The sequence below is a fragment of the Canis lupus genome, chromosome 13 (genome assembly GCF_011100685.1).
Source record: "Canis lupus familiaris isolate Mischka breed German Shepherd chromosome 13, alternate assembly UU_Cfam_GSD_1.0, whole genome shotgun sequence".
Classification (NCBI taxonomy): domain Eukaryota; kingdom Metazoa; phylum Chordata; class Mammalia; order Carnivora; family Canidae; genus Canis; species Canis lupus.
Window position 1 is genome coordinate 11046653 of NC_049234.1, and position 72089 is coordinate 11118741.

At 35.1% G+C, this 72089-nt stretch overlaps 4 pseudogenes; 2 read left to right on the top strand and 2 right to left on the bottom strand.

The window, feature by feature from the left end:
* Nucleotides 1-5058: 5058 nt before the first annotated feature.
* Nucleotides 5059-5159, bottom strand: LOC119865538 (annotated as a pseudogene).
* A 35508-nt stretch (nt 5160-40667) lies between these two features.
* Nucleotides 40668-45050, top strand: LOC482010 (annotated as a pseudogene).
* A 174-nt stretch (nt 45051-45224) lies between these two features.
* Nucleotides 45225-50938, bottom strand: LOC100686405 (annotated as a pseudogene).
* Nucleotides 50939-61533: 10595 nt separating this feature from the next.
* LOC100686476 lies at nt 61534-64629 on the top strand (annotated as a pseudogene).
* Nucleotides 64630-72089: the final 7460 nt, after the last annotated feature.

Consider the following 72089-nt stretch of genomic DNA (forward strand, 5'->3'; position numbering starts at 1 on the left):
TGGCTCCTCCCAAGTGCCCAGAGGGCTGCAGCTCTCCAGCCCTTAACTGATATGGACCACAGTTTGTGGTGAGCTTTCCCCACAGGGCGCCCCTCCTCTTATAGTGACTCTGGGAATCTGGAGGCTTCCCTGCCCCTCCTGTGATTCTGCCCAATTTCCCTGCTAAACACTATTCCATCTGGGAAAACTGGCATGGATTTTTCACATTCCTGCTTCTCCAGGGCTGAGCTTCAGTGCCCTGGAAGCTGTCATTGTTCTGCTTTAACCCTGATAGTCACAGTTCCCCTTCCCCACTTTATTTATTTATTTATTTATTCATTCATTTATTTATTTATTTATTTTTCACCTTCTTGCCTTGTTAGAAGCAAAAACTTTTTTCTCTGTAGCGTTCCAGCTATTCTCTCTTTAGATGACAGGTTGAATTCATCAGTGTTCGGGATGTTTTGAAAATTATCCAAGTAAGTTTATGGGGCCAGGTGAGTTGAGGACGCCTACTTTTCTGTCATCTTGCCCCTTCCTCAACTTCCCTTCTGGATTAAAGATTTAATGTAAGACAAGGAAACTTAGGAGAAAATCTTGTTGGCAATGATTTTTTTTGGATCTGACACCAGAAGCACAGGAACAAAAGCAAAACAAAACAAAACAAAAAGTATAAAATTTGTTTCTGCACAGCATAGGAAGCATTCCATAAAATGAAAAAGCAACCTGTGGGTTGAGAGAAAATATTTGCAAACTATGTATTTAATAAGGGATTAATACCCAAAATATAAAGGAACTCCTACAGCTCAATAGTAAAAAAACAGCAACAACAAAAAAACCAACAAGAGCAAATAACCCAGTTAAAAATGGGCAAACGAACTGTATAGACATTTCTCCAAAGAAATGTACAAATGGCCAAAGGTACATGAAAAGATGCTCCGCATCAGTTATCATCTGGGAGACAGAATAAGATAGTACCTCACACTTGTTAGGATGGTTATTATCAAAAAAGCAAAAGATAATAAATGTTGATGAGAATACAGAGAAATGGAACTCTTGTATAGTGCTGGTGAGAGTGTAAAATAGTGCATATTCAATAGAAAACTGTAAAAGAGTTCATCAAAAAATTAAAAATAGAGCTCCTATGATCCAGTAATCTCACTTGCAGTTATATATCCAAACTAATTGAAATCAGGATATTGAAGAGATATCTACACTCCCTGTTCATTGCAGTATTCATCACTCAGAAAAGCCAAGATATGGAAACAACCTAAATGTCCATCCATCAACAGATGAATGAGTATAGAAAATGTGGTATATACATACAATGTAATGTATCCAGGCTTAAAAAGAAGGAAATCCTGCTATAACTGATAGTGGATGAACCTGGAGGACATTAAGTTAAGTGAAGTAAGCCAATCACAGAAGTACAAATACTCATTGACCTCATTTTTAGAGTATCTAAATAGTATCAAATTTAAAGAAGCAACAGTAGAATGATGGTTGTCAGGAGTATGGGGGAAGGGTAAAATAGGGAGTTATTCAATGGGTATAAAGTTTCAATTACACAATGTGAATAAGTTCTAGAGATCTGCTGTACAGATTTATAGTTAACAATGCTATGATTAATACTAATTAATACTGTTGTTAACAATGCTAATTATAACAATACTATAATCATTTTATGGTTAACAATACTGTATTAGTTAACAATACTATATTGTAATGTACATTAAAATATGTTAATAGAATAGATCTCAAGTTAAGAGCTCTTGATAAAAAAGTGGGGGGGGGGTATGGAGCAGGAGTAAATATCTAGAGGTTATGAATATGCTTATTACCTTGATTGAGTTGATGGTTTCACAGGTAAATGTATACATTAAGATCCATGAAATTGTATACATTAAATATGTGTCATTTTTTGTTATTTCAATTATGCCTCTATAAAGCTATTTAAAAAACACACGAGGAATTGTGCTAATTCTCACATACTCTGGAGCCAGGCAAACTGAGTACATATACATTTTTATTTAATTAAAAAGAATACTCAAAGAATGAGGTATTTTATTTTTAACTTAAAATTAATTTGGCTGTGGAAAACATTTCCCACATACCCATTTTCTTAGTAATTAGAAATCTTTGAGTCTAACAAAATATTACTTTTGTGGATAGGATTATTATGTACCTTATATCCATGAACATTAACTTTTAATTCTCATTGTAGTGTCTGTAAGGAAAAATTGTAGCAGATGGTGACAAATTATTGATAATATCAGGGTGCAAAGTAGAATTTATATCTATATGGCAACATACTAATCATTTATTTGTTCATTCAGGTAATTGATATTTATTGAACATGCTATATTAACTACTAATTACATTTTGTTTTGGTTACTGATGGGGTTGTTTTTTCAGTTAGTATTTTCTTGGAAATACTGCTGCTACCTTTTCCACAAGGGCATCATATTTTTTAATACAATGTGACAGTGACATACACGCCTGCCTTCAGCTGATTGGTCCACAGGAGGATAACTAAACCAAATGAGTTAAGTTTCTAATTTAGGATTATTAGATGTGGCCTGGTCCAAGAGTATAAGGTGAAGCTTTTTCCAGCAGTTAAATTTATGAGATGTAAAATTCAAAAGCCATCAGAGGACTCATTTTGTATTATGAGAAGAAGCCTGAGTGAGTGAAAACAATGGAGTAGATTCAAAGAGAAAATTAGAAAAGAAGAAAAGGAGAGAAGCTCAATCTTGACCTCATTCAAATTCTTGGTTCCAGTTGTTCTGAAGATTAGGTGTGTCTCTCAAATTTCAGCTGCAGTGTTGCTCACTGCTGTTTATATTTAATATAATATCCTTCAATAGATTCAAGTATATATACTTTGTATTTCACTAATTGGGAATAAAAACTGCACTTAACATTGTTTTTAAAATTTCTCTCATATTTATAATGAAAAAAATTACCTCTGCTTGGAATGGATATAAGTATTCTTACTAATTTGAAAACGTGATTTTAAGTTTGGTGGACCCAATTCATTGACATTGGAAGTCTTACTCTGATGACTTATATAGGATTAATGGTATCACAGTTGGGTTTATGTAGGTCTAACTATACTGCAATTGACTCAGTTGCAATGCAATTAATCCTGTATAAATAGAACATCTCATTTGAACAAACATTTGACAGATATGTCATTTGGAAGAACATATATAAAGTCAAACAAAACAAAGGAGGTGAATTCAAACAGTGTGATAGCCAGAATGATTTTCCTCCCCAGACATGTCCATGTCCTAATCCCTGGAACCTGTATGTTAGATTGCAAAATCAAAAGAAACTAAAGGTTCTACCTGGAACTAAGATTGCTAATCATCTGACCTTAAAATGAGACTATCCTGGATCATCCAAAAGGCCCAAAGTAATCTTGAGGGGCCTTAGAAGTAAAAGAAGTAGTCAGAAGAAGAGGATCACAGGGAGATGCAGCTATGGAAGAAAATCACAGAAAGCTGCAAACTTGTAGACTTTAAAGGTGTTGGAAGAGGGCCTCTGGAAGCTTGAAAAGAAAAGGAAATTGATTTTCCCCCAGAATCTCCAGAAAAGAGCACAGCCTACAAACCTATTGACTTTAGCCTGATGAGATCTGTTTCTATTTTTGACCTACAGAACTGTAAAATAATAAATTTGTGTTGTTTTAAGCCATTAACTGTGTGGTAATTCATTATGGCAGCTATAGAAAATGGGTATGACCAAGTAGTCCCAAACTCATAGAGAAAAAATTAAGTAGTAACTCTTACAGGAAGTAAATCTTTTCTGATACTCAATAATAAAAAATCATTTTCTTATACGTTTTAGATAGTAACAGTAATAAATATTTTATATTTATTTTATATTATATATAAATATTTATATTTATACTTATATTCTACTATAGTAAGAATACAGTGATAATGAAGATAGTTTCCAACATACCTCACAGCACTAGACTAGGAAAGTCACCAAAGGAATTGTCTGTAACCCAGATCTGGTGGAGAAAAAATGTTTCTGGGATAAGTGGTAATGATATCTAAGTAGTGACTCAGAAGATAATTAAATATTTGTCACATGGGTGGAGACAGGATGTTGAAAAGACAAGCTACATGTGAAAAGACTGGAAATTTAAATAAAGCATGATAGTCAAAAAATAAGACAAGTTCAAATTAATAGGATCAAAAGTGGCAAAACAGGATGCCAGTGTAAGGGCACCTTTTAAGAAATATCTATGTCCCTAAATCTTCCATATCACTAGTCCTTGTGGCTTCAATATTGATTACATATGGGCAACATACATGTCAGAAAAAATTGCTAATTTCCCATCAGTACCAACTCATGAAGTTATTCAGTTGTCCTATGAGCAACTCTAACTCCTACTATCTGTCTTTCCAAACAAATATGCACTACAGTCCTGTGACATTTTGTCTATTTTAAGGAACTGATGCCACCAAATTCACTTCTTTATAAACAGAATCAAAGCACATAATTACAATTTCAGAGATTTCCATCACATTAGCTATTCTGAACACTTACACTATCATTCTAGAAACACCAGTTGCAACAGAAAAATAGTAACCCATTAAATTTGTAAGTCCCAAAATACCTGAAGCATCTGTCTTTTAAGATGAACTTGGAGAAGAAATTACACAGAAGATAGACTTGGTGACAATCTGTCATCAACAGTAACCCAAACACATTAAGTGTTTTTATATATGCTTTTTAAGTGTCAGTAAAGATGACACATCCTGGGCATAGTAGAGCAGCTGCCACCAATGTAAACTGCCTTGTTTTATCTTTCTCTCTTTCATGGTTTACTTTTCACTGGCCAGAAGATGTTATAGCCACAGATGTAGCAACCATTTAAAGAATGTCCCTGAATACTTTATAAACATTGATTTCACGAAGAATGCTTTGCAATTTTCTGCATGTCTTTGTATTTTTAAACCCGAGTCACCTCATCCATTTGTCCACCTATGATAGTCATCTGAGCGAAAATTTGTTTGTTAATTTCAAAATTGATATTTCAAATGTAAATTAAAAGGAAAGAACAATATAAAGTTTACTTTTACAAATTTGTGTACCATCTTTGCACAGAGGCCATGCTAATCTCTGTATCATTCCAATTTTAGTATATGTAATGCTAAAATTAGCACTCTAAAGTTTACTTTTAAACCCACTAATCTTAAGTTTCAGGCAATGAAAGTTTGGGGCAAACAGCACTATTATCAGTTGTAAGAAATCTAAAAAATTTAATGTGGCAAAAATTGGACAATCTGACACATGGACATGTTCTTTTCTTTAACAATACCTGTTTTAGCTACAATAATTTCTTACTCTCTCACATTTCCAGGACCCTCCCAGAGCCAGTGTAATGGAAAATTATGAAGAATATAGGTTTTCTGAGTAAACAATACTTTCCTTTCTTCTTTTCCAAATCTCCTGTCTTCTTGGCCCTTGTTTCTATAGAGTAGTAGTTGAATACTTGTTTGTCTTTCCTTTACAAAAATGCAAAAAAAAAAAAAAAAAAAAAAAAGAACAATTTACTCAGTAATATATTACTTCTTTTGTTCTAAAGTTTTGCTTGGCAAAATCTAACTAAGTTATATTTGGCTTATCTTTTCTTTTCAGGACAGCAGTTTTCCTATGAAAACAGTTATTTGGGGCACCGGAGTGACTCAGTAATTGAGTGTCTGCCTTTGGCTTGGGTCATGGTCCAGAGGTCCTGGGATCAAGTCCCGCACCAGACATCCTACAAGGAGCCTGCCTCTCCCTCTGCCTGTGTCTCTCATCAATAAGTAAATAAAATCTTAAAAAAAAAAAAAAAAGAAAGAAAGAAAACAGTTCTTTCATGGCTCTAAGAATTGACTTTCAATTTGTTCACTATTTTTCTTCTTGTGAGGAAAGGAGTGATGATTTTTAAACTCTTAACATGTTAGATGGGAAATAAGAAGACTTTGATATATTTTTGATGTTAAAAACCACTAAAGATCTCTATTTGATAGTAGTTTATGCATTTACTTCAACTGCCTAAGAAATGAGAAGAAAGTACCATATATTAAACTATACTGTCTGATAAATTATATACATCATTTTTACAAAGGCCATTACAAGTTTTTTTTTTTTTTTTCATTACAAGTTTTAAAGAAAAGTATGTCACATGAAAAGAACACATACTCAGTGCATATGGATTTGATCAACACTTTTAATCTCTTCATCCTCTAATTCTCTTCTGTTTGGTGCCATCCCCTTATTCAGTTGAGGTGTGCATATGCTATGTCTCTTCTAGTTTTCAGGGATTCAGGAATATTAAAAAAAAAAAAGATCCACCTTTTTTTGGTTTACAACTTAAGAAATTGGAAATATGGATTTATCTTGACTGATTTTATAAGAATAATATGAACAGCCATCTGACAATATCATAGAATAGAAACTATATGTTAAATATATTTTTAAAATGAAAAATAGACATACCCACTGATGTGGTAATTCTACCTTTAAGAATTTATCCTACTGAGGCACTTGGGTAGCTCAGTGGTTGAGCGTCTGCCTTTGGCTCAGGTCATGATCCTGGGATCCTGGGATCAAGGCCCACATCAAGCTCCCTGCAGGCAGCCTGCTTCTTCTTCTGCCTCCATCTCTGTTTCTGTTTGTCTCTCATGAATAAATAAATAAAATCTTAAAAAAAAAAAGAATTCATCCTACTAATACATTAGCACATGCATAAAAGATTTATGCATCAGGATATCTATGTGGATTGGAAACAGTCTCAATATTAACATAAAAGTATCAGAAACAGTCTAGTATTTATTCAGAGCAGCCTTGCAAGTAGTCCATAGCAAACATTACTATTATAATAAGGAAACTGAAATACTTGGAAATAAGGTAAATGATATATAATTAGTAGTACTGTAGTCATCTACTCTTAATCCAGTATACTGGGTTGTTTTCTCTCAAATTAAGCATTCATTTAGTTTTATTATTGGTTTAAGTAAGATTAAACTATTACAGTTTAAGTGAAATTATTTTCTTTTTTCCTTACCTGAATTTATAAGCCTTTTATTATTCTTTCTCCTTCAGCATCCTTAGGTTATGGTTAATGTATCTAAGAATTAAAAAAAAATGGATTTCTCATCCTCTTCAGGCTCTCTTGTGTATGTCCTAACATTGTAAGAATATATAATTTCTGATTAATTGTATGCATTAAATTTGTTTCCTTAATAACATTTGTGCTTGCAAAGTTTAGATTAACATTACTTCACACTTTGGAAAAGTAGCATTTTATTTGACATTTTCAAAGAGCAGACATAGTCCTTTGCCTACTAATCTTCAAAAAAAATGATGGGGGATCCCTGGGTGGCTCAGCGGTTTAGCACCTGCCTTGGGCCCAGGGTGTGATCCTGGAGACCTGGGATTGAGTCCCATGTCGGGCTCCCTGCATGGAGCCTGCTTCTCCCTCTGCCTGTGACTCTGCCTCTCTCTCTCTCTCTCTCTCTCTCTCTCTCTCACTCTGTGTCTCTCATGAACAAATAAATACAATATTTTTTAAAAAATGATGAAGTGAGGGATCCCTGGGTGGCGCAGCGGTTTGGCGCCTGCCTTTGGCCCAGGGCGCGATCCTGGAGACCCGGGATCGAATCCCACGTCGGGCTGCCGGTGCATGGAGCCTGCTTCTCCCTCTGCCTGTATCTCTGCCTCTCTCTCTCTCTCTCTCTGTGACTATCATAAATAAATTAAAAAAAAATGATGAAGTGAGGCTTGATGATGTCATTTTGACCAGTGTAATAATTTCAGCAATGACCCTTTCCACTCTAATGTACTCTCACCTTTAATTTGGACAAAAGTGGCATATTCTTTGTATTTTTCTAATACAATTTTTCATAACTTTTTCACAATTATTTTTTGCATTATGTCCTTCACCTGGCACTGCCTCTAACCTTTTTTAAAGAAAGAAGAAATAATTTCTACCATAAAAACATAACATATTAATATCTTTGAACAATGTTATGTGACATAGAATGTTTAAGACAAGGTTTTATTTGCAATACACAAAGTCAACAAGTCATTATGTTACCATTATAAAGTAAAATGGTAATTCTCATGGGGATTGGCTGGGGATAGTGAATATAGTTTATTTGTGATTTTTTTTCCTATTCAAGTTGTTGTGATTATCATCCATAAAGCCACTTGATATAGCACTACTATCTTTCAAATTAACATTACAAATTAAATATTCCAAACTCAAAAGTTTAATATAGTTCCTTTCAATAAATTTTTTACAACACCGACTTTTGAATGTTACACTCAAATTATTAGGCTATAGCAGAGAAAAAGTTAAAGATCAAGAGATTTGGAAGTTCACAAACTGATTATTAACATAAGTAACATTATTAACATAATCAGTTTGTGAATTTCCAAATAGTAATGTTAATAATATTAGGAATATCTCCAAAGAGACAAGTTCAATGAAAGATTTAAATGCTTAAATATTTTTTTCATTAATACCGCATTCAAGTTTTTGTTTCTAGGCTAAAAACTGAAATAACAGAATGTAGTGGACTGTATTTTCCAAAAATAACTACAGCAATATTTCAGTTCACAAATCTCTTTTAGAATCTTACAACTTCTCATCAAGTGATAGAGTCTATTTCTCCTCTCTCTGAATATGGGTGGACATTTGAACTGTTTCAATGAATAGAAGGTGCTGAAAGTTTTAATGCTATGTGACAACTAAGACTACATCCAAAAGGGCCATATAGATATATTTTTCTCTTTCTTCTTCTCTCTCACTCCTGGGGCTAAAGTCATACCCCATGATATAGTTTTTTCTCTCTTCCTCTCTCTCACTCTTGGGGCTAAACCCATATCCCATGATCTTAGGAATCCCAGGACATAGTGAAAGGCCACAAATAATTTTTTTAACCAACGGTTCCAGAGAAGTTTCAGTTGATAACCAGCTTCAAACATTAGACATGACAGCCTTCAAATGATTTCAACTCCTAAACTTTGTACCTTCTCAGTCCTGAGCAGATTCAGGTTGAGGCACAAAATAAATTTTGTTATTGTTTTAAACCATTCAGTTTTGGGGGTAATTGTTTATGCAAGTCATAGTAACTAAAACATAGAGCACCAGGCATTCTCATTGTTTTTCCTGCTCTTTCAGAATACAAATAAACCCCATAATCACAAGAAGGAAATCTGTCATATGTGTCCAATGTCTGGCACATAGAATGTATTATGTAAAAAATCAGGTGAATTAATGAATAGAATTTTGACTAAACTTTTAATACTGAAACTTTCAGAAATGTTGTGATGCCTCTCAAACTGTTTCCTGCCTCAAAATTCCTTAAATATATATACTAGAAAAGAAGTTTCTCTCTTTATTTGTTTATTGTTATATATTGGAATTTTCTTATAAGCTGATTAAATTGTTAAGAAACATCAATTAATAGTAGCCATAAAAGGCTCCAAATTAACCCTTTGCCAGGTCTTCCTCAGCCTTGGAACACATTGTTCTTTCTCAGAAAGCAAATTCTTCTTAGCCATTTACTTTCTTCAAACCCTACCAAAGCTTCTCTTCTTTTATTAAAAAAATTTTTGAATTTCAATTCAATTTAGTTAACATATACTGTATTATTAGTTTCAGGGATAGAATTTAGTGATTCATCAGTTGCATATAACACTCAGTGCTCATTACATCAAGTGCCTTCCTTAATGCCCATCACCCAGTTACCCCTTCTCCCTGCCCACTTCCCCTCCAGCAACCCTCAGTTTGTTTCCTATAATCAAGAGTTTCTTATGGTTTGCCTCCCTCTCTGTTTTTGTATTATTCTATTTTTCTTTCCCTTCCCCTATGTTCATTTGTTTTATTTCTTAAGTTCCAGAGATGAGTGAAATTACATGGCATTTGTCTTTCTCTGACTTATTTTGCCTAGCATAATATCCTCTAGTTCTATCTACATCATTGCAAATGTTAAGATTTCATTCTTTGTAACGGCGGAGTTATATTCCATTGCATATATATACCACATCTTCTCTATCCATTCATCAGTTGATGGACATTTAGGCTCTTTGGCTATTGTGACTATTGTGGATATTGCTACTGTAAAAATCGAGGTCAAAAAAAAAAAAAAAAGAAGGGGATCCTTGGGTGGTTCAGTGGTTTGGTGCCTGCCTACTACCTATGGCCCAGGGCGTGATCATGGAGTCCCAGGATTGAGTCCCACATCAGGCTCCCTGCGTTGGAGCCTGCTTCTCCCTTTGCCTGTGTCTTTGCCTCTCTCTCTGTCTCTCATGAATAAATAAATAAAATCTTTTTAAAAATCGAGGTATATATGCCCCTTCAAATCACTATGTTCATATCTTTTGGATAAATAACTAATAGTGAAATTTCTGGGTGGTAGAGTAGTTCTATTTTTAACTTTTTGAGGAATCTCTATATTATTTTCCAGAGAATCTGCACCAATTTGCATTCCCACAAATAGTTGACACTTAAATATTGTCACCATTTTTTTTACCCCTTCATTTCTTATTGTGATTTGCATAGGAGTGATTAATTTAGACATTTTGTATGTGATTTTCAATACTTTTCAAATTTAGAAGACATTAGGAATATATAAAAGAATGATGTGATGTGTCTCTGTTTTTGCTGTTTTAATCATGTATCATATTCCTCTGGTAAGGAGGCAAATCAAGTAGCATTAGAATTTCCTACAGATTTTTATGTAGCATTCCTATATCTGCCCTCTGCCCCAATGGTCACATCCTCTATTATATGTGGGAAAAATGATTTCTATCATGTTTATTGCTGAGTCAGTCAGTACAGCTGTTTGCTTTCCCACTTTAACCTGCTTATGTAAGTGTTGTCCTTTGCTAGCTTTCATCACTGTTCTTTCATTCCTCTAGTTTTACCCTAACAGCAGGTAGTTTTGTATAGCCTATAGCAGATCTTTCTAAGTGTTAGGGGGAGTAGCAGAATGCAATTACCACATAGTGCTGGAAATAACTGTAAATCCAATAGCAGACATCACTCCTTCTGAAAATCAGCATTTCCCAGAGAAGGTGATTTTTCACTGCTTGTTTTTTTCTCTTCAGACTTGGGTCTCTTGTCAGGAACCTCTTGTCAGGAACCTCTCCTTCCCCTTGGCTAAGACCAGCTCATACTCTAGTTATCTTGCAGAGCATTTCCGTTTTCCTTTTCCCAACTATGTGCCTAAGCACTGTATCTTCATATGAAAACTCACAAATCATTATTATGGATCTCTACTTAGTGAGACTGATTTCCTGGGTGGCTGGATACCTGAGAAATACCCAAAAAACTTATAATGGTTTAAACAAAATGTGGTCTTTTAGAGGAAATAAAAGTACAAGATTCTTTTCCTCTAGATAAATTTCAGTGATATTATTCATGAACTATAGAAATATATACTCTGCTTCTTTTGTCATTCTTCTCATCCACTCCAAGTATGTTAAGTGCAATATATATCTAAAGAATAATAAATAACTTAAAGAGAAGTGTAAATCTAGAAATTCCATAGGAATTTACTTTGTGATTCCAAGACTGATATTGTTGAAGAGTTTCACTGCATAGAAACTAAGAACATATTTTCAATCCTTAATATTGTTTACCAGCTAAAACTTGAGAAAGAAACTTGGTATTACAGGAATTTCCCTCAAATTATATATGAGTTTGAAGATGACCTAATTCTATAGTTTTTTTTTTAAAGTTTTTAATGTATTCACTTATATAAAAGTATAAAAACATAGAATCTGTGTCTTGAGTTTTAGAAAAATCTTAAGCCTTTCATTAACATTTGCATATAGGAAATGAGGGAAACACTCACCAACTAGCCTGCAGCTAGGTAACTCTCATTTTCCTTAATACACCAACTTAGAGCTTTTCTTTATACATGGATCTAACTGCTGAAATTGCCTTGTGGTCATTGGAGAGAGAAATTTTGTGACAAACTGGGACAGGGGAAGGACCTTGTTACCCTTAGGTCATCAAAATGATTACTACATTGTGCAACCCCAAACACACTATTCATATTACAGCTGTAAGCAGTGAATATGGATTAGAAAACTTTAAAAGGCTTTCATAAGAGATTTTAATAACATATATCTGAAAAGGGTAATATTACTTGTAAAGCAAAATATTAACAGTCTATCGATTTTATCTATAACTTCCTTTCTCTAGTTAAGAGCCACATGGCACAAATCTCTATAAGGGAGACTAACTTCTTTATTAATACCCATAAGATGAGCCATACTACTAAACATACATTTATCACTGTCGGTAGATATTGAATAGGAAGAAGAAACAACATGACTTGTTAAATTTGAATTATAATTTATTAACATTAAAATCCATAGTCTAAATATAAAAAGATTTTACACTGTGAGAAAGCATTCTATTTCACTATACAAGGGGAATTAAGAGTGAATATCTCAACTCCCTATGTTCATGTTTCTATATTTGCACCCACCCTCCCTTTTTTGCTCCCTTTACTGCTACTTCCTCCTGCAGTACTATTTTCTGACTCATGTGCCATCCCTGTTTTTAATGTATTTTTAACTACTCCCTTTCTATTGACTATCTTTTGATCATGAAATCTATTTTCATATGCCTCATCTCATTACATCTTTCTAAGCAAAATGAAATAAAACAATATCTTTCCATCTCCATACTTTAGTTACCACCATTTAGGTCCATATTCTTACATGGCTAAATACTCTTTTGAAGTATTTTAGACTTACTGACTTTCTTATATCCATGTTCATTCTTCAACTCTGAATACTCTTCTTCTCTCTCAAATCTACTCAATTCACCATCATGAAGACCATCAATCCTTTATATCACCTAATCTTGGTGTTCTAGCCCTAACTGAAATCTATTTGGCACTGTGGGTCAGTTCTTTATTATCATAACTTACCCTTCACTCATCTTCCCAAATACCACACTCTTCCTTTTCTTTTTGTGAACAGAATATTCCTCCTTTGTTACTCCTCCCTTTCTCTGTCTCTCTCCCTCCCCTGAGAACTTAGCCTATGTCCATTATCTCAGCAACCATTTATATGGTCATGACTCCCACATTTCTGCCTCTAGCTTGGCAGAGTTTGAAATAATAGCATCCAGCTTCCTTTCCATCTGAAAACCTGCTGTATGGGAACTGGCATAAATTGCTTTTAAGAAATATGTTGAAAGAAAAAGTGATTCATTTGTTAAAAAGGAAGCATTAGAGATTTGGGAATAAACATTAGTAGTGACATTTCTAGCAAATAAGAACTAATACAACTTTTTTATAGAAAATTAATTTGGGGGAAGAAGCAGGAATTTTTCTGTTTATACTTTTATTGACCTTTCTGATGAAAATTTCTACAAGCTTTCTACTGTGCTATAAAAGCACAGCAGTGCTTTACAGAATAACTTCACTAAGGAGCTGCTAATAAATAGAGTGGGTCAAACAATATGTGAAAGTAATTGGGTGCTTTTTATTTTCAAAGACTATTTATTTGAGAGAGAGAGAGAATCTGAAACAGATCCCATGCTGAGCAGAGAGCCCAACATGTGGCTCAACCCCATTACCACAAGATCATGATTTGAGTTCAAACCAAGAGTTAGATGTTTAAACTGACTGAGCCACATAGGTGTCCCAACAACTGGGTGCTCTTTAATATAATTCTTTATTACCTACATTTTGCCTTTCCAAACATGGTCTGATTTTGATGGGCTTGTAAGCAGGTGCATATATGGAGCAGAATCCAAATGAATAGTGGTAAATTTAAAAAAAAATAAAACATGACCCTAGCATCTAAGCATTTGGTTGATAAACTAATATGTTGAATTTATATATGAGTAAAGTGAAAGAGAGAGCTATGAATTACATCCAGAAATCCAGAATCAAATCATTGAAGCAGAAAATCCTAGAGCAACAGAGCCAGAATGGGTCATTTCACAGAGAATAAAATTGAAGAATATGACCTTGCCAAGTCCACATTCACACTGAAGACCACTGTAGTTTATATACCCTGGATGCCAGTTTATTTTTTAATCTCACTAATTAATTATTGAAAAGCATTTAATTATCCTTTAGCTTACCAAGATAAATCCAACCTTATGGGAACCAAATTTCTGAAAAATATCATTAGCAAATTTTATCTCAGGTGAAGAAACTATATTGATCCAATTGAGAGATTTCCGAATTTTCTATAGTTATCAAAACAATGAAAACATGAGAGTTGACACACTTTGCACTTCTGATTTTATATACCATTTTTTACTGTACAAGCTAGAATGAATATTTATTCTATTTAAGATTTTTCTTTGAATTGGACATTGGTACAAATAAAAATATTCTTATACTCTGCTGTATGCTAACAGGTGATATATGTAGACTCTCTTAGCAACGAAGTATGACTCAAATAGGAACCACACAGCTCTTTTGAACACCCAAATTCTAGGATCCTATACATATTTTCACTTATAATTTGAACTGAATTAAAATATTGATATATATATGAATCTAATGTTATCTCTTTATAGACTCTCCTCTCTCTTTCTCGTAAATGTCACTCCCATATTGGAGATCTTCCTTACTAATCAGAATGAAGTTACAGAGTTATGACATAGCAACAAACACTTTTGACTCCCCTAAGTATTATTTCCATCATTGATTTTGTCACCTAGTATGCAATACATTTCCATCTTATTTATCAAAGAAAATCCTAAATAATTAATATATGGAAACATCTAAATGTTCTTCTCAATTTTACACAATAGCATATAGGCATGTTTATTAAACTGTGCAAAACAAGACAATAGAATTGTCTGTAATAATGTACAATTCAAGGAGTTTGTAACTTGTTATAATGTGTATGCCTATATTGGTCTCAGTTGATTCCCAGAAAGAAAGGAAAAAAGTACATGTCAAGTCTGTAGGTAGTAAAGCATGTCTGAAAATAGTAAAATAAATCACCGTAGAAAGACGAATTGTTGAATGAAAGGTGAGAGAACTTTTCCTTGTACAACAATCAGGAATTCACTGAACAAAACAAATTATCCGCTGTCACCCATTTGAATAATGGCCTCAGAGAAATAAAAGGGTTTTAAATATAAAAGAAGGCTGTTAAATGTGTATAGGCAACTGCTTTGCACATCAGATGGCATGATAATAAATTTCATATTTCTCAAGCTTACTCCAAATAACATTTCATTGCTTTAAAAACTTTATTAAAATAAAAAGAAACACTAAGGGTTTTTAATATATAAGAATAATTCCTTAAATTTGATTTATTCTTGAATAAATAGATGAACATGTATTTGGAAGAAAGAACTCATTATGTCATAAATATAATGTCAAGATGAAATAACTATGAGCTTCAGCCAACAAAAAGAAGTAACTTTACCTATATAAATTTCTCACAGTTAAAATAAATTTGGTTAAATCACCTAAACTCATAGAATGCAAATTTCTTAAAAGACATTGTAGAAGTACATTAGTTGATTATGTTTGTTATAAATGTAGTGAAATTAGAATTTCTGTAAAAGGTAAAACATAGTTGCAAAAACTTTTGCTTTAAAATAACAATCGTCCCACATCTGTTTCCATTTTTGAATAGTTATTGATGAGTACTTTTATTTTAATTTTCTCAATTAAAGAGAGAAATTTGTTACTTTGGGGCATACTGAAATATTATTTTATGTTCCATTAAAGGACAGATATAAGCTGCCTTTGTTCATAAACTAAATTCACTGATCTCACAGACTTCCCACGGGGGTTTGAATGAGCCTGAGCTGTGGCAAGTATTCAGTCACTGTGAAATAGATCTGGGTTTTCTGCCTCAGATTTAGACTGACCTTGAGTTCTCTAAGACTGTTGAATTGACAAATCAATTACAGTGCTCCGAAATCACCTTGGCTCCTTCCCACTCTATCTTCCTTTCCCTCTTGTTTATGCCCAAATATACACAGGCAGCCAGACAGTATACCTTGAGAAGCCAGACAGGATGTCAGCCAGCGATGGGTCTTTCGAGCTAACCATTTTAAATGTGAAAGAGAGAAGATATATCTCCTGAATACCATAAGTGTCCTGCCAACAACCTCTTCCATCTTCCTTCTTCCCTGAAATACATAATGTTATTTCCCTTTTTAGATTTTCTATAAAATTTATTCTGAGGCTAGTAATTCTAACTATTTGTAGTATCATGAAACACATAATATGTACATGGAACTATAGGATAAGCAGAAGGCCTCTGGCTTTCCTTAGGCTGAAAGATTAATATTTCCTCCAATTTGAAAAGTTCTGACTTAGAAAAGTGATGGAATAATATGTTGCATATATTTAATTGTTTCATATATAGTAATTTTGTCTTCCAAAAATGTATTTTTTGAGAGCATCCTCCATATTTTTGTCATTTCCCATTTCACCCATACACTACTGGCTCCACAGTAAAAAGGAAAGAGAAAGGAACCAACAAGCTCTTTTATTAACTGGTTTTGCTTGATGAGAAAGTTACAAAATTTCATTGCTCCCTATAGTCAGTACCTATACTATAACTTTAGGAATTGTATTTTTTGTGTGTTTAATCATTTAACTGGAAAATATAATTTTAACAAACCTCATTTTTGGCTTTCATGTGTTTAAAATAATTATAGTTGCACTCCCCAAAAAGGATCAAGTGCATAGTCTCTATTCAAAGAACTTACAAGCTAAGATTATAGCTGAGTAGAATTTACCATAAATTGTTTTTACCATAAATTGTTACTCTCCTGTGTCTCTTCTCCCCAGTAAAGCTTCTGATAAATGCCTTCACAGAATGGCCATAAATTTACACCTTTGATCCTTCTATCAAAACTGATTATATAGTGTCTAATACCCAGAACAATTTCCATCTAATTATTATAATGACATTTATCAGATTAATGTTCCTTGACATTTACCACAAATTGTACTGTTTAGATTCTGTACCTTGGATCTTAAAAAAAAAAAAAAAAAGAAACCAAAGTATTTTCTGTCATAGTACATTGTACATACTGTACATGTACTTTGATTAGTTCTGCAATTTCCTTTTTAAAATTTGATAACTTTTTACAGGAATATATGCCACTAGATTAGCTAGAATTTTTATTGAAACTGGCATTTCTCTGATAAGCTTCTTCATTATTTAGAATGTGACCAACTTTCTTATATACATTAATTATAAAATGTCTATGAACTTCTCTCGCAAGTGTAAAATATAGACAGGATAGAACATTAGAATTCTCCTTCAAAGCCTGTCAAGGAGAAATAACAAGAACCATTTCAATAGTCCATACATTCCAATGACATGATTTTAGAGCTTGTGGCATTTGGTTGTGCTGCTGATTTTTAAAATTGACAATAAAGCTCTGCTTAGTCCTTTTTTTACAGCAGTATACACAGTATGGTGGCATTTTGAAAACTTTGTAAACTTATTCTTTGATAATAACAGAGTTTCTCAAAGATACTATTAAACGCAAAAAGTATTTTCCAGCTAATAATAAACTGCCTAAGCAAGTGGAAGTCACTGAGATACAGGAGGAAGAGCAATGATCTGAGGTCATGAGATTTTAACCCCGATACAGGTTTGCTTTGAGGAACTCTTGCAATTTTAATGGAAAACTAAAACTTGGTCACATAGAGTCTATATTCCTTAAAACTGCAAATCTAATGACTGCTGTTCTCCAGAAGCCAAAAAATGTGATCAAATAATCAAAATGAATCCTATACATGCTCTTACTGTTAAGGGGGCATGGAAAAGTAAACAGTTTGTTCCATGGATCTAGGAAGATAATTGAAAAAAATACTTACTTAAAACTTTTTATACACTCAGTGCGGTTAAAGGCATTATATTGGTCTAAGCTGCTATTCCAGGGTCCTAGGAAAATTCATAGCTAGACCATTTGGATGATTTCAAATAAAAGACACTATTATTTTATAAAAGATCTCCACTTTCCAGCTGTATGATCTTTGACAAACTATTTAATTTCTTTGAGCCTCATTTCTTACAGCCATAATAAGGGATAATGAAAATGTACTCATCAAACTGGTAAACATAAAATGTTAAGTGTATAAAGTTACTTGTACTCAGTGAATAGCTAGTAAAGTTCCATTTCCTTATCCCTTGACTTAACATACAGGTGGATGGACCTCAAAAGTATGATTTTAGGTGAAATAAGTTAGACAGAGAAAGACAATTACCATATGATTTCAATCCTATGTGGAATCTAAAAAAAAGAAAAGAAAAGAAAAAAGAAAAAACGAATAAATAAACACACAAAAAGCAAAATCAGACTCACAAATACAGAGAACAGATGGTTGTCAGAGGGGAAGGATTGAGAGGCTGAACAAAATGGACAGAGGGGAGTCGATGATAAAGGCTTCCACTTATGGAATGAATAAGTCACAGGGATAAAAGGTACAACATAGGGAATATAGTCAATGATATTGTAATAGTGTTGAATGGTGATGGACAGTAGCTACTCTTGTGGCAAGCATAGCATAATGTACAGAGAAGTGAGAAGTGGAATCACTATATTGCACATCTGAAACTAATATAACATTGAGTGTCAACTATACTTAATTTTTTAAAAATTATATAGGGGCATCTAAGATCTTTTCACTCTGTCTCAATTTCAAAGCATTATAAGGTAGGCTATCCCATACCCATTATAGTTTTAAAGATTTCCAGGGGAAGTTTACACTCATTCTTAGCCACTTGTTTCAATTTAGTAAACCACAGAAGTAAGAGGTTCTTTCTTATGCCTAGAATATATTGAACCTACAATAAGTAAAACATATTTTTCTTCACTATTCTGTGCAGCCTGTCAAATCCCACTTTATAATGACTCATGTTTATTCACCAAAGGATACATCCATATATATAATCTTTTCAGTATATAGTTCTTGAGGTGATAAAAAGGAGTAATGAGATAATTCAAACATCATCTATACTTAATTTTGGATTCCATTAGTTTTTTTTTTTTTTTTTTTTTGCTTGTCTTCAGATTTACATTCTTAATTATGTTTTGCTCAGGCTAATATTCAAATTAGGTTGATTCCCTAAGCATAATTATCAAGGGTAGGAGAAGATAACTTAGAAGAGTGCTGCATGATTGAAAAATATCTGTATTTTTCACTAATAATGAAAATATGAATACAAATACATGTAATTCATACATTAGATCACCGATATAGTGAATAAAAGGTTAATAAGTCATCTACCAAAATCCTAATAAAATATACATTTCAGCATTTAATTACTACTTGGAAATCAAAATTAATCTCACGTGATGCCACAATCATTCCACTATTATAAAAATTCCAACTCCCAGAGAAAAATCAATTATTTGTGCCAATAGAAAGTGGTGTTACTGGGGCATCTGGGTGGCTTAGTTGGCTAAGTGTCTGCCTCAGGCTCAGATCATGATCCAGGTCCTGGAATTGAGCTCTACACTGGGCTCCCTGCTGGCACCAGGTTCTCTGCTCAGTGGGGAGCCTGCTTCCTCTCCCTCTGCCTGTTGCTCCCCCTGCTTGTGCCCTCTCTCTCTCTGTCAAATAAATACAAATAAAATCTTAAAAAAAGTAATGTTGCCACAGATACATGTTTTTCTTACTGCTATGATTGTTTCATGCTAGACAGTCATATTATAGTTGGAAAATTGTAATCAAGCTTTCAACTCACAAGTTATTGGGCTCCTTCAGGAAAAGTATTTTGGTAGGGGACAAGAACTTAAGTTCTGAGATGTGATAGAAAAATAAAAAAGGATGAATGGTTTAAATAGTTGACTGATTTTTTGCATGGAAAATTTTGATGTAACAATTTGGCAATGTGCTTAGTAGGCAGTAACTAAGGTTCGCATAACTGTCCACTAGCATTTATTCTAATCAGCTTATGATCTGGCCAAAAGGGGCAAACACAGTATAACAAAGAAAGTAAAACATTTTTAATTCCAGAATTCTCACTTAGCTAGAATTCCTCTGCCCAGAGTACAAAATGATAGTGTAGTTCCCCTGTCAGTTTTCATTGTTTCTCACTAAATTGCTTTGACTTTATTTCAATGTCCTTGAGTGCTTATTCTTTGGGTTCTTGCTCTTATCTTAATTGTTCTCAAATGTGCTGCAATAAATAATCACAACGAGATAGAAGTAGCAAAGAAGTGAGCTCACAGTGAAAAGTTAAAGTTGATAGCACAAACATAAAGTGACTTTGGTCTTTGGAAAGAAAGGCTGCTCTAGTTCTTTGTTTGCTTAAATTTCAAATTGGAATTTTACCTATGTGTTGGTCAATCACATTGGCTGTGTCATTAATGGTAAGCAAGGGCTGAGTTGCGACTTCACGATCAGTAAAGTTAAAAAAAAATCAAATAGTTAAAATATATTTTTTTTTCCCATAACGTGAGCTTAACCTAACTTTAGCCATTCTATCCAGTAGCATTTGGTCTACTCACAAGTAAACCCAGTCCAAAGGGGCAGGACACACCAATTTATGTCACAGATTGTAGGTATACCAAAATATGAGTCCTTCAGACACTGAGGCCTCTGGATGAGTCCTGAAGTCAAGGGGCTCTGTCGTTATGTATTTCATCTGTGTGTACCCTTTTCCATTCATACTGGCAAACTGTCCAAGTATTGTCACTCTCTCTGATGCTTTGATATTTTAGAAAGCTCTAGAGTAAGGATCTCTTTTGTTGTTGTTGCTTTTGTTCCAGTAAGATTTAATGTCAAGGCTCACACAGCAAAAGGTCAGGGGAAGGTTGGTGCAAGTTTTTGAATTTAGCAATTCACAGATTCAAATAGTTAAATTTGTGTTGCATCAATCATTTACTAGTCACTTAAAGAGAAAACTTATCCCAAGCCTCATGATTTCATGTTGTTGCATCCAACCTCATGAATCTTAGAAAAGTAAAACTATTCTAATCCTCAGTTTCTTCGTAGCTTTGGAGGCTGGAAGTCCAAGATCAAGGTGCCCACAGGGTTGTTTTCTGATCAGGCTTCTCTCCCTGGCTTGCAGATAATGCCTTTTCACTGTGTCCTCACATGACTTTTCTCTAGAGAAAATTGAATGACTATATATATGTGTGGATCTATTTCTGGTTGTTCAATTTTACTTCACTCCCCTGTATTTCTAACTTCAACCATTATCACACTCTCTTGATTACTAAAGTTTTATAATAGGTTAAAATCAGGTAATGCCCGTTTTCCAATTTGGTTCTTGTTTTGATTATTCGAATTCCTTTGCCTTATCAGAAAAATTTTAGAGTTAGCAGATCAATTTATTTTAAAAGCCTATTAAGATTTTCATAGATATTCCATTAAATTTATGGAGGAATTTGGAGAGAATTGACCTCTTACCATTATATTTTCTAAACCATGAACATGCTGTATCTCTTGAATTATTTAGTTTGCTTTACTGTTCCTCAGCAATGTTTTCATGTTTTCAAGGTACATATCTTGCATATATTGCCATAAATACATCTCTAGTTCTTTTAAGGTGATTATATAAATAGGATTTATGTATCAAGACTCATTTTATCAATAACACAAAGAAACGTGATTGAGCTTTATACATTGACAATGTATCCTGACATCTTACTGATTTCACTTTTAAGATTTATCAATTATTTTATAGTTTTCTTAGTGACTTCTACATACATGATCATGCCATTTACATATAAAGAAAGGTTTACTATTTTCTTCCTGATGTGTATAACATTCATTAATTTTCTTTCATTATTCATTTACAGAGACATCTAGTACATTGTTGCATGAAATGATGAGATTAGTCAACTTTGCTTTGATCCTCATTTAAAATAGAAAACAGTGTTTATCCATTGATTATGAAGTTTGCTGTATTTTTTTCAGAGAAGCTCTTTATCAGGTGGCAATAACCTCATTTATTCCTAGTTTTCTGAGGAATTTTATCATTAATGAGTCCTGCTTTTCATCAAAAGTGGAAAGTTTTTGCATAATCTAAATTCTTATGTAGCTTTTGGTCTTTGCTTTTATTGAAATGGCAAATTCCAAGATTGATATATGAATATAAAACAATATACTCTCTATGATAAATGCTATTTGGTAATTCTGTATTATTTTTATACATTGTTCAATTTGATTTAATAATGTGTTTTTAGAGTTATTGTCTTTATGTGGAGAAATACTAGTTTATAGTTTTTTCCTTAGGATTGGTGTATATGTTTTGGGGATCAGGGTAACATAAAGATCTTGAAATTACCTTAATTTTCTTTTTAATGTTTGTAAGGTTTTTAGTGATTTTTTAAGCATATGCAGTTATTTTGTAATCAAAGATGGAAATATATGATTATGTCAGAGCAAAAGATGTTTTAATATTTTCCATTTATCAAGGGATCATCATGATAAGATATTTATAAATTATCTGTATATACCTTTCTACACTCAATGTAGTTAAATGTAGGTGAGATAATCTTTCCTCTTTACAGTTATTAAAAACATTTACAGATTTTATTGTTATTATTTTGTGGCAAAAACACTTAATGTAAGATCTACCCTCTTAGCAAATTCTATGTGTACAATACAGTATTTTAAACTATAGGCACTATATTGTATATTGGATCACCAGAGAGAAATAAGGAATAGTAGGTTTTACTATCTCTTGGTTTTAACAAGTGATTGTATTTCTTCATGTTACTACATATAGTAAAAAAAGTTGTTAATTGAACTATAAGCCCAGCTAAAGAAGGGAAGATAGAAGGAAGGAAGTATGGGAGAAAGGAAAGAAAAAAGGAGAGAGAGAAAAGTTTCAGGAAAGCAAAGCACCCCTTTTTACATCAAATCTTTTCCTTTGTCCCTTTACAGCACAATTTCTGAAAGAATTGTCTATAAATTATTATGTCTATGTCATCCTCTCCCTTTTTTTTTTATCTTACTCCAGTAGAGATCCTACTAATCACTCCAATACATTTTGTTTATGGCACTAGTACTTGCATCTGTCCAAATCTAGAGGTATAGTTTCTGTCCATGCTGTATTCTCTTGCTCAGCAGCATTTTACACAATTGTCTACACACTTCTTTTACAAATAGTCATTTTTGGGTTTCCTTGTCCTCATATATTAGTTTTATTTCCCTTTTCAATGGTCACTCCTTTTCTGCTTTTTTATATATATTTTTTTCTGCTGGACTGGTAATTATTGAGATGTCCTAAGGTTTATCTCTAAGGTTTTTATTCTTATGGTCCATATTTTCTCTGGTATTTACAAATAGTATTTATTTCTAGCCTACCTCTTTGTCCTGAGCTCCATACTCTCATATAAATGCCATCTCTTTAGAGAGGTTTTTCTTGACCACCTAATCTGAATATTTTCTTTAGTCTTTCTTTTTTTTTTAAAGATTTTATTTATTCATTTATGAGAGACACAGGGAGAGAGAGAGAGAGGCAGAGACACAGGCAGAGGGAGAAGCAGGCTCCATGCAGGAAGCCCAACATGGGACTCAATCCTGGGTCTCCAGGATCACACCCTGGGCTGAAGGCGGCACTATACCACTGAGCCACCCAGGCTACCCTTCTTTAGTCTTTCTAATCTATCATCCCACTATTTGATTGTTTTTAATGACATTTAGCCTTATCTAAAGATGCCTTGTTTCATTATTTGTTCTCATAATGTCTATCTCCCTTCTTCCTGACAACCCCACCATCAGTCTTCTGCTGGACATAAGCTCCAGAATAAGATGACTTTAGCCATCTCCTTCACAAATGAATCCTTAGGGTTAGAGAAGTACAAAAATCATGATGGATATTTAATAAACTGAATATACAAGTCTAGTATTAATAAATGTATACACTGGTTAAGCAAATATTTAGTATCTGTGGAGACAAGAAATTAAAGGGATTGAAAAATGCAAAATCTTTATCTACTCTTTTCTAATTTTCCAGAGGTGACAAGTTTTCCAACTAATACCATAGTATAATTATTATGTCATAAGTCTTAGTAGAAGAAATTGTACTAAGACACTTTCCAGTGTCTGAACTATATCTCTTAGGTTGTGAATTTTCCTGACAATTTTCAATAGGAATGGAAAAATATTTGTTGCAACAAATGGAAAAACACTTTAGCTTTGGAGTCAAATACATGTAGGTTTAATTTTTGCTTAATGAGTTAGTCATCTTGGCTTTATTAGGTTAACCTGAATTCTGAGCATCAATTCTTTCCACATGCTGTACATGCTCTTAAAAGCAATGTACATTTCATACTTTTGCCCATTTTATCTTTCTGCAGGATGAGGGTGTGGATACAAGGGTGTGTGGTGAAACAAGCATCTTAGAGTTCAAGGTGGAAGCCACAAGCTTCATGACTATAAATTAAGAAGATAGAATTAGACTTTGGGCCACCTCATGGAATAGAGCTTTCCTTCCAGTCCTGGACTAAATAGCTGAGACTGTGATATGACAGAGAAATAAATTCCATCTTTTTAAAACAATTTTTGGGAGGAGAGGTGGTTACAGCAGCTTAGACTGCATAACTAATACAGAAAAAAAACAACAACAATAAAAAATACAACAAAAATAGCAGGCTGTTAAACTCTAGTTTTCCTGTTGCTCCAGAACTGAACACAGCATGACTTAAATTTTGGGGATTACAATAAATACCTCTTTATGGAGAAAGCTACCTAACAATTGGAGTTAAATGCTTACTCTATAGTATACCCAGAGGTAACTAAACTGGCACTACTACCATCATCTACCACTGTTCCAATAAGGTAACTAAACTGGCACTATTACCGTTGTCTACCACTGTTCCAATGAATCTTCTGTAAGACTGTAAGCAAAACCGAGAAATAGAGACAGAGTCAAACTTCATCAGTGTTCTTTGTGATGATTTTTTCTACCTTATCTTATAGATTATTCTCCCTGAAGCCAAGAGAAGATGGAGAGCTGAGAGAATAACATCTATGGTTGAGGTGAATCCACAATAAAAGTAAACTTATATTGTGTTTGCCGTGGGAGTCTACATAGGGAGGAGAACTGCTCATTTGCCTTTAATCTCTTTGAAGACACAGGTCAACAAACCAGTTATTCATATATAACATTCATATAAAGCAGTTTTTAAACTAAAATCATGTTTGTGATTCATTATTGACAGTTTTAACTATTTTGATACCTACCAGATGGCAAATTCATAAAGTAAATGCAATGCATACATTTTAAAGTTATTTTAAAATCTGAAAATCTTTTTGACTTTATCACTTTTCCATATTTTCAAATAAACCACAAATTAGAGTGTTAAATGACTCAACATTATACTGATGAAGTTCAAAGATCTGTGTAATGTTTTGCTTAGTACTTTATATAGAATGGAGACCAATTTATGCTAAGATTATTACAAGAAGCTTGGTAAGCAAGGTCAATTTGAAATACTACTATTTTATTTTAAGAAAATACAATGGCTTGCATCTTTTAAATATTAGAGTAAATTAGCAAATATGTTTATTTTCTGGGCATCTTGAATTGTCTTTATGGCAATGTCACTTTGAATAGAAAGATTAAAAAGTGCTAAAATTTTTGCCCATATAAAAATAGATTACCCTTGATTAATTCATTTGACAATTTATTGGTCGGATTATATTTATAATCTTAACCTTATCATCTTTTCAAAACATTATAATAATTTTCAAAGATTTTAAATAGTTTAGCAAAGTTGGCAGGTCATCAAAATAGAAGTATCTACCAGGAAAACACTATTAACCAGCATAAATTTGGTAATATAGTTTAAAATGCTACAGAAAATAAATAAGAGCAATTAAAAGACACACATTAAAATGTCTTACTTATTTCTGTAACAGAAATGAACTATATTTACTTTTTAGTATCTTAATTTCTAACATTTGAGGTTTTTTTAATAGTCATTTGGAACAAAGAGAAAGTCAAGAATTTTCTTAGTTTAACAATTTCAATAGAAAGTGAGCATTGGTGAGAGGGGCAAGATGGTGTAAGAGTAGGGGGTCCTCACCTCACCTTGGCCCCACAAACTTACCTAAGTAACTTTCAAAACATCCTGAACACCTATGAATTCGAACTGAGATTTAAAGAGAGAACAGCTGGAACACTACAGAGAGAAGGGTTTTCACTTCTAACAAGGTAGGAAGACGAAAGAAAGAAAAGAAAGAAAGGAAAGAAAGAAAGAAAGAAAGAAAGAAAGAAAGAAAGAAAGAAAGAAAGAAAAGATAGATGTGGGGGAGGGGCCCCACCAGGAGTTGGGCTAAAGCAGGGCAGCGAGAGCCTCTGGAACAGGAAAGCCCCACCCCGGAGGAGCGGGAACTTTGAAAATACAGGCCAGAGTTTTCCCTGATGGATGCCATTCAAAAGCGGTCTTAAGAGGGAAATACATTGTAATACAAGCCTCCCTCAAAATATTGGGATAAACTAAAATACCACAAGCTAACTTCACACCTAAGGAAATTGGAGAAAGAACAGAAAGTAAAGCCTACACCTAGCATAAGAAGAGAGATATTAAGGATTCAAGCACACCTCAATGAAATAGAGACCAGAGGAACTGTAGAACAAATAAAAATAATAATAAAAAATAAATAAAAAAACAGGAGTTGATTCTTTAAAAGAATTAATAAGATAGATAAACCCCTACCCAGTCTTTTGAAAAAGAAAAAAGAAAAGACTCAACTTAATAAAACATGAATGAAAGAGGAGAGATCACAACCAATACCAAGGAAATACAAATGATTTTTAAAAACATATTATGAGCAGCTATATGTGAACAAATTAGGCAATCTAGAAGAAATGGATGCATTTCTGGAAAACCACAAATTGCTAAAACTGGAACAGGAAGAAATAGAAATCCTGAACAGGCCAGTAACCAGCGAGGAAATTAAAGCAGTCATCAAAAACCTCCCAAGACACAAAAATCCAGTGCCAGATGGCTTCTCAGGGGAATTCTATCAAACATTTAAAGAAGAAATAATACCTGTTCTACTAAAACTGTTTTGAAAGATAGAAAGGGAGGGAATACTTCCAAACTCATTTAATGAGGCCAGCATTAGCTTGATTCTAAAATCAGACAGACTCCACCAAAAACGAGAATTATAGACCCATATCTCTGATGAACACAGATGAAAAAAATCTCACCAAGATACAAGCCAATAGGCTCCAACAGTATATTAAGAGGATTACTCCCTGGACCAAGTGGGATTTATCTCCAAGATGCAAGGGTGGTTCAACACTCATAAAACAATCAAAGTGAAAATCACATTATCAAGAGAAAAAAACAAGAACTGTATGATCCTCTCAATAGATGCAGAGAAACCATTTGACAAAATAGAACATACATTCCTAATTAAAACTCTTCAAAGTGTAGGGATTGAGGGAACATTCCTCAATATCTTAAAATCCATTTATTAAAAGCCCTCAGCAAATATCATTCTCAATGGGGAAAAACTGAGAGCCTTTCCCCTAAGATCAGGAACATGACAAGTATGTCCACTCTCACCACTGTTATTCAACATAGTACTAGAAGTCCTAGCCTCAGCAGTCCGACAACAAAAAGAAATAAAATGTGTTCAAATTGGCAGAGGACGTTAAACTCTCTCTCTTCACAGATGACATGATACTGTATATAGAAAGCCAAAAAGACTCCACCCCAAGATTGCTAGAACTCATACAGCAATTCAGCAATGTGGCAGGACACAAAATCAAAGCACAGATATCAGTGCCATTTCTATACACTAACAATGAGACTGAAGAAAGAGAAATCAAGGAATCAATCCCATTTACACTTGCACCCAAAAACATAAGATACCTAGAAATGAACCTAGCCAAAGAGGTGAAGGATCTATACCCAAAAAATTATAGAACACTTCTGAAAGAAATTAAGGAAGACACAAGGAGATGGAAATTAAGGAAGACACAATCCATGCTCATGGATTGGAAGAATAAATGTTGTGAAAATGTCTATGCTACTCAGAGTAATTTAAACATTCAATGCAATTCCTATCAGAATACCATGGACTTTCTTTACAGAGCTGGAACAAATAATCTAAAGATTTGTATGGAATCAGAAAAGACCCCGAATAGCCAGAGAAATTTTGAAAAAGGAAACCAATGCCGGGGGCATCACAATGCCGGATTTCAAGCTGTATTACAAAGCAGTGATCATCAAGACAGTATGGTACTGACACAAAAAAAGACACATTGATCAATGGAACAGAATAGAGAACCCAGCAATGGGCCCTCAACTCTATGTTCAACAAATATTCAACAAAGCAGGAAAGACTATCCGCTGGAAAAAGGAGTTTCTTCAATAAATGGTGGTAGGAAAATTGGACAGCCACATGCAGAAAAATGAAACTAGACCATTCTCTTAAACCACACACAAAAATAAACTCAAAATGGTTGAAAGACCTCAATATGAGACAAGATTCCTTCAAAGTCCTAGAGGAGAACACAGGCAACAACCTTTTTTAATTTGGCCACAGTAAGTCTTGGAAGATACATCCATGAAGGCAAGGGAAACAAAAGCAAAAATGAACTATTGGGACTTAAGATAAAAAGCTTCTTCACAGAAAAAGAAACATTCAACAAAACTCAAAGACAACCTACAGAATGGGAGAAGGTATTTACAAATTACATATCAGCTAAAGGCTAGTATCCAAAATCTATAAAAAACTTATCAGACACAACACCCAAGAAACAAAAATTCCAATCATGAAATGGGCAGAAGTGAACAGAAATTTCACCAAAGAAGACATTCACATGGCCAACAAGTGCATGAGAAAATCCTCTGCATCACTTGCCATCAGAGAAATACCAATCAAAACCACAATGAGATACCACCTCACACCAGTGAGAATGGGAAAATTAACAAGACAAGAAACAACAAATGTTGGAGAGGATGTGGAGAAAGGGGAACCCTCTTGCACTGTTGATGGGAATGTGAACTGGTACAGCCACTCTGGAAAACAGTGTGGAGGTTCCTCAAGAATTTAAAAATAGAGCTACCCTGTGACCCAGCAATTGCACTACTGGGTATTTACCCCAAAGATACAGATGTATTGAAACATTGGGACACCTACACAATGTTCATAGCAGCAATGTCCACCATAGTCAAACTGTGGAAAGAGCAACAATGCCCTTCGACAGATGAATGGTTAAAGAAGTTGTGATAGATGATAGATAGATAGATAGATAGATAGATAGATAGATAGATAGATAGAAAGATAGATGATAGATAATATAGAGATATATAGATACACACAGACAATGGGATATTAATCAGCCATCAGAATTGACAAATACCCACTATTTATTTGGACATAGGTGGAACTGGAAGGTATAATGCTGAGCAAAGTAAACCAATCAGAGGACAATCATCATATGGTTTCACTCATATGGGGAATATAAGAAATAGTGAAAATGATTATAAGGGAAAGGAGGGGAACTGAGTGGGAAAAATTAGAGAGGGAGAAAAACCATGAGAGGCTCCTAACTCTGAGAAACAAACAAAAGGTTGAGGAACGGGTGGCGCGCGGGATGTTGGGGTACCTGGGTGATGGGCACTGAGGAGGGCACTTGATGGGATGAGCACTGGGTTATACTATATGTTGGAAAATCAAACTTAAATAAAAACAAATTAAATAAAATAAAAAAGATAAGTTAGCATTTCTTAAAATAATAAAGATATTTATATAATGATCGGCATACACAGGTACATTTCCACACCTTTTGAGTTGTAGAGTAATGTAACGCAGGCTATAATATGTTTAAAAAGAAAGAAAGGAGCTGCTGAAATACCTCTTTCACAGTGATCTGATATAGTCAGAAATATTTGTGTTCTAAATTCCTAATGATTTAGGATCAAAATTTTAAAAATCACATTTTATATCTTCGTATAAATTCATCAAAGACTCTGGTTTACCAAAGCATCAGTAATGGTATTTTTTAAATGAAAATAATGATGGCCTGCAAGGATCAGCACTAGAACCTGATATAAATGAAATATGCCAGTAGAGATGCAAGTTGGAGTACTGAATAAAGAATTTAAGGTTTAAAATCTTATCAAAATGCCTAGTATATCTTTGATTCTCAGTAAACATCTGTCATACTAACAAAGAATGCAATAATGATAATCATGTCTATATATAAACTTAATCTGATCCAAAGAAATATTAGTTATATTTGGATAAACTACTTGGCCTAGCACCCACTATACTAGTTAGTTCAATCAGGAAACTCATGATCTCACTTAAAAACATTTGCAGCTGTTTCTTTTCATTACTAATTACATGCTTTGGTAACATTCTTTAGGAGGTCCTTTCAAAACTAACCTTGATGAAGACCCAAGAGAAGGCTGATAAAATTTTATTTTTATTTGTTACCCTTCTCATTCAGAAATGTATATACTTATTATGTTCCCAAAGGAAGAAAACATACACATATTTATGTGAATCTGATTTTGATATCTACAAATCCATTCCTATTTTATGAGATGAATCTCATATTCCAGGTTCACCATAAACACTGAAAATGAGTCTATAACTTTTCCTAAAATCTTCGGTAGGCAAAATAGCGCATTGAATAATAGAAACAACTTAAATCACTGGATATTTAAATAATTACTATAGCTAAGTAGTATAATATGGATATTAATTAGTTGTAACTCACTCTTATATTCCTTTATCTTATTGCTTCTATTACTACAAGCATAAGTGCTGATGTTCCATAACTTGAAGAATTTATTTGCTTAGGACCTAAATTGATGGTTGTGACCAGTTTTCATTCATCAATTCCCATTTTCATTATGTTTGAATTTCAGATAAGTTTGATTCAAGATCAGTAGCCTATGGCAATTTCACTAATATGGAGGAAGATGAGAATAGAAAGATGAAAAATTGAACTGACAATGTTTCATGGAAAGTCATGACATAAGTCAGTAACCCTTCAGTTGGCTGGATTTCATAAACAGCTCACCTTGGAGATACACAACAGAAGAGAAGCAACATTAATTTATTAAATAATTATTTAACTTGTACTTTATAATGTAATATGCCTAAATTGTGACCTCACTTCAGAATATTTTTAGTATATATTTGTATTGAAGAAGATACATCATTCCTAAACTATTATGTCAGAAGTGAAAAGGCATCTGGAAAGGACAATAATTAGAATTCATAAGATGTCAAGACAAAATAAATTTAGTTAGGAAAGTTATGTGTGTGGGTGCTTGTGTGGTAGAGTTATTTAAGGAAGTTTTAAAGATAATAATATATAATCAAGTAAATATCATTTAATCATTTATGTATTTACCAACTCAATATTTAAGGAATGCTTAGGGCATGAAAATACTTGTATACTTGAACAAAACTGACATTGCTCTTGCCTCCTTAATATTGCAGTCCAATAAGAGTTACAGAAAATAAACTATGAATTATGGCCAAGTAGAGAGGAGATTATTAGGTGTTAGAAGAGCCTGTTTACCTACCCATGATTGGGGTGGGAGATGGTCAAGGACATTTCCTGATGAAAGCAATTTCTAAAGTTAAATTTGAGTATGATAAACTTCAACCAGACAAAGTAAGAGTATCAAGTGTTTCAGGCAGAGGGAAAAAATTGCAGAACCAAAGGCATAGGTAACAGAAAGCTTGCCAAGTAGAAAAAAAATTAACCATGTCCTTCTTTCTAGAGGATAGGAAACTAAATAGTAAGGGGCTGGAGAATTAAAATTGAATCAGAACATGCAGACCTAATAAGCTACATTTGTTCTTTTTTTTTTTTTTTTTTACTTTAATTAGAGAGCACATCCATCGAAATGTAAAAAGCTGAGACATAGGAATATTTTATTAAAATTATTTTGACTGAGTTTACAAAAGGGATAGTAGGTGGTCTACTCTGATGTCAGGAGATTGGTTGAAAGATTGTGAAAATTAAAAAAAATGATAGTTGTCTGACTTTGGAAAGAGCAAGAGAGATGAAAACAAGTGCATAAGTTTAAATAACAAATAGGCATTCATTACCATTACCATGGTAATATGGTAGTGTATGGATTGAGAGAAAATAGGGAGAGTGTGAGGAGAATGTAGTCCAGTTTTCTTAGCTAAAACAACCGTGAAGATTGTTGTAGTGATAATGAGTTCTGGAGAAAAAGTGTACTGGGCTGGGGAGAGAAGATGAATTGATTTTTGTTCATATTTTAAGAGAGCCTATTGTGTGCATGTTTTTCCTGGGGACTAATTTCTGGGTTTATTATCTAGGACTGTCAATTACTAGCTGTGGATTCTGAGTGTGTTACTTAACCTGTCTGCATCTTGTTTGTCAAATAGGGATGTTGATAGGTACAAGTCATAGGGTTAGCTGGTTGTTGCAGGAGATAATAGAGTAAGGCATTTAAATTAGTGCCAGGTGCATAAATACTCAATAGGTTTTGGATATTGTGTCATTTTTAGATATGAATAAAATACACAAGAAGACAGTCTCAGGAGGAGAGTGGACATATATCTTAGGTGGAAAGGGTTTTACCTTGAAGATATAGATTCAAGGACTATGAGAACATAGTCGTTTGATATTACAAGAGAGCAGGGAAGAATGTTCAAAGGAATATTAAAGGTGTGCCTAGAGTAACATTTGAGGAGCACTAAATTCAAAGAGCAGGAAAGAAATGAAAATTTGCTGAAAGGTTGGAAATAAGCAAAGATTTAAGAAAAAATATGGAGCAACAAAGTAAAATGAAGAAATCTATTAACAAAGTTACGTTTCAAAGGTAGAATCATAGTTTTGCTGAATAAATAGAATTTGGAAGGGAAAAGGTGTCAAGGTAGACTTCATGATATTACACAATCCAGTGAACAGTGATACTAATTTCTAAAATTTAATAGGAGATGAGGTTTGAGGTAAGGCCTCAACAAAAGCTTCTAGGCACTGAATGTAGATCTAGGAGAAAAGAGTTCTGAGGACTGACTCACTTCAGCATTTAAAAGTAGAGAAAAGAAATGCCATTAATTTTTTATATTGATTTTTCTATCCTGCAACTTTACTGAATTTGTTAGTTCTAAATTTGTTATTGTTGTTGAGGCTTTGGGTTTTTCTACATATGTGATTATGTCATCTGCAAACAGGTAATTTTCTTTTTTCCTCCTCAATGTGGATACATTTTATTTCTCTTTCTTGTCTAATTGCTCTGGCTAAAACTTCTAGCACTATATCGAATAGATGTGCTAGGAGTGAGCATCCTTGCCTTGTACTGGACCTTGAGAAAAAGTTTTCAGTTTTTCCTCATTGACTATAATGTTAGCCCTAGGTTTTACATATATGGACTTCATTGCGTTTAGTAAAGTTCTTTCTATACATATTTTGTTGGCACATTTTATCATGAATGGATGTTGAATTTTGTCAAATACTTTTTCTGCCTCTATTGAATTATGTAGTTTTCATCTTTCAGGCCTGTTAATGTGGTATGTCACATTGATTTGCATGCTGAAATCAGTGGTATTTCTATGCACTAAAAAATAACTACTTGGAAATGATATTAAGAAAATCTCAGGAAGCCTCGGTGATTCAGCGTTTGTGGAGGCAGAGAAAATTAAAGCCATTCCACCTCAAGTTCAGCGTTAGCACAAGTATAGCCATCTCAGGCTCCTGTGCTTAATGCCCTTGGCAGGAAGCCCTGTATCAGAATAAGAATAGAGCTTAATGCCCTTGAAAGTCCCAAATCGGAATGAGAATAGAGCTTAGGAAATTCCTCCACCCTTCTGGAAATCCCCTAGACCAGCACATAAAAACCCAGCTGAAACCCACCTTGGGGTCCAAGTCCCTCCCCTGCTGTGTCTGGTATACTTGGACCCAAGCTGGAGCTTGCTAATAAACCCTTGTGCACTTGCATCAGTGTCGGCTCCTTGGTGGTTTCTCTGATTCATAATCTTGGGCACAACAGGTTGAGCGTCTGCCTTCAGCACAGGGCATGATCCTGGAGACCCAGGATCGAGTCCCGCATCAGGCTCCTTGAATGGAGCCTGCTTCTCCCTCTGCCCTGCCTGTGTCTCTGCCTCTCTCTCTGTGTCTCTCATGAATAAATAAGTAAAATCTTGAAAAGAAAAAAAAGAAAAGAAAAGAAAAGGAAAGAAAATAAAATAAAATCTCATTTAAAATAGCAACCAAAAAAATAAAATACTTCTGAAAAACCTGAAGCAAATAGGTGATAGATTTGCACACTAAATTCATAAAACATAGAAGAAGGAAATTAAAGAAGACAGATCAATGGAAAGATATCCTATATTCATGGATTGGTAGAATTAATATTGTTAAAATGACCATCCTATCCATACAATGTGAGCTACAGATTCAATGTAATCTGGATCAAAACCCCTATGACATTCTGTACAGAAATAGAAAAAAAAAATTCTAAAATTTGAATAAGCCACAAAAGATGCTGAAGAGCCAAAGAAATCTTAAAAAGAACAAAGCTGAAAGCCTCACCCTTCCTGATTTCAAACTATGCTACAAAGCTATAGTAATTAAAACAGAAATATAGATCAATAGAACAGAGAGTACAGAAAAAAAAAATGTGTTGACAGTCAACTGATCTTTAACAAGAGTGCCAAAAACATCCAATGGGGAAAGAATAGTCTTTTCAATAAACGATGTTGGGAAAACCAGATATCCACAAGCAAATAATGAAATTGGACCCATATCTTATAGCATACATAAAAATCTCCTCAAAATGAATTAAGACTTAAATGTAAGACCTGAAACCATAAAGAAAAATAAGACACAGGGGAAAAAGACTTCTTGATATTAGTGTTCTCAATTTTTGTTGACACCAAAGAACAGGAAATAAAATAAAAATTAAATAATTGGGAATACAGCAAAATAAAGAGCTTCTACACAGAAAATGATCAACAGAAGTTAAAAGGCAAACCTATGTAATGGGAGACAGTATTTGTGAACCATATATCTGATAAGGAATTAATATCCAAAATATATAAGAAACTCATACAGATCTTCTTAGACTAAACAAGATAAGCCAAGATTTTGATGTGACCTGATCTAGTCACATCAAAATTGTATTGAAAAATATTTCCCATACAAGACTATGAATTTATATTTTTCAGATGAATTTTATGTGAACATTGATATAATTCCCAGGCTTTATTGTACAATTTATTGTCTATTGCTCCAATTTTTATCACCTTTTGAACTTTTCAGAAGTGAAAATATGACTGTTTTGTGTTTTTGCTCTTCCTAGGAAACATTATTGACTAACGTGTTAGTCTTATGCATTGTTACTCTTGAGTAGTCAGTTCTTTGATTTTCAGCTAAATTGATTTTAGTCTATCTCCTGGTATAACATGATATTGCCAATCATGCAGTTTTCTCAATTAGACATGCTGTGCTCTTCTATCCTACTGTTTTTCACCTCATTTGTACACACTTAAGAGATAATTATTAATCAAAACACAATTATTTTCTTGCTTTTCATAACAAACAATAAATGAGGCTAAGTGGCTGTGATTTTTCTCCAACTAGAGTGGGAGAAAAAAATGGGTATGTACCACCACTAAAACATAGTCCATACTTAGTGATCACAGCTTTTTCCCTTATAAAAGATATTAGCTATTTAGAGACCATAAATTTGTTAAAAGTTTCCTATTTCTGTATGTTTATGATGAAAGGCACCTGTGTTGTATGAGAATAAACCCATAAAAATAGATTATTAAACACATTTTATTCTATATGCTTATAACACGTTATATTACATATGCTTTATAATTAATTAATGCGGTATAGTTTTGTTTTATAGCTATTACATCAGGACACTTTGGCATTAATATAGGATGATTATACTTATATATGTATGTTTTTTAATTTTTTCCACACCAATAATGGATATTTCTTCTAAATATTCTATAAAATTAATCTACTGTTATTAACCTACTCATTATACTAAAAAATAAAAAGTTTAGTTCAATTCACAAATCTCAAAATTCACAGACTGGCCACTTCCAATCTATCAATCCCAAACTTAATTTTTAATAAATAGGAGCAATATCCTCCCTGTTTAATAAGCCAGAACCCCTTTTATTCCCAGCTCTCAAAAGAAATCTATATTCAAATTTATTTGATCATACTGCATGAATATTCCTTGAACCTCTTCAATCTTCTCCAGCTCTACAATCAAGTCCAAGTTTCTGTCTACACATTCCCAATTGATATTTTGTCTGTTCTTGTTTTTTCCCTGTTTGTTGCAGTGCAGTGAAAGTTGTCTTTTAAAAATTCAGACTGAATCATGCCATTTCCAATACTCTTAGCTATAAAGACTCATATCTCTGCTGACTTCCATGACCCTGTATGGTTGGGTTTCTTACTGCCTGGGTTTTGCTAGCACTGGTTCTCATTCAGTTCCTTCAACTTTCCAAATTCCTCATGGTTATAATGCATTTACCCTCGGCTTAGAACATTGATCATGCTTTACTCACTCTTCCTCTCCCTTTGCAAACACACTACAAAATCATCTTCTCTCTCTCTTGTTATTTCACCAGCAAATGTGATACAATTGCCTTCAGCAACCATCTTTAAAACATGGTAAAGATACATAAAATCTTCAATTAATGTCATCTGTCATCATCCCTACTGAATCTTTAGTTTCAATAGGACTTGGCCCATGTCTATGTCGCAATCAATGGGAAGTTTTGTGACATATTAAAATATTGTCGGAAAACTTGGTCATATGGAAATGTAATCAAACACCAATGAAAAGGGAATTGATCTTATTTTTTTGTTCAGTTTGTAATCATTAGATTATTCTATTTTAAATGCAACTGATTATGCTGTTTCCAACACTACTTCCTTGAATTAAAAATTTCTTCAGGTTTCTTACAAAGAATCCCCATAAATTTCTTGAAAGAGAGTATTTATTCCCTCAGGAGTGTAAAACATGTATAATTCTATCACTTAAAATTATTTATGCATGTTTATTCAGCTACATTTCCAAAAACAGTGGCATTATTTTCATTATAGAATGAATAACTATTATTACTTCAATAAAATTGTCTTAGAAATGAGAACATTAGATTTACTGAAGTTTCAATTGAAGTTTATCCTGCTTTCTCCTGTGTATTAGAAGAAAATACTCAAACAAAACACAAATGGCTATTGGGTTTATATGCAGATTTCTTTATTCCTCTTAACATCAGTGTAAAATTAATTGTGACTTTATTAGCTTGACTTTTCTTTATGAACAGGCTGATAGCATGTATTACAAAAACAATCATTTTAGTGTTAATAATTATTGTGAGCAATTTATACACTTGGAAAACACACATGTCAAAAGAAAGTAAATATACAGATCACCCCACCAGCCCATAATCAGGAAATATTTACTCTTTTTTTTTTTAAAGTAATCTCTACACCCAACATGGGGCTTAAACTCACAACTCTGAGATCTAGAGCTGCATGCCATACTGTCTGAACCAGCCAGCTGCTCCTAGAAATATTTACTTTTAAAATATAGTTTGACTTCTTCCCAGATTTAAAAAAAATTTTTTTTTACACTTTTTATTATTTTGTGGTATAATAACAATAGTGCACATGTAAGACTGCTTTTAGCACTTAAAATTACAAAATGAATTATGTTTAAATATTTTCTCATGCCATTTTATCAATTCAAATTCTGTGTCATCATATTGCATAGCCCTAATATGTCACTTAGGAATCAATACTATGAATATGCTGCATTTGTAATATATCTTACTGATAAATGAATATTTAAAAATTTCTAAAGTTTTACTGTTTTAGATATTGATATGATAAATATCTCTCTATGTGTATTTTGACCACATATTTATTTTCAGATATTTTAAGTTTTATCCATTCATCTTCATTATAATAGTTAATTTAATTAATATGTTGGATATCATAGAAAATTATGAAATTTTATTATAATTATAATTTGGTTATTGTATTATCAAGGTAAGCTTTTAAGGTGGAGATGACTTGAATAAAAGCTCTATTTCTGGGATCCCTGGGTGGCGCAGCAGTTTGGCGCCTGCCTTTGGCCCAGGGTGCAATCCTGGAGACCCGGGATCGAATCCCACATCGGGCTCCTGGTGCATGGAGCCTGCTTCTCCCTCTGCCTGTGTCTCTGCCTCTCTCTCTATCTCTCTCTCTGTGTCTCTAATGAATGAATAAATAAAATCTTTTAAAAAAAAAAGCTCTATTTCTTTTTTATATTTATTGTTTTCTATTATATTTCCAGTATGGTTAACATACTGTGTTATATTCATTTCAGATGTAAAATATAGTGATTCAACAATTCTAAACGTTACTCAGTGCTCATCATAAGTACGCTCTTTAATCCCCATCACCTATTTTTACCCATCCCCCACTCTGGTAACCATTCATTTGTTTTCTATAGGTAAGTGTTTGTTTCTTGTTTTGTCCTTCTCTCTTTATTTTCCTTTATTTGTTTCGTTTGTTAAATTCTGCAAATGAGTGAAATCACATGGTATTTGTTTTTCTCTGACTTATTTCACTTAGCATTATACTCTCTAGCTCCATCCATGTTGTTGCAAATGACAATGTTTCTATTCCTTTTATAGCTGAGCAATATTCCATTGTGTATATATGCCACATCTTCTTTATCCATTCACCTGTTGATGAATGCCCGGGCTGCTTCCATAATTTGGCTATTATAAATAATGCTGCAATAAACATAGGGGTGCATGTACAACTCTAAATTAGTGTATTTGTATTTTTGATGTAAGTACCCAGTAGTGTGATTACTGGATCATAGGATAGTTCTGTTTTTAACTTTTTGAGGAACCGCTGTATTGTTTTCCATAGTGGCTGCACCAGTTTGCACTCCAACCAGGAGTACATGGGGGTTCCTGTTTCTCCACATCCTCACCAACACTTGTTTCTTGTGTTTTTTATTTAGTCATTCTGACAGATGTGAAGTGATATGTCATTGTAGTCTTGTTTTGTATTTGTCTGATGATGAGTGATGTTGAACATCTTTCAATGCATCTGTTGGTAATTTATATATCTTCTAAAAGCTATATTTTAATTTAACCTATTTATTTATCATGTTTAAAATCCAATATCCTTTTTTCTTTCTTATGACATATTATTCACGAACTTTTTTCTTATGATATGTTATATAAGGTCAATTGATCTGAACATGCAAAATGAAGTTCTTTTTTTTAAAGATTTTATTTATCTATTCATGAGAGACAGAGAGAGAGAGGCAGAGACATAGGCAGAGGGAGAAGCAAGCTTCCTGCAGGGAGCCCAATGTGGGACTCAGTCCTGAGACCCCAGGATCATGCCCTGAGCCAAAGATAGATGCTCAACTGCTGAGCCACCCAGGCATCCTGCAAAATAAAGTTCTTGAGGATAAGTTGTAACACCAAAAGAAATTATTATACCACTTTTGATAATACATAATTTGGTAAAAATGAATCAATGGCCATAATGGACAAGCAAAATTTAGATTACTTAGCTCTATTTCTAGTTTCCTGTATATTAACTGAAATTTATGATTCAGGAACTTATAATAAGAATATGTGATTTTTATTTATCTGCCTTCTGAATGCACTTGAATTGTACACTAATCTATCATTACTCTGTATCATGGTGATACATTGAGAACTATTTCAGATACATTTTGGTTCACATAATTAATGATAGTTAATTTTATGTGCCAAATTGAAGGGATGCCCAGATATTTGGTCAAACATAATTCTTAATGTTTCTCTGAGGGTGTTTTTAGAGAGATTAACAGTTAGATTGGTGGACTGAGTAGAGTAAATTGCCTTCCTTTATATGGGTGGGACACACCAAATCAGTTCAAGGCTGGAATAGTACAAAAAGGTTAATCCTTCCTCGAATAAGAGATAATTCTTGCTTGATTGCCTTTGAACTGAAACATTGCCTTCTTCTTCACTCTGCTTTTGGACTCAAATTGAAACATTAGTTCTTCTTGAGTCTGGAATCTGACAACATTCAGATTAGAACTAAATTATCAGCATTCCTAGGCCTCCAGTTTGCTAACTCACACTGTCCTAAACTTGGGGAATGCCCACCTCCATAATTCTATGAACTAATTCTCTTTCTCTGGAGAACATTGACATATAAATATGAGAACCATCCTAAAGAATCAACACAAGTCTTTTAGAAATGTTTATTTATCATAAATATAAAAGCAATATACAAATAGTTGAAATTTAATGACAAACTATATCCATACTCTAAGAAAAATAAGACGTAACAAGGAGAGTGCAACAGCATGGGGCTTATCTTAGAGAGAATAAGATAGAAATGTTCACTTCTCAGAAAAATTAAATCTATATGATCAGAAATCCATATGTGTGCTTCATAGATTATTCTTATTTTTCACAATCATCTATTTATTATTCATGTCAAAAACTTATGAATTTCTGTACTGGTTTCTGTTAAGTGGTGAATGATTACCACACACACACAAAATCAGAGATATATGTTGGGTATTTATTTTTTGTTCATGGGTCTAGGCAGTTCTACCACATTCTGCTCCATGTGTGGCTACCAGAAGCATATTCTTTTAGAGGGTCTTACAAAAAGTCCTAGGCTCCTCCCCATTTTGACAGACAGCTGCATGTTCTGTGCAGTGCCAGCCAAGTCCCCGAGACCCGATGGTGAAGGTCAGAGTGAACAGATTTGGCCATACTGGGCGCCTGGTCACCTGGGTTGCTTTTAACTCTGGCAAAGTGGATATTGTCGCCAGCAATGAGCCCTTCATTGACCTCTGCTACATGGTGTACATGTTCCAGTATGATTCTACCCACAGCAAATTCCACAGCACGGTCAAGGCTGAGAATGGGAAACTTGTCATCAATGGGAAGTCCATCTCCATCTTCCAGGAGTGAGATCCCACCAACATCAAATGGGGTGATGCTGGTGCTGAGTATGTTGTAGAGTCCACTGGGGTCTTTAACACCATGGAGAAGGCTGGGGCTCACTTGAAGGTGGGGCCAAGAGGGCCATCATCTCTTGTCCTTTTGCTGATGCCTCCATGTTTGTGATGGGTGTGAACCACAAGAAGTATGACAACTCTCTCAAGATTGTCAGCAATGCCCCCTGCACCACCAACTGCTTAGCTCCTCTAGCCAAAGTCATCCATAACCACTTTGGCATCGTGGAGGGCCTCATGACCACCGTCCATGCCATCACTGCCACCCAGAAGACCGCAGATGGCCCCTCTGGGAAGCTGTTGCCTGATGGCCAAGGGGATGCCCAGAATATCATTCTTGCTTCCACTGGTGCCACCAAGGCTGTGGACAAGGTCATCCCTGAGCTGAATGGGAAGCTTACTGGCATGGCCTTCCGTGTCCCCACCCCCAACATGTCAGTTGTGGATCTGACCTGCCGCCTGAAGAAAACTGCCAAATATGACAACATCAAGAAGGTGGTGAAGAAGGGATTGGAGGGCCCCCTCAAGAGCATCCTGGGCTACACTGAGGACCAGGTTGTCTCCTGCGACTTCAACAGTGACATCCACTCTTCCACCTTTGTCGCCAGGGCTGGCATTGCCCTCAATGACCACTTTGTCAAGCTCATTTCCTGGTATGATAATGAATTCAGCTACAGAAACCAGGTGGGGGACCTCATGGTCCACATGGCCTCCAAGGAGTAAAAGCCTCCTGGACCACCAGTCCCAGCAAGAACAAGAGGAAGAGAGAGGCCCTCAGTTGCTGGGAAGTCCCTGCCCCAACTTAATCCCCCAACACACTGAGAATCTCCTGACCTCCAATTTACATCCCAGACCTGGAGGAAGGGGAGGGGCTTGGGGAGCCCTACCTTGTCATGTACCATCAATAAAGTATACTGTACCCAGCCAAAAAAAGAAAAAGAAAAATTTTTAAAAGAAGATGTGGTCTATATATACAATGGAATATTATAGACATTAAAAAGGACAAATACCCACAATTTGCTTTGACATGGATGGAACTGGAGGGTATTATGCTGAGTGAATTAAGTCAATCAGAGAAGGACAATCATCAGATGGTTTCACTTATATGCGGAATACAAGAAATAGTGAAAGGGATTATAAGGGAAAGGAGGGAAAATGAGTGGAAAAAATTAGAGAGGGTGCCAAAACATGAGACTCCTAACTCTGGGAAATGAACAAAGGGTAGTGGAAGGGGAGGCGGGCAGGGGGACGGGTTAACTGGGTGATGGGCACTGAGGAGGGGCACTTGATGGGATGAACACTGGGTGTTATACTATATTTTGGCAAATCAAACTTCAATAAAAAAAAAAAAAAAGAAAAAGAAAAAGTCCTAAAGATAGTATATGTTTGTTTTTTCCTTTGACTTATATATGAAGCCTAAAATTAAAATCACATGCTGCTTTGACATCTGGTAATATGGGGAGGGTCTCAAATATTAAAACCATAAGTTTTCCACTCCATCTGCAACCATATATAAGGTTACTTAGCTAAACAAACTTCCTTTTCTCAGAGACCAGGTACAGTGTCTGCTTTTCCCTTTGTAGCAGGTTTCAGTTTCCTAGCAGTTCACAGAATTATACAAATAAGCCAATCACATCTTCCCAAGGAACCAGGGGCACTTCTCTCTCTTGATACTACAAAGCCTGCTTCCCACAGCCCTGGCTATTCACTCTATTCTCATTTGCAACTACCATGTGGCCCTACATGTCATGGAGTATTTCTTCACTAGACGGTGAATATATGTGACTAATAAACTGCTGTCAATTCCATCTGTCCAGACTCGAGTGTCATGTACTTGGTCATCTTTATAGCGTTAGGGCAGGAATCCATTCCCTACCAATGGAGTAAATATGAGGAGATTAAAATATATCATATCATATTCAGGTTTATAAAAGCATGAAGTTAAATGTTGTATATTATGTATTCAGGTATTTTTCCAGGTTTTTTTTCCTTTTTTTCCTGACGGTGAGTTCAATACAATCACACATAATAAGCAAGATTAACACATGAACCAAGTAGCACAGAGAAACACATCTATAGGTGAATAATGTTAGTTACTGCATTTAAAAAATAATGTTATACCTCAACATGGCTTCTTAAATTATCCCACCTGCCCTAGTTTTCTTCTCAAATTAATGAGTATATGCTTTTCCTATGATAAATCCTTAAAAACTAATGATGTACTATATGTTGGCTAATTGAATTTAATTTTTTAAAAAGTTAATGGTATTCTTGATGTATGCTGAAAAAATGGCTGCAAGACAATTTACCTAAGAATGGGGTTTTTACTAACTTAACCATAGTTTTGGAAAGAGTGAAAATCAGTTGCCGTCTGGAAAGCAATCTTGTTTTACTATGTTATTTTTGTCATTAAAAATGATTTAAAAAACTTACTTGAATTGTAAACTAGATAGTGAATAAACTTGAGGCTCTGCTGTATGTATTATTTTTTTTAGGCAGTAACTTAAATAGAACTTATTACGTTAGAATTATCTAGACTTGTTATAAATAGTAGCACACATATATGAGTTATCATTTCTAGGGACACCACTTTGGTCCAGAGCACCATAATCTCTTTCTTGCATTATTTCGGTAACCTCTTAACTGATCTCTCTATAGCTCCTCAATGCACCTTTTTCTCTTGAAATGCAAATAACATTATATGACACCCTTCTGCCCCAAATTCTTCACTAGCTTCCTATCTCAGAGAGGAAGCCAGGTGCCTGTGTATGTGGTCTCCAAAGCTGACTGCATTGAAGTCATCTAGGCTACTTTTTAAATTGTCTGTGACTGGACCTTACCCCAGATCAACTAAATTGGAATTTCTAAAGTTAGTGACATGCAAGAGTATTTCTTAAAAGCCCCCCAGTGATCTTGATGGGCATCTGGGTTGAGAACCACTGACAATTGTTATCTAGCACCTTTTTTTTTTTTAAGGTTTTTATTTATTTATTCATGAGAAACAGTGAGAGAGAGAGAGAGAAAGAGAGAGAGAGAGAGAGAGGCAGAGACACAGGCAGAGGGAGAAGCAGGCTCCATGCAGGGAGCCCAACACCAGACTCTATCTCGGGCCTCCAGGATCACGCTCTGGGCCGAAGGCTGCACTACACTGCTGAGCAACCTGGGCTGCCCCAGCTCCTCCTTTTTTCTGACTTTATCTACCACATTTTCTTGCTTATTCCACTCCAACCATTATGGCCTTCTGGACAGTTCTCAAACTATTACTGCTATAAGACCCCCCCACCCCCAACACACACACACACACATTTCCTTGAGATAAATACTTTAAATGGTTCTAGTCTGGCCTTCCTATGGCTGCACTGTTCCTCTTAAATGGGAATCTGTGGATTCAGGGAATGTACCAACACATATATCCATTTTAGATCATGCTATGGATCCTGGAATCCCGCAGTTACCTACTGAAAAGGACCTAATTCCAGTCCCAGGGCCTTCACAGTCCTCTTTTTTGGATCATTCTCACAAGGGTAGTCCATGCCACAGGTGTAATCACTCAAAACAATTCTCTGGAAGACCATTCTGTCTGGATTCACTAACAATTGATGGTCTATGGCAATAAGGCTGTGTATTCCATTGCTATTCTATTTTAAAAGCAGCACAGATGCAGGAGGAAAAGTGATTGGGCCATATATTGTCACCACCAAGGCCACATCAGCAGACAGGAAACCTCTGAAATTTATGTTTATCTGCCACGTGTGCTGAAAGAATAAGGTGGGAGGGTGCCCCAGATGTATTCAGACAACTGTCTCAAGAGTAGAAGCAGAGTTAGGATGGGGAAAAAAAAAAAAAAGCAAAGCCCTGTCCTTCATTGGCAAACACATACATATGGCCAAGAAGAAAATTCAGACTAGGCATATAACCACATATGTCCTTAAATTGTAAAGGCCAGCCAACTAGGCTCTTTCCCTTTCTTTCATTTCACTAATTCTTACTTCCCTCCATAGCAACAGTATGTAACCCAGCTGGTATGGGAGAGGATGGAACTGCTTATCGAACTGGTGCAGGGGTTGCTCTGCTGTCTCAGCGTTTTCAGTTTCTCCGGAAGTAAAGCATCTTAGTATCTTAGTACTGTGCTCAGTGGTGGAAATGTAGACTTAACCTCCTTAACTTGGGTGAAGTGGGCTAAATGGCCAGCTCTTTATCAATCTGTTTCTGTTTAATTTGCACAGAACAGATGGGAGGGATTCAGTGTCCGCAGACACTCAGAAATTTTGTTTTCTGGTTAATTCAACTTCTTATTTTCCCCTCTCAAAAAGCTTTCAAAATCGTAATGGAAAGTAGATGTTTCAGTAAGATAATAGTTTGCTATTTGCTCCATGTCCTCTTCGAGCACTGCTGAAGAAATCTCACTTTTCACCCACAGTACTGGTTCTGGTACATCGGGATCATAAATCCATTTGGGGAAAACTGGTTTATAGAGGTTCATCAGTACTGTGTCCTGGGATTTTAGCTTCCCATCAAAACTGCACTTCAGGTGCCATGAGTACTTAAAGGCTCCTTGATATATCCCCTGTGGCCCCACTTTGTTTTCAGTTCCACTGGTTTTAATCATAACACATTTCTCTGTTTAAGAACATGTAATGCACTACTGCTATCTTAGCAAACATTTTGAAAGGATGACCACTCAAAATAACTCTCTTGATGACCATTCTGTCTGGATTCACTGACCATAGAAGCCTATGGTGATGAAGCTGGGTCTCCCATTGCTATTCTATTGGAAAAGCAGCACAGATGCGGGAGAAAAAGTGATTGGGCCATATAATGTCACCACCAAGGCCCTGTCAGTGGATAAGAAGTCTCTAAAATTGGTGTTTATCTGCCACAGTGTGCTGAGATAATAAAGGTGAGGCTTGGAAGTGCCTGAACCCACAATGGAAGATCAGCTACTCTAGCTTCCATTGGCTTAGTGTTGCCAGAGTTCCAGCCCACTACCATATTCAATATTGACATCTTCTGCTCATCAGGTGGTAATGAAAATGGAATCAACAGTTCTCTTTGCTTGAAGTACTCAACCACTGACACAGGAACTTCAGACATGAAGTATGACATATCAACCAACCATAGTTCCTTCAACTTTTTCCCCCTTAGTTTCTTTAAAAATGCATTTCCTAATATTACTAAAGCTCTGAAAATGAAAGATGAGAGCTTAATCTTGAGGAAGGTTTTTCTCAGGACCCTCTGAAGATGACAGACTCTCCTATAGTCCATTTCACATTCTTCCTCCATTCCTCTTCACTATCTTTATTCTGAGATGCTTCCTCAATAAAATTCTCATGTTCCATATCATCATATTCATCTTCCCCACCACTTAGACCATCCTCATCCAAAATCTATTCAGGTTGCTAATTTGATATCCCTTTGGGAATCGTCTTTACCACCTTGGAATTTTCCTTCAAGAAGTAATTTTGCCTTGCTTAGCTACCCCTCCGTGGGCCAAGTTTTCTCCTCTTCCATCAAATCTGGGATAACTTCTGTTTACAAAGATTCTTGTCTACCAGGGTCTGACTTTGTTAGGACCTTAAGGTCTTCCTCCATACCAGCTATAGTATCCTAGTGCAAATCTCCATTGCCACTGCTAGGGCCTTTTGGAATTTGACCACTCTAGGATTTAAAGGGAAATGGTCCATAGGGGCATCTATCTGTTTCATCTGGAAATAATCTTGTCCAGTAATATGCAGCAAGTTAGTCACACTCAGAGTCTGCTCATGAATAGAGCCTGAGATTTTTCAAGGTGCTCACCAAGTTTTTCTTTTCACTGGGCACAAAATCAGCAGCATGTGCAAACAGGTTAGGCTTGTCAATCTGGAAAGGAAAGATGCCATTGCTTTTGGTTATCCAGCTGCCTGAGTAGCATCTTTACCTCCTGTTGAGTGTCCAATAGAAGTTTGTCACCAGGAAAGTGCTTCTCTGTTGCTTTACTTAGCTTCTTTCTGACATCTATTTGTTTCTTCAGTGGGAGGCCAAAAATCCCCTGGAGAGCTTGTGTATAGGTGGGAAGACCTTGAACAAAGAGGCAGGAAAGGCAGTAATTCCCAGTGCTGCCCCAGCCTTCTAGTGGATCGAGGAGGAAAAGGATGGTATGTACCACTTTAGCCATGTCTAACATAGTGTGCAGATCCCCTGACCTCGTAAATGTGAAAAATCACTGATGTTTTAAGGAGTGCCTAACAGCAAAGAGCTAGTGGTGTTTTCCCATTCATTCAAGTGTACTGTTCCAGTGTCCTTATCTTGAAACAACTAACGTCATCTGTCAGGGAAATCCTGTTGTGCAGGGGCACCACCAATACCTGATGAGGAGGGCCATCCTTGATGCCCAGGTGTTTCTTCTCTGCCAGAATCATCTTCTTCCACTTTCAGAGGTGGCTGGCATGACACCTCTGGTCTACTCTGTTGAGCTCTTTTCTTACATTCTTGCTTAGGATTTTCAGTGCTAGACAGCCTTTCCCATCCCAATGTGCAGATTCTAGATTCTAGTGCTGCCTGCCTTTATGAGATTTATTCTGCTACTTTAATGGCCTGGACAATGGGGCACCATGCTGCCACTCAGGTGTAGCCAGTCAGCCTGTATCAAGCTCTTTTAATCAAAGAAACAAAGCCAGTAAGAAATCTTATGGGATTGTGCGTATTGATGAAGTCTGCATAAGAGTAGCCCATGCATCTGCTGCTATTTCTAAAGTCTCAAAATGTCCCACAGTTTGGGAAAAAAAATGGATGACATGAAGTGAAGGAAGAGTAATGGCAAATTGGAATATGCAAAAGTGAGCTGGAAACCTGAGGTTAAACTCCCAATGTTGATGATTTAGACAACCAGTAAAATTGCTGATGCACTTGAACATGACACTTTTCAAAAACTGCTTCCAGGGCAGCGTTTTAGTGCTGCCTACAGCCTGGGGAGTGATCCTTGAGACTCGGGATCGAGTCCCACATCGGGCTCCCTGTCTCTGCCTCTCTCTTGTTCTCTCTGAATGAATAAATAAATAAATCTTAAAAAAAAAAAAAAAAAAAAAAACTGCTTCCAGGATTTGGAGAAGCTGAAAGGAGATATCTGATAGGAAGTAAAGCACCTGCAACTTGGCTGCTTTGCCAGATCTACAAGGCACGTCAACACAATCTTGACGTACCTTGTACGTAGCAGCACTTAACCTCACTTGCTAAGCATTAACATGCTGTTGTTTCACTTTGCCTTCTGAATCTTCTGCAAATTTCTCCAGGTTAGGCCAACCTTATCCCAGAACTATGAAGGAACAGGAATTCAGAAGGGAGACAGTTCTACCTAAGCTAAATCAACATAATTTAAAGCTCCCATAATCAATTCCTTGTCATTTTGGCCAATATATACACTATTTTATTTTATTTTATTTTATTTTATTTATTTTATTTAATTTATTTTTTTCAATATATACACTATTTTAAACTATACTATTTGCTTCAACGTGGATGGAACTGGAGGGTATTATGCTGAGTGAAGTAAGTCAATCAGAGAAGGACAAACATTATATGGTCTCATTCATTTGGGGAATATAAAAAATAGTGAAAGGGTATAAAGGGGAAAGGAGAGAAAATGGTGGGAAATATCAGTGAGGGTGACAGAACATGAGAGACACCTAACTCTGGGAAACGAACAAGGTGTGGTGGAAAGGGAGATGGGCAGGGGGTTGGGGGGACTGGGTGACAGGCACTGAGGGGGGCACTTGACAGGATGTCCACTGGGTGTTATGCTATATGTTGGCAATTCAAATTCCAATAAAAAAATATATACAAAAAAAAAAGCGTGTCACACCAAAAAGGTACCTCAGAAAGCAATTAAATACTTAAGATCATTAGATAAATAAATAAACTATACAAAATTTCCAAACAAAGGTAATAACAAAGTGATGCTTCATCTTTAATGATGCAACTATCTCTCATAACAAGAAAAAAAACATGCTAATCTTTCCCCAAAGAGGATAAAAATTATTTTAACCATCTTGGTGTAAAATTCCTCTCCTAGCTGAACCACATTCCTCTTGATTTCTTATAACTCAAATTTTGAGGTAGGAGGCCAGCATCAATGAACATTTCTTGTGTTTGACAAGAGGGGGGTGGGAAAGAAAAAGAAGTAAATATTTGATACATGATCAAATATGCTTATACTGATATAAGGAAAAATACAAATAACTATTGTAGTCCTTGTTTCTAATTATTCATGTGGCCATAGCCAGTTTTTATAATTATCTTCTTTTCCTAACCATTCATGACTGCCCTCAGTTATTACATTGGCTGGATGTGTTTTCCTGTTTGATGGGGAAACCATACCTTCATTCCTGAAGGTTCTGGGCCATTAGTCACACAGAATTAGGGTTGTTATAGTTTCAAATTACCTTTAAGTACAGGACATAGAAGTACCAAAAGGCACTCCAAGGTATTGCCTACATTCCAAACATAATCTTCTTTTTACTATTATAAAGTAGAAACCTAATTTCCTTAGAGTACAGTAGCTCTTAACCTAAATATCTCACCTGGGAGAGTAAGATTCTTTAATTTTTTATTCACTATCATTAGGAACCTAAAGTGGTCTGGTGGCAAATTCAAATTGCAATGTATTGGAAACCATTGTTGAGTTCTCTGGTGAAAGGATTCTCCCATGGGAGCTAATAAGTCTGTGTTGCAGAGCCCAAAGTTTTGTGTACTTCAGGACAGAGGGTAAAAATTTCACTGGTGTATCACAAGGGATAATAAGAATAACTCTCACGTCCAACTTTGGTAAAAGAGTTGTACTGACAAGTCCAAATGATGTATTTGTTGCTTACTAACTCCAAAACTCTCAATAAACATCATGCTTCTCTCACAGTAGTAGGAGGGGTCAGATGCAGCAACTTATGTTTATGAGTTACCCCAGAATACTAACACTAAACTAATAATACTAATACTAATACTAATACTAATAACACTAGAAAGCAAGACCAAACAAGCACCACGTCTTTTATTTATTTATTTTTGTTTAGTTTAATTTGTGGTTAAATGAAATAGTGATGCTGTCAGAATACACAGCTAGACCACAAAGGAAAAAAGACACAGGTGGAATCTGGATGAATCCCTATTGCAGGCCATTGAAGCCTGAGAAGTTCTCCCCCATCCAGCAAGCAAGCAGAACAAAGGCAGAAATGAGAACAAGAGAGGTTAATGTCAGTAATGGACAAGAGCCCCAGGGAAGGCTTTGCCATTACTTGTATTCACTCAGGTTTCCTGACAAAATCCGGGGTAGGTGCTTGAGGCAAGGATCACAAGGCAATCATTAACATATACTAAGTTTAGCTAACAATAGGTGGCGGGCATTCATCTCCTGGTGATTGCAATCTGTGACAACAAAGCTAGTGAGACAAGCATTCTAGTCAGAGGTTAGGTTTTAAGTGTCTCTGTTGTGTTCCTGGCTAATCTTGGGCACTTTTGCCCTGGAGGGTGGCTTTCCACCTGAGAGACAGCTTTCTGCCTTATGTTCTTCTAACCCACTTTGTGTAATTGCAAGGCCTTCTTACAGCTATCTCCCATAAATTCCTGTGTGGGCTTCCTTATGCTCTTTTCTGCCTATGAGGGGTCATGCAGAGTGAACTCTTCTCCCATCAACAACACCGCAACAACATATGTGAAATATTGTCTACTATAAACACCCATTAGAGACTCAGCACTCAAACTTTTATTGGGGACTAATCACATAAGCACTCTCTTTTTAGCATATAGCAAAATTCCAGACTCCCAGAAGGAAAGTAGGTGTTTAGGATTAAACTCCATTGCTTGCTCAAGTAATCTAGGCACCATGAGCTGCCCTAATCAATTAGTTGTTGACTGGAAATACTCCCAAAACCAAGTTACCAGATGCCAGCCAAGGACCTACCTTATGAGCAAGGCTTTTTCTAAGAACAGCAGTCTCAAGTATGCCAAAGAAACTCTTTTCTGCATAGTACCCATCTGCTGTGCTCAACTGACATTGATACCAGAATATTCCCAGGGCAGATGACCCTTCAGGACGGGATTCCAGGATTCCACTGCCATCTCTCTGATATTTGTGGACAAGCACCATGTCTTTTATAACTTTAACTCAATTCTTTTTTTTTTTTTAATTTTTATTTATTTATGATAGTAACAGAGAGAGAGAGAGAGAGAGGCAGAGACATAGGCAGAGGGAGAAGCAGGCTCCATGCACTGGGAGCCCGACGTGGGATTCGATCCCAGGTCTCCAGGATCACGCCCTGGGGCCAAAGGCCTGCACCAAACTGCTGCGCCACCCAGGGATCCCAACTTTAACTCAATTCTTGACGCCAAACTCTTTCTTAAGGAAGTTAAGCAATAGCTCATCTAGATTTGTATATTTTAAGTGCATCCACAATAACTTAAAGAGTAATTCATCCTCCTAAAAATATGATAAATTTATAAAATATTCTGAAATTCTAAAAAAGTCATAAAATATTTCTATAATTTTTCAGAATATACTGCTTTAAAGAGTTCTCCATGGATCCTCAGTGCATGACCCACTTAAGAAATGAATATAATCTCGATTTGTTTCAGCAGTTCACAGAATACATTTTCTTCATTCTTTCAACACATTTATAGTTTGACTACCAGATACCTGGAGCACTATGCAAAGTTTATAGTACCAATCAAAATAGGCAAAGTTCTAATTATAAAGTAAATTCTTTTTTTTCTGGAACATACGAGGGGATAGGGAAAAACAGGCAATAAACAAGTAAGAATATTCTAGAAAATTTCATAGAATGTGCTGTGAAGAAAAAAAAAATGTTGGTAATGGAAGAGAGTGAGTTTACCTAAAGGAAGTTACTTTGGATAGATAGGATTATTAGGGTCTTCTTTGAGGATGTGACTTTTGAACTGGAAACTAAGTGACAGAGCTATAGGAAAACTGAGATGAGAGCTCCTCTAACACACTAAGGGAAAAGCAAGGTTGGCATGTTGGGGGCAAAGAAACCAGTGTGAATGGAAAGTCATGAGGAAAAGGGAAGAGTGATGCTGGATGAGGTCACAAAAATAAATTGGATCCAGAATATGTAAGACTTTACCGAGCATGATACATCATCAACATTTTATTATATGAATCTGATATGTTAATTGTGTTAAGCACAAGATAAGCATAATGTAATTCACATTTTGGAAACTCTTCTGCTACTAGAACAGGACTTCTAAAAGTGATGGAATATAGAGATAGACTAGTCAGGAGAACATAATAGTAGCCAAGGTAGGACATAATGATACCTTTAACAGGATTTTAGTCTTTGAAAAGGAAAGAAGGGGCTACAGGATATGTTGGAAGTAGAACAAAAAATAGGGAGTGTTAAGACCACCGAAAGTGTCTTTGGTTTTAATCCTGAGCAACCGTGTGAAATTTTTTGCCTTTTACTGAGATGAAAAACCTGGGTTGGATGTAGTTTTGACAAGGAGTTAAAGAGGTACAAAGTTATCAGTTGTGTTAAATGTTAAATATGAGATTACTATACAGCATACAAGTGAAGATATAAATTAGTTTGAATCATATAAAATTGTCTTTTCTTTTCTTCTTCTTCTTCTTCTTTTTTTTTTTTTTGTAAGCTAAAAACACTTGAATGCCATCAATTTCATGTGGTTCTGTCACCTAATAGTATACTGTTGTATATATGAGTCTGGAGTTCAAGGAAAAGCTTAGGTTTAGAGAGAAATTTGGGAAGAATTGGCATATTGATGTTATCTAAAGCCATGAAACTAGATGTGATCATATAGGAATGAAGTATAAATAAAAATTGGGCCCATAGGTAAGCTAGGAACCCAATAATATTTATAGATCAAGAATAGATGGGAAATACAAGAGACCTCAGGAAAAGCAACTGAAATGAGTCATTTTTTTAAAAGATTTTATTTATTCATGAGAAACACAGAAAGAGAGGCAGAGACACAGGCAGAGGAGGAGAAGCAGTCTCCATGTAAGGAGCCTGAAGCAGGACTCAATCTGGGAATCTGGGGTCATGCCCTGAGCCAAAGGCAAATGCTCAACTGTTGAGCCAACCAGGTGTCTCGAGTCTTTTTTTTTTTTTTTTTTGTATTTTTTTTTTTGACAAAATAGCAAAACATTTTTGGGGGGTCTGATATTTTGGTATAGCTGTTTTCCATTGCCTGTCACATTAATAAGATAAATACAATTTATCTGGGAGTGAGCCACTGGGAGTCTGAAAAGTTGGCTTTTGATCCAACAAAGAACCATAGGAAATCTTTTCAAATTTTTACAGCCATAGTATTTATCTAACTGCAGTATTCAATATTTATATGCTGCTGCAACTTCTACCAACTATTCCATAAGGTATTGGCAGTTTAGGATAGACTCAAGATGAAATACACGATCATAATATTTTCCTATATTATATCATAAAATGAATATGACATAGAATTTCCAAACTCATATTTACCTCACAATTGGTGCAATGTAAACTGAGCATTTCAACTTCCTCATTTCTTCAGTAGATTGTTGACTTTTTCATCTTTATATTCAGAAGCTTCATCTAGGGCAAATGTATACTTGTTATATCTAACTTTAGAGGGCATCTCTCAAATTCCTTGCAGTTTGTTTCAAAAACAGAAATGTAGCATGTGAATGGAAATCACTTGAGATAATATAAAATTGACCTAGGGTGAATTTGGAAAACAAGACTGAAAAAAATGAACAGTAACAAGGTAATTGGTTAGGAGACCACAGGCTACTGAAATAAACTGATGGATGCCACTCTGGGCATTTTATCACTGGAAACTCAATTCTACAAATTCTTGCAAATGCCACCATTGAAACTCTGACTCTGTCAACTTGAGTAACCTCTAACTTCTCTTGAAATTTGTGATTCTCTCCTAATATTCAGTGCCTAAGTAAGGAAGACCTGATTCACCAACCCAAGCTCATGTGTCAGGGACCTTTTAGAGTGTGGATGTAGGATGGGGACTTGCCTCCCACCAGATACACAATAAAACTAGGAATTCTAAATTTAATCTATTTAAATTATAGCTACTCAATAAGTGACAATTATCTACTATAATGAAATTTTTTCACCACTATCTGCGTGTATTCCTCTTTTTATACTTGGAAAACAATTGATTCCACGGGACATAATTCAAGGGTTCCTTACACTACTAAAACACATTCCATTTCCAAAGGAAGAGGACCTAAAATTTGATCAGTTTTTACATTCAATTCTAAGTACAGACTTTCTAGGAAATCCTAAATTTCCTCATAATTCAATACTGAATCCAACCTCTATCAAACTCTTGATCCAATGTCTTTCTATGACTCCGTATTCATTTCTATGGAAGAAAGTTTGTTACCTACAATATAGAAATAAATATAAACACTAGAAAGGAATTAAAAATGGACAAAGGCTACAGTCCTTGGTGTTTAAAACTAAACAGGAAGCTATGGTACATATTTACAAATTACCTCCTCAATCACCCATTGCAGATTCTTCTGGCTTTAAGGCAGTACCTCAACTTGTCAGGCTTTTGTACCCACAGTATGATCTATACTTTTCTCAATAAGAATCTGTGATTTTGATGATCCTACCTGTATAAATTGCAGTAACATTTGTATTCTATGTAGTTCTATTAGTGGGTACTTTAGAGGATCACCTGAGTTCTATTCATATTCTTCATTCAATTATGTAATACTCCCCTGATAGTGAGTATTAATCATGGCAGTCTACATAAATATCTTTTTGCCTTTTGACCTAATAGTATGAGAAGCTGCATTGGCTAAAAGGCAATCTCAGCTTCTAAACCAACGTAATAACAATAACAATCAATCAATGCAATTCAATGAGCATTTTTGAAATGTTTCCTGGAATCCAGTAGAGCCCAGAATCATGGGAGTAAGTACACATATTTCCCTTAAGTACATATAATCCCACTTCCATTTTTTGTTTCCTCTTTTACTCTATTTATGGGAGCAAATTTTTCAAACATTTTTGAGTTAAAAAGTTTTGCTGGATGAACAGAGATATGTAATAGTAACACAGTTTTTGTTTTTCCTTATCTTTTCAAAATGAAGAATTGACATACAATATTGTATTTGTTTCAAGTATACAACATAATGATTTGATATTTACATACATTATGAAATGATCACTGCAATAAGTCAAGTTACCATCGGTCACGGTTCAAAGTGACAATATTATTGATTATATTCCCTGTGCAGTGCATTACATCCCAGTGTATTGCCTATTTATAACTGGAATATTGTACCTCTTAATTTTATTCCCCTATTTCATCTACCCCGTCCCTGGCAACCATCAGTTTGTCCTCTGTATCTATCAATCTGTTTGTTTTGTTTTATTTCTTTCATTTTGTAGATTTTACATATATGTAAAAACATACAGTATTTGTCTTTGTCAGATACGTTTCACTTAGCATAATGCCCTCTAGATCCATCCATGTAGTCACAAATGGCAAGATTTTGATTTGTATTTCTCTGATGGTTAATTACATTGAGCATTTTTTCATGTGTCTGTTAAACATCTGTATGTTGTCCTTGGGAAAATGTCTATTCAGGTCCTTTATTCCGCTTTTAATTAAATTGTTTGGCTATTTGTTATTGGATTCTGAGTTATTTATATATTTTAGATGTGACCCCTTATTTGATATAGCATTTGTGAATGTCCTTCAATTCAGTAGGTTGCTTTTTAATTTTGTTGATGGTTTCCTTTGCTGTGAAAAAGCTTTTTAATTTGAAGCAGTCCCATCTGTTTATTTCTGCTTTTGTTGTCCTTGTCTGAGGAGATAGATTAAAAAAATATATTGCTAAAAAAATATTGCTAAGACCTATGTCAAAGAGCTTATTGCCTCTTATTGCCTAGGAGTTTTATGGTTTCAGATTTTACATTCAAGTCTTTAATCCATTTGGGGTTTATTTTTGTAGATGGTGTAAGAAAGTATTCCGGTTTCATTCTTTTGCATGTAGCTGTCAAGTTTTTCCAATATAATTTTTGAAGAGACTGCCTTTTCATCATTGTATATTCTTGCTCTTTTGTTTTAAATTAATTGACCACATAAGTATTTTTGGACTCTCTATTCTGTTTCATTGATCTATGTGTCTGGCTTTGTGCCAATACCATACTGTTTTGATTGCCAAACCCTGCAGTATAGTTTGAAATCCAGGAGCCCAATACCTCCAGCTTTCTTTTTTCTCAAGATTGCTTTGGCTATCTTTTGGCTATTTGGTTGGACATTTCCCAAATTTTGATTGCTAATTTAGAACACATTTTACAGCCTATAGGACAGCATAATAATTTTGCAAGGTTCTGTCTCACATGTGACTCCATATGTGTTTATAAAGTTATTCCCTTCTAAGATATGTGAGAATGCTGAATGTCATGGACACCAGTTGATGGTTCTTTTACTAAAAAAATAATTATTTGGCCACATACGTATTTTAGAGACCTTAAAAAAAGGTCTAATACATACATATGCATATAATTAGTGGTGCTGGAGGAATGATAATGGGCAAAACAAGCAAATATAAATTTTAATATTCTAAGACTGGCATAGGGAATGCCTGTTTGGAGGGTTTAAATCTGGAATGTGGGCCCTAGCTATGGTAGAATGAGACATGGGAAATAAAACATGGGGACCTTTGTATTGTACTTAGAATTTCTGTCTTGGATGGGAGAGGGAGAGATATTAAATATCCAGAACTACTCAAATTGAATAACATTATGTAGTCCCCCTGGTTGCTTTGGGCATCAGATAGAACAGGGACTCTGGAAATAATAGGTGATCAAAGAAAGAGTAATAGAATGATGCATGCTATACTTGTTTTTTTAAAAAGTGGCCTTTAAGCTGGTGTGTTAGACTAGCTCTGGTTGTCCAACTGGAGAGTACTTTTACAGAATTTATTTTAGTTTTCAGATATCAAGTAATATGTGGTTATCCTGATCATCTGTGTAGTTACTTACCTCTGGGATGACCTCCAGTGACCCCCACCTCCCTATCATCATACCACTGTGTATTTCACTCCCAGCTTGTCCTAGGGTTGATATGTGTAACCAGAAGAATATGACAGATTGATGGTATGTCACTTTTGAAGTTAATTTATGAAAGGTATGGTAGTTTCCATCTTGATCTGTCTTTTGCATCACTTACTTAGGGAAAAGCCAGTTGCCATGTAGCATATCTCAGTGCTGGAACACAAGTGATAAACAACGGAGTCTTCCAGCCACTGACCATATAAGTGAGCTATAATGAAAGCAGATCCTCTAGTCTCTGTCAGACTTTCATATGACTGCAGTCCTGGCTGATAACTTGACAGAAATCTTATAAAAGAGCCTCCTGGATCAGGATCATCTATTAAATCACTATAGGATTCCTGATCTCTGTGTGAGCTAATAATTGTTCATTGTTTCAAACTGCTGAATTTTGGGGCAGTTTTACACAGTAACAGAAAATTAATTAAATTTGCTTGATAGATTAGCTAGAAAATTTTATAGAGCTATACTGATGACTAATGCTAGAGGTTCATAGTCCTGCTTACGATTTTTGACTATGGACTTAGAATCCTTGCCATATAAGGCTTAATGAAGTTGATTATTTTTTAACAATAAACCAAAGAAAGTGGAATATATCTTATGATAGAAGTTTTAGTATGTGACAGCAAAAAATTAAAGTATAGCTAATGTCTGTTACTGTAAAAAGAGGCTTTGGAAAACACACAGTGAAATCATTTGTTTGGTAAAGAGATAACTGGTTAAAAATTGAGCTTCTAGTCCATACCATGATTGGCTTACTTAATCAAGGCCTTATTGGTCCTACCTAATTGCTGAATTATATCTAAGAAGATAGTTTAATTTATGGATTATTTAGTTCTGATATGATTTTTTAAAATTCTCTATTAGTTGATTTTTTTTCCAAGCTGAATCTTAAAATTTGTAATCAATGCTACATGCAGAAATATGCACGTTTTCTATTTTTTTCCTTTTTAGTAGTGAGCACTATTACAGATACAGAAGCTTGTGAGTAGGGCAGTATATATCTACCTTATTTACCATTTGATGAAGTTTTGCAAATTATACCAATTTATTTCTGCATTTTACTCTAATTGGGCCCACTGTAAATACTTTTTGAATGGAATTTAATTATATTGCTAACCTCTGATTGACAGAGGATTACTATTATTTTAACAGCTGCAATCAACTTCCTTAAATTCCTTTGGGGAAAATATATTTTTCCAAATACTGTGTGAAAGAAAAATCACCTGAAAGGCAGAATGAATTCTAAAATGCCAACTCCTACAGTTTCTATTTTAAAGACATCTTAATAGTTTTAAAGAACCACTTAGGAAAGATATAAATACATCTATCTCTTCCTTCAGGTGTACTAAGCAAATTAGCACTAAAAATACCTAAAGACCCCGAGTTGAATTATGACAAGTAGCTAAATCATTTATAGATATATGTGTGTAGTATAGAAGTTGATACTAAAAAGCCTTTTAGTTGGAATTTTTTCTTGCACATTTTCATATGTGTTTTGTTTTGTTTTAATGAGAGAGAGTGAGAGAGCGAGAGAGCAGGGGAGGGAGAGAGGGAGAGGAAGAGGGAGAGAGAATTCCAAACAGGCTCCATGCTCAGTGTGGAGCCCAATTTCACGTCCCTGAGATCATGATCTGATCTGAGCTGAAGTCAAGAGTCGGATGCTTAATCAACTGAGCCACTCAGATGCCTCTTGTATGTGTTTTCAAATCAGATGAACAGATATGTGAAAGTTTTTGGAAATGGAAGAGAGCCTTGGAATCTGTGACAATGCCAAAATATGTGGTGAACAAAATGCTTCAATGACGAGGGTATCTTGTCAATGACTGATAGATCATATGGCTTAGCTATTTGGAAATATTGCAGAGCAAAAAATGCTGTGGGTAATTTATAATAAACAATAGAAGAAAGTGCATGCTAGAATCCAGGTGTTTGCTCTTCCAACCTAGTTTTTGGTTAAACCCAAAGATTTTATGGTAGTTGGATGATTAGAATGCATGTTGGGAAATAAGGGCAATGCCAATAAAACAGGTACCTATTGTATTGTCGCATCTGTGCGACATTTTTCTGTGAAGGATGATGTAAGGAAAGCTGAGCATCAAAATATTTATTATAATGATACTTATAATCACAGCAGAGACTACCCCCTGACATTCAGAAGCAATGGCTCTAAGCACCTACCATTTACAAAGCTAACTTTGTATTTTGGTCCAAGGAGATCTATAGGTTAAGAGAAAATGGTGGGTATTGTAATTAATTAGTAATATTCTCTTATTTGCCAACAGCACAAGATTGTTGCAGTTTCTACTTACTCATCTGTCAGGGTTTTGCAGGTACATTTATAAGTCTTTTTTAACCATAACACCTGTACCTAGAATCTCACAAAATGTTTGTTATGCTAAATATACTTAAGCTTTTCAGGTTTCTGCACACACACTTGATATGTTGTTATGTTAAATAGTAGTAGGGACAGGTGTCCCAAATTAGCCTGTTAAGTTTGCTGAGTTTAAAACAAAATGTTACCATGTGTCTTTTGCATTTTAAAGACCTAACAAATACTATGCTTGGAGGTGATTAAATTTCAAAATCTATTTTTAAGTGTTCCTCTTTTCTCCTTTGCATTCATTCTGATGGAATACCTTCTGCTTCTATCCATTTCCACTGATACTGCCCCTCTTGCAAGTCCATGAAAGAGAATGTTTTCTAGTTAAAAACATTTTTTTAAAAGGAGCTTTGGCTTGAGTTTGCCATAACTCTTGTTTGAGTGATTGATATTGATGGTGGCTAAAATGCTGGGATTATGTTGAGAATTTAATGTATCAAGTCACATTTAAATTTCTTTTTGTGTCTCTTTTGCATTTTATATGGACATTTAAATGTCTGCTCCCTCAGCTAGGGAAGCTCTGCCAACAGCAACACAAGAAAAGCATTAACATGGATTTTTCTACTTACCTGTATTCTGTGTTCTGTGAGTCTGGAAAATCTGAATTATATGCCTTCGGGGCAAGAACTGAAACTGATTTTTTGTATTTTACTTTTTGTAGCACCACACTAATGTGGAGATTGTGTGTGTGTGTGTGTGTGTGTGTGTGCATGTGTCTGTATGTCATATGGATCAAAAACAAATTTATAATATAAATTTAAAAATTTTAGCTTGTCATTTTTTCTTCATTTTCTTTTTCTCATTGTTTTTGAAGACTTTCTATATGTTTAATTTCAGATATCATTTTTATGTATAGTTGATCTCAATATTTCTGAAACTGGTATTAGAATATGGCCATATTTAATATTTATATTTGTTTATATTTGTTGCAAGAACCAAAAAATAAACACAATTTTTAAATTCTCATACATATTTGAAAATAACAAAAAATTTTACCAGATTTTTGTTATTTCTTCGCAGTTGGCCTTTTCCCCTTTAAATGAAGTGCAATGAATTCTAACTGTTAAGCTATTGCATTTGCAAAAGTCTCCTCCTTGTAGAATGACAGTAGAGAGAATAAGATGAAAATAGAAAAAGCAGAGAAGTGGAACATGCACCATTCTGTATTTGTCTTCATTCAGTAGCTATAACTCTAGCAGTATAAATATTTCTAGATAATATTTCTATTCAGTTATTTCCAAGATAGAAAATATTAATTCTAATAGGTATGGCTAGAGCCAAGACATGTTTTTTTTAATTTTTAAGTACTTGTAGAATAGTGGAACAAAACAAAACAAAACACAAGGGATATGTAGAGGGAAGTTTAATAGTGAAGAAATCTCAAAGATGAGAAAAACAGGAAGGAAAATGATCTTCAATAATCAGAACAGGAATGAGCCAGTATACTTTGCTCTCAGGCTTTGGATATCTGAAAAGAAAAACAGTAAGAAAGCAGGTGTTGTATTAGACAAAGAACTGAAAAAAATCTGGAAGCATGAGACTTTCACTAATTTCAACCATACATGAACGCCTGGATAAACTGGGATTCTAGCCAAATAGAATGGAACAAGGCAACAGAAACAAATCATGCTGTGCTTCACTGAGGATATTAGCAGCTTGATAATTGTGCCTGAAATGCTTTTCTTTGTTTCTGTCTAATTGCCATTAAATTCATCATTTCACACAGAAGTTAAGGCCAAAACTCAAGGAACATTTTGAGTCATGTCACTTCATTTTAGGACTTGTTTTATCTGCTTAAAATCAAGTTGATTTTTCCATCTTGCAAATTATCCATCTGAAGAAAATGATTATAAATCACCTGAAAAATTATATAGATGGGTACTAGGAGATCTGTATTGTATCTATTTTTCTATTATCCCTTTATTTCTGGTGTGAATTTTCAGAAACTTATTTTCCCATTTTGAATATGGAAATATGTGGGAATTAATGATAATTTTAAGGGGTAGCTAGTAAAGGGCCATTGAACCCCAAATTTCTGATTCTAAGTGATGTGTTCCTTCAATTATTCAGTGCTATTGAACAAATAAATCGCCTATACATTGAAGTTTTTAAAAATTAGAAGTCGCATAATGACTTCAGAATGTATCTCCAAGGTGAGATAGCAAGGAGAGGAAAGACAATGCTCTTCTACCAGTGGTGTTGGCACCAGATAAAGGAGGCTTCTAAACTCATTAAGTGTATATAATTACATATACCCTGGAAGTTATACTCATGGAAAAAAGGTAGTAATGGAAGATAATCACAGAAAAAAACAAAACTGATATTTTCAGTCTAGATTTACTTATGTTTCCTTACCATCTATAACAGGAAATATAGTTTTATTTTATTTATTTTTTTAAAAGAATTTATTTATTTATTCATGAGAGACACAGAGAGAGAGGCAAAGACACAGGCAGAAGGAGAAGCAGACTCTATGCAGGGACTTGTGGGACTCAATCCTGGGCCCCCAGGATCACAACTTGGGCTGAAGGTGGCTTTAAACTGCTGGGCCAACGGGGCTGCCCAACTAATGTAGTTTTATCATTGATAAGAGAACTGAGGTTTTGGCAGTTGCTTCTCCATGGCAACAGTGCAGGATAACACAACTCTTCTACGCTAAACATCAGTATGGCCAAGTAATTCTCTATATCCCTTCACTTCTCCAAATTTTCCTGCCAACACTGGCACCTGGCATAAAGTACAAAACCAGCCAGCTCTAAATCTCTGCCTATGGCAGTGTAAGTCCCACATGTGTTGCAAATCTAAAGGATTTACCAATTATTTATTTACCAAAAGAGAAAATTCTTTATGCAACTCATTTATTACATTAACTCTCTTCCAGCATGCATCTTCTGTTAGATTGTCAACTTGGAGGTACGTTATTTTTCTCTATTTGAGTTGAAATAAATCATATTGCTGTTCTACCTTAGCAATTTACTCAAGTTGTGATATTTCTCCCAAAATTATGATTTGATGTAGAACTAAAAATCATGAAAATTAGAGATTTTACTATCTAAGCTACTTAAAAGAAAATAGTCAATATTTTTAGAAAGTCAAGCATACTCTGGGATTCATTGCCCAATTTTAACATTTTTTTAATCACTAGAAACCACTTGAGAACAGTGTTAGTTCGTAGGGGCATAACTGTCTCATGTTGGGGCCTCTTTCAAGTAGAACACTCTATTATGAATATTAATTTCCAAAATACTTGTAGGCATACTTCATTACATGTGTGAACTCCTTCTTATTTAGAAATAGAAATACATATTGAGCTGTGTAAAACCATTCCTATCCAGCCTTATCTTAGTTCATACAAATGTCTCATTGGAAGGGAACACGAAGAAGTTCTTTCATTCTGGTTGGCCTGTCAGTCCTTCTTTTCTCCCTCCCAACAATTTAAGTCAGAAACCATAGGTTCAGAGAGTTTAGATGGCTGATAAGGAATATGCATGGGCCTAAAATCTTGCATAAATCTGAGATCATTCTGATGGGCTAACCCAGCTATAGAGCTTCCAGTGAGGTCTTCTAAGATAGCTTTCTGTTTCAGCTTTCTGCCCTTCCCAATCTTGTTTCTTTCCTGTAATCAGGTGAAAATCTGAAGGTCACACCTAACAAGCTTCCTGTGCTCTACTCTCCATCTCAGTCTGTTTCTGGGAACCTGCAACAGATTTCTATAAGAAAACAGAGTCCTGATTTCTTCTCAGTCACTCAGAAATCGTGTGTTCAGCCTGTGTCGGCGCCGGGACCCAGTAAGACCTAGCACTGAAGACCGAGAGGGGTTCGTGGTGAAGGTCCGAAGCTTGCCCTGGTCTTGTTTGGTGGATGAGGTGCAGCGTTTTTGTTTTGTTTAGTTTTGTTTTATGACTGCAAAATTCAAAATGGGGCTCAAGGTATTCGTTTCATCTACACCAGAGAAGGCAGACGGAGTGGAGAGGCTTTTGTTGAACTTGAATCAGAAGATGAAGTCAAATTGGCCATGAGAAAAGACAGAGAAACTATGGGACACAGATATGTTGAAGTATTCAAGTCAAACAACGTTGAAATGGATTGGGTGTTGAAGCATACTGGTCCAAATAGTCCTGACATGGCCAATGATGGCTTTGCTTTGTACGGCTTAGAGGACTCCCTTTTGGATGTAGCAAGGAAGAAATTGTTCAGTTCTTCTCAGGGTTGGAAATTGTGCCAAATTGGATAACATTGCTGGTGGACTTCCAGGGGAGGAGTACGGGGGAGGCCTTTGTGCAGTTTGCTTCACAGGAAATAGCTGAAAAGGCTCTAAAGAAACTCAAGGAAAGAATAGGGCATATTCTATTGAAATCTTTAAGATCAGTAGAGCTGAAGTTAGAACTCACTATGATCCACCACAAAAGCTTATGGCCATGCAGCGGCCAGGTCCCTATGACAGACCTGAAGCTGGCAGAGAGTATATAACAGCATTGGCAGGGGAGCTGGCTTTGAACAGATGAGGCGTGGTGCTTATGGTTGAGGTTATGGAGGCTGTGATGATTATAATGTCTATAATGAGGGCTATGGATTTGGGTCTGTTAGATTTGGAAGAGACCTCAATTACTGTTTTTCAGGAATGTCTGATCACAGATATGGTGATGGTGGCTCTACTTTGCAGAGCACAATAGGATATTGTGTACATATGCGGGGATTACCTTAGAGAGCTATTGAGAATGATTTTTATAATTTTTTTCACCACTTATTGAAATTGGTCCTGATGGCAGGGTAACTGGTGAAGTAGATGTCAAGTTTGCAACTCATGAAGATGCTGTGGCAGCTATGTCAAAAGACAAAGCAAATATGCAACACAGATATGTATAACTCTTCTTGAATTCTACAGCAGGAGCAAGTGGTGGTGCTTATGGTAGCCAAATGATGGGAGGCATGGGCTTGTCAAACAAGTCCAGTTATGGCAGCCCAGCCAGTCAGCAGCTGAGTGGTGGTTATGGAGGTGGCTATGGCGGCCAGAGCAGCATGAGTGGATATGACCAAGTTTTAAAGGAAAACTCCAGTGATTTTCAATCAAACACTGCATAGGCAGCCAAGGAGCAGTGAGCAGCAGCTACTACAGTAGTGGAAGCTGTGCATCTATGGGAGTGAACGGAATGGGAGGGATGTCTAGCATGTCCAGTATTAGTGGTGGATGGGGAATGTAACTAATCCAGATCACTGACTCTTGGTGAACGTTTTTTAGAGAAAAAAGTTTAACAGTTTTGCAATACAAGCTAGTGATTGATGCTTACTCTAAGTGGAAATCAGGATTGTTTTAAAGACTTAAGGTTCAGTATTTTTGAACATAAACATTCATCTAGCAATCCTTATCAAAATACCATGGACTTTCTCCAGAGAGTTAGAACAAATTATTTTAAGATTTGTGTGGAATCAGAAAAGACCCCGAATAGCCAGGGCAATTTTAAAAAAGAAAACCATATCTGGGGGCATCACAATGCCAGATTTCAGGTTGTACTACAAAGCTGTGGTCATCGAGACAGTGTGGTACTGGGACAAAAACAGACACATAGATCAATGGAACAGAATAGAGAATCCAGAAGTGGACCCTTAACTTTATGGTCAACTAATATTCGATAAAGGAGGAAAGACTATCCATTGGAAGAAAGACAGTCTCTTCAATAGATGGTGCTGGGAAAATTGGACATCCACATGCAGAAGAATGAAAGTAGACCACTCTCTTGCACCATTCGCAAAGATAAACTCAAAATGGATGAAATGTGAGACAAGATTCCATCAAAATCCTAGAGGAGAACACAGGCAACACCCTTTTTGAACTTGGCCACAGTAACTTCTTGCAAGATACATCCGCAAAGGCAAAAGAAACAAAAGCAAAAATGAACTATTGGGACTTCATCAAGATAAGAAGCTTTTGCACAGCAAAGGATACAGTCAACAAAACTAAAAGACAACCTACAGAATGGGAGAAGATATTTGCAAATGACGTATCAGATAAAGGGCTACTTTCCAAGATCTATAAAGAACTTATTAAGCTCAACACCAAAGAAACAAACAATCCAATCAAGAAATGGGCAAAAGACATGAAGAGAAATCTCACAGAGGAAGACATAGACATGGCCAACATACACATGAGAAAATGCTCTGCATCACTGGCCATCAGGGAAATGCAAATCAAAACCACAATGAGCTCCCACCTCACACCAGTGAGAATGGGGAAAATTAACAAGGCAGGAAACCACAAATGTTGGAGAGGATGCAGAGAAAAGGGAACCCTCTTACACTGTTGGTGGGAATGTGAACTGGTGCAGCCACTCTGGAAAACTGTGTGGAGGTTCCTCAAAGAGTTAAAAATAGACTTGCCCTATGACCCGGCAATTGCACTGTTGGGGATTTACCCCAAAGAGTCAGATGCAATGAAACGCTGGGACACCTGCACCCCGATGTTTCTAGCAGCAATGTCCACAGTAGCCAAACTGTGGAAGGAGCCTCGGTGTCCATCAAAAGATGAGTGGATAAAGACGATGTGGTTTATGCATACAATGGAATATTCCTCAGCCATTAGAAATGACAAATACCCACCATTTGCTTCAACGTGGATGGAACTGGAGGGTATTATGCTGAGTGAAGTATCAATCGGAGAAGGACAAACATTATATGTTCTCATTCATTTGGGGAATATAAATAATAGTGAAAGGGAATATAAGGGAAGGGAGAAGAAATGTGTGGGAAATATCAGAAAGGGAGACAGAACATAAAGACTCCTAACTCTGGGAAACGAACTAGGGGTGGTGTAAGGGGAGGAGGGCAGGGGGTGGGAGTGAATGGGTGACGGGCACTGGGGGTTATTCTGTATGTTGGTAAATTGAACACCAATAAAAAAATAAATTAAAAAAATAAACATTCATCTAGGATGTAACACCTGAGTAAACTAGAACTGTTAAACAAATTTCAGCTTTACTCTACTTCTGTTGTAGGATATACTTAATAAGCAGCAAGTGTATTTAGGTTAAAGCAGTTGAATTATGTTAAAGGTTGCTCTTCTACCACATTACATTGAACACTGTTGGGTTGCATGTTGAAAGACATGCTTTTTTCTAAAACGCAATATAGGAGCTGTGTCTACAATTAAAAGTGAACACATTTGGCATGTTTGTTAATTCTAGTTTCATTTAATAATCTCTAAGGCACGTAAGCATAAGCTTTTTTTTTTTTTAAGTTAACGGGCAACTTTGAGACGCAACACCATACATTAGGATTTTGGTCTTGGTGTTTGTATGAAATTCTAAGGCCTTGATTTAAACTTTTCCTTGTATTGTGATTTCCTTTTAGGTGTATTCTGCTAAGTGAAACTTTTCAAATAAATCTTTTTAAAAACTGAAAAAAAAAAAAAGAAAAGAAAAGAAAACAGACTCCTTAAGGAATCATAAAGCTTATGTCTTTTGGTTGTGTTCCATATCTGAAAAACCAAAGTCACAAAGCTTTTCCCTTAATTTCAAGGACTACTGGTGATAGCATAAAAAAATATCCAGAAATCTACAGTAAGTAATATGAAAATAACCATGGACATAGAGCCTCATGTTCTAGTCTAGTTCTCTCTAGGTAGAGAACATAGAGAAATGTCAGGTGTCATGGAATGATTCCATGTCCTAAACAAGATACAGCACAATGTCTGTCACATAGTGGTGCTTTAATACTTTCTAGGATGCCAAATATAAAACCTTTCATCATGAAGTTATCACAACTTCTACATATCAGTTAAATAAATAAATTTAGATTATTTATAGTGGTATTTGGAAGAAAGAGCACGGAATAGAGAAAGAAAACCATTCTGAAGCATTTTAGTCATAAATCTCTATTTTAGCAACTTTATTTTCTGTTTTTTCAAAGCTTTTGAGTCATTATTCATATATATAAAAAAGGACAGCAATATGCCAAAAGATGAAATTCGACTCCTATTTTACACCATATACAAAAATCAACTAAAAAATGGATGAAAGACTGATGTAGGCCTGGAAACTATAAAACTCCTAGAGAAAAAGCTTTGTGACATTGGTCTTGGTAATGATCTCATGGATCTGACACCAAGAGCACAGGCAACAGAAACAAAATAGGCAAGTGGGAGCATATCAAACTATAAAGCTTCTGCACAGCAAAAGAAACAGAGTGAAAAGACAACATACAGAATGGTAGAAAATATCTCCAACCATATATCTCATAAGGGGTTAATTTCAAAAATATATAAAGAACACCTACAATGTAACAACACAAAAATAAATAACCCAATTAACAAATGAAAAAAAGGACTTGAATGGACATTTCTTCAGGGAAGATGTACAAATGGCAAACAGGTATATGTAAAGGCACTCAACTTCAGAGACATGCAAATCAAAAAAGGGACGTCACTTTACATTTTACAATGGGTATTATCTACCCAATTCCTTCCAAAAAGACAATTAGTGATGATGTGGAAAAATTTGACACTTGTCCACTGTTAGTGGAATGTAATAAAATAAAATAAAATAAAATAAAATAAAATAAAATGTCCAGCTGCTATAGAAACAGTATGAAGTTTCCACAAAAAAATCCTTCTATTTCAAACATGTCAGGAGTAGAACTTGCCCTAGAATTCTATTTGTATTGTAAAATTAAGCCTGAGGATAGTAAGTTATCTGATGACAATCTTTAGGCAATCATTCAGGTATTCTTGTTTGGTTTATAGAGTGACTATAGAATTTATCCCTCAAACCAGGAAACTTTAAAAGGAAATGGGGCACCATTACTAATTACACAAAAACAAAAGGAATAATTGAGGACTATAATCAGCAAACCAACATATATTATCTATATTATTTATAGTATTTCAGGCTGAAATGTGTGTGTATTCAGTGGAATATTATTTGCCATGACATAAGGCCTGATAAAGAGCAATTGGCTCTCCTTAATTTCAGAGGCTGATAATGTTTGAAGTCAATCATGGAGGCAGAGAATAGAATGAAAAAATCTATCTTGAATATGAGCCCATGGTTTAGAGATTTCTGGGAACTCTGAAAGACAGCCTCATGACACTGTGATGCTTCTCATATACTATACAGGGAGTAGAATAAGAGAAAGTGAGCACATTTTAATTTATTCACTGTTGGGAGATTAGTAAGGTGATCAGCTAGGGGTGCACAAATATTTTACCAAATATATACTTTATGGCCCAGAGGTAGTGTTGCTTTACTTCTGGGATTTTATTTCACCATGTATGACCTTTATCAAGGCTTCTCAAATACTTCTGAAAATATAATCACATGGGAATTTTGAAAAAAAAATGCATATTCTGATTCAGTAGGTTTGGAGTAAGGCTCTAAGAGTCTACATTTATAAGAAACTCCCAGTACATACTTTGTACATATTTTAAGAAGCAAGAACCCATGTTAAATTCTAGATACATCCATTATTTCAAAGCTATTTACATCCAGTCATTTCAGGCAATCCTAAAAACAATGACATGTTTATCTTATGGTATCTTTGGGAAAGTATAGTGCTCCCTGTCCATGAGTTAGTCCACTTCTGTCAGGGCCAACACACTAAACAGAAAGATATTTTTCCTATAATTTTTATATTAATTAATTAAGTTCTAAAATATTAATAGCAGCTTACCAATTATAGAATTTAATGGTTTACAAAGTACTTTCAAATTGGTTTATCTCATAATCAAGGGGAAACTTGATTCTCTTAAAATAAGCATATCCATATTTAGACTGAATCACTATACATTAAAGTGAATACTTTTAGAATATTATTATTTTTTATTTTGATAGTTTCATTCAGTCTTTTAAATGTCAAATGCTGAAGAGTTAAGTATAAAATCAATGTTATTGGGGTATTTGTGGGGCTAATAAATACCTACTATCTTCATTATCTGAATTTAAAACCAATTAAAAGATAAATTCAAGTGTCAAACAGATACAGATCTATTACCTTTGTTAGTAATGAAGCTGACCCTGAGACACATTTCTCAGGCTATGGCTTATTCATCTTTATCCCTGAATGAGACACCTGTGTTCAACTAGTCACCAGCAGAGAATATTGTAGGTCTCTCCAAATGGGAAAAGAGAATGGGGATCCTTCTTAAACTATTGAGGCAAAGAGGGTAGTTCTGAATACAATTTCGGAATAGGCAGCAGGTAAGAAGAAAGGGGAAAAATAGGGTGCTTCCTCACTTAAGGAAAAAACAGGGTGCTTCCTCCCCTGAGGAAATGAGTTAGTAAACCAGTAGTAAGTAGTGGAGTGTAGAGTGGCCTGTTATATTCCTAGGTGTATCTCCCTATGGAATGGGAGACACCTGTTACTTACAAACCTGAAACTCTTCAGACTTAAATAGAGAACTTAATAGAATTCTGCAAACTCATCTGAATAAGTTTGTTAAATAGTATACATTAATATGAAAAAATATTGTTTTTAGGTAATACATAAAATACATAGTACTTTAGAGTTAAAGCCCAGTGGTTGATATAATCTATCATACATGTCACAATTCTGTGTTACCACAGTGCCTGGCTCATAATAGAGCTAAAGAAATTTTATATATTTTCATTTTAATTATTATCATCATCCTCATTTTGTATAGGGAACTGATATTCAAAGTAGTAACTGCTTAAATAACTAGTAAATGACAGAATCAAGGCTCAATTCCATCTCTAGTTCTTCTACCATTAGTACTTTAGATCTATCCTAATACACTGAATTTACAATATTTTTTGATCAACATCATCTTTTTGAAAGCACACGGTGAAATGATTAGATGTAAATATATATAGTCTCCATCTAAAAAAAAGACCAGTGATTTTGTTTGTTTGTTTGTTTGTTCGTTTGTTTGGAATATTTATGAGAGGGATATAAGGTGATTGAAATGAGAGCTCCTGCAGTTCTTTTTATTTTTTATGAGTTTGGATAGAATAGCGACCAAAGGCATGGGCAAATGAGTTAGATTGTTCCAGTTCAATGTTCTGTTTCAACTATCTGTAAAAATTAATTTTCTAATCTACTCTGAAAAACAGAAATAATGATAGCTCTCACCTAAAGAAATTACGATATTTTTTTTTTTAAAGAATTATTTGTTTTAGAGAGGAAGAGAGAGCGAGCAAGCACATGTGTGTGTGCACATGCAAATGGGAGGAGAGAATCTTCAAGCAGACTCTCCACTGAGTGGGGGAGCCCAAGGCAGGTAGGACTCAATCTTAAGACCCATGAGGTCACTACCTGAGCTGAAACCAAGAGTCTGATGCTGACCTGACTGGGCCACCCAAAGAGATTAGGATGTCTTACTGACATAATAAATGCACAGTGTCCAGCTCAAACCACTTAAAATTTAAAGGATTTCATCTCTTGTTTCTTTGCTTCCTTCCTTCATAAAGTGTTTTGATGACTTAATTTAATTTATATCAGGCAACAAAGATACAGACTCCATCCTCAGGAAGCTTACAGTCTAGCAAAGAAAAGAGATCTTAATCAAAAATTACTTATTCATAGAAAGAAATACAAACTTTCAATTACAAAAGGCACTAGGAAAGGTAGATCTTCATGCTGTAATTCAAGGATTTGTCAAGAAAGATTTTTCTGAGAAAACGGTAACTAAGTTATAGTCTTAAGAAGAAGCACAATTTAACCAGTTAAAGAAGGATGGCCTGGGAAGACTCTTCCAGTAAAGCAAACATTGGGGAGAAGAACAGAAGCCAATTCAAGGCAACTGGAAACCAGAATAGATTGAGGAGGATCAAATTCAAAATATGAGATTACATGCTAGTAGTAAATAACCTAGACCAATAAAATGTAGTAAAAAAAAAAAAAAACACCAAAAAAACAACCCCCCCCAAAACAAGATGTGCTTGGCTCATGGAATATATAGATATTATCAGTTACTAAAGTTAATTTAACAACAAATTTTATTTTTTATTATTTTAACTATAATTATATAACTAATATTTTGATAATAAAATATTTTTCTAAAATGTATATCCTCCCACTCAATTCACTAATTACCTCTGTAACTAATACTGCAAATGGAGCATATAACCAATGTAAACAATTCCTAATAGAGACTACAGTGAGCCAGAGTATTTGCAAAAGTAGACGATTTAAATGCAGTACATATGGCTAACAAGGGTTAGCCAAATTTTATTAGGAACACTACATATACTGCCAACTGTTTTTCTACATATTTTGCATCTCACTGAACATATTGGGCAACTGATGATTTGTGCTACATTCATGGTCATATTCAAGCGTGCAGAAAGGTGAGAGTTTCACACAAATTCATTAGTAACACCTGGGACTCTCTGGGTGCCAAAAAAGCACATTAAGCAGGAAAATGGACTGGAATAAGAATGGCTATTAAGAAGTAGAGTGGCTTCTTATCACCTTGTTTCACATCGACTGTTATAAAATGCTCCAACTGTCAAGTGATGGCTGACTTACCAGATGGAGGTTCTAGAACAGTAGTCTCATATTGTAAATGATCATGGATAAGCTCTTCATCAGATTGTACTTAACTATGAATGGGGCATTTTATTTATGAGCACAAGAAAAAAGACAACACAAACTCTGAGTTTTACCTCTTTTTCTCTCCTTTTTTTCTTTTCTCTTAAAGCTTTCAAAACCTGTAATGTTAATATATGATAGTCCT